General features: G+C 35.5%; 2 protein-coding genes across 2 annotated transcripts; both read right to left on the bottom strand.

The window, feature by feature from the left end:
* Nucleotides 1–18,494: 18,494 nt before the first annotated feature.
* On the bottom strand, nt 18,495–20,693 carry LOC131635358 (protein FAR1-RELATED SEQUENCE 5-like). The gene has a single exon (XM_058905974.1). The coding sequence runs from the start codon at nt 20,691–20,693 to the stop codon at nt 18,495–18,497; it is 2,199 nt and encodes a 732-aa protein (XP_058761957.1).
* A 24,398-nt stretch (nt 20,694–45,091) lies between these two features.
* Nucleotides 45,092–46,572, bottom strand: LOC131635353 (transcription termination factor MTERF15, mitochondrial-like). The gene has a single exon (XM_058905970.1). The coding sequence runs from the start codon at nt 46,500–46,502 to the stop codon at nt 45,183–45,185; it is 1,320 nt and encodes a 439-aa protein (XP_058761953.1). The 5' UTR covers nt 46,503–46,572; the 3' UTR covers nt 45,092–45,182.
* Between the last annotated feature and the right edge of the window lie 25,517 nt (nt 46,573–72,089).

Raw genomic sequence — 72,089 nt, 5'->3', positions numbered from 1 at the left:
TTTGTTAGGAGTGAATTAATGGTAAATTCATGTGTTAATATAAGTAATTTCTTTTCTAAATTAATGCAAATTGTGATAGATCCATAGGTTTTTAGTAAGAATTGAACCGAAAAGGTTTAGTTCATGTGTAAAGCAAATCGAATCACTTGTGGGTATTATTGATGCAGGTTTAGAGCTGAAATGGAACTTTAGGAAAACATGAAGAGGAAAGAAAGCTGGAACTCTCAAAGGCAAAACAAAAAGATGAAGTTTGACAAGGGCGCGCCGCGGGAGCTCTAGCCGGCGCCGCGCCAAAGTCTCTATTTTTGATCGCGCTGGGCACATCCGTTGCCGCGCCGCGGACGCGGCGTTAAAAGCCCAAAACTTATAAATAAAAGCCCTAGCTTCCAAGTAAAGGACAGATCTTTTGTGAGCGAAATTAGGAGAGCAGTCTGAGTTTGCAGCCGAGAACAACAATCGAAGGCCAAATCTTTACCAATTGAAGACATTCCGTTGATGAAGATGAATCCCTCTATTAATTCTTGTGTGTTCTTCATGTCTATGGAGAGCTAAATTCCTCTTGTTGAGTTTAAGGTAGTAATTATCCTATGAATATACAATATCATTGATTCTTTCCTATGAACAATTGTTTGAATTTATTATCAATAAGAAACCTTGTTTTTATATTAAATTATCGTGGAGTCTTTGATCGAAAGAAAAGATTCTAACTTTTGCCCTAGGTTACTATATTGATTCAATCTCAATTTGCAGAGATGGAATTGTGATTGAGTTTTCATAATTATCGTTCCTTATTACTCTTATCGATATTGATACTTGGAGAGATCGAATCTCATACCGGTAGAAGTTTATCTAATTTGATTTGCAGACATGGAATCATATTTGAGGATAAGTGAAGATAGTAATTCAAATGATTGTTCAATTGTGAATTAATTGATAAATTGTATAGGAATAGGTTGATGAACCCTAAAGCTCAACATACTTCCTTAATCGTTAACAAACGTTCATTATTTGCATTTAAATTATTGTCTAAATTTGATAGTATTATAATCATAAAACAAATCCAATTACTTTTTCTCACTCAAAATAACTAACTATAGAACGGCAGTGATATTAACCAATCCCTGTGGATACGATATATAACCAAAAATATTTACCCACAAATACTTTCAACACTGACTATGTTACAAGTGAAGGTGACATGGAATATTTTAGCGAGGGAGAGTATGAGTGTAGTGAGATTCAGTTGAGTTGGATTGACCATAGTCCTACCACGTAGTGAAAAGGAGAGTCATTTGATAAAAAAAGAAAGTGGTAAAAATGAATTTGGTGATGGTGTCTATGACTCTGATCAACTAAATACTCCTCTTGAAAGTGGTTATGATGAAGAGCACGAGAAGTTTCCAACTTATAAAAGTGATGAAGGCATAAGTTTCAATTAGTTATGGTGTTTTAAAAAAAAAGGAGCTAGTGAGGGAGGCTTTAAAGGACTATGCAATAGAGATGAAGAAAAATGTCTATATTAAAAAAATGATGAAAATACGATGGTAATTAATTGTATGGAAGGTTACAAATTTTACACGAGGATTAGTAAGAGGGTTGGTAATATGTTTTAGAAAGTTTCTAGTCTATTTGATGAACGTACATGGTATAAAACCCCACATAATAGGCAAGCAAAGACAAAGTGGCTAGCATAGAAATTTTCCCATATTTTAAGACATATCCCTGACATGAAACCCGTGAAACTGACTGTTGATTCTATTGAGAGTTAAGGATGAAGTTGTCATATGATCAGGCCTATAGAGTCAAAATAGTGGCAATTGATTTGATCCAAGGTATTTTTATATGGACCAATTTTACCATTTAAGGATATATGTAGAGGAGTTACTCAAGTTAAACCCTAATAGTACAGTTTTGGTGCAATGTGATGACTCTAATAAATGCCATGAGTTAAAAAGGATTTATATATGTTCAGAGGCCTGCAAATATAGTTTTGAAAAATATTGTAGGCCTTAAAGGAGAAATTGGTGGGAAATTGATGGCAATTGTAGAAAGGGATGGAAATAATAAGATATTTCTTGTTGCATATGCTATTGTAAAGGCTGAGACAAGAAACTCTTGAGAGTGGTTCATATATATTATCTTAGAAGACTTACATGAAATAAATCATAGGGCTTATGCTTTCATTTCAGACCAGCAAAAGGTATCTCTTTAATCTATAATGTTTTGTTATTTGCTAAATTGTAATGTTATACTAAATTGTAATGTTGTATTTTTTTATTGTTATTTTTTAGGGTCTAGTGCTAGAAGTTTAGAGAATCCATGCACATGTGGAACAACACCTTTATGTGAAGCATCTCCATGGCAATTGGAAAAAGAAATATCCTTGGCTGGAATTGAAAGAGGTTATGTGGAGTGCAGCAAGAGCTACAACTATTCCATCATGAGAGAGAGCAATACATAGAATGGAAACCTTGAATAAAGTTGCTTGGAAGGAAATGTTGGATATCCTTGTTCAATTTTGGACTAGGTCACATTTCAAAACATATTATAAGTGTGATCTACATGTAAATAATATTTGTGAGGATTTTAATAGGGCAATTTTAGAATGTAAGGATAAACCCATAATCACCATGTTAGAAGGGATTAGACATTACTTGACTAAGAGGATTACTAGTCAAAAGGAGCTCATGAATAATTACACTTGTGATATTTGCCCTAGAATACACTTGGTCCTTGAGAAGAACAGAAACATGCAGAAAATTGGACTCCCACATAGAATGATGATGATGATTTAGCCATCTTTGGTGTGACCAATGGCATAGAAACATATTATGTAAATCTAAAGCGAGAGACATGTACATGTAGAAAATGGGATTTAATTAGAATCCCCTGTAGTTATGCCATAACATGTTTATGGAAAAACAATAAAATACTAGAAGATTATATCTCTGAATATTACATGTGTGTGCCTTCACTATAGGAAACACTTATCTTTACTAATTAGGTTGATTAATGGTTTTGCGATTTTTGAGAAATTATTAATAAATCTTTTATAAAATCTAGCGTGTTCGAGAAAAATTCTAATTCCTTTAACATTTGTTGGAGGTGATAGTTTCACGACTACTTTAATTTTTCTTTATCCACTTTGATTCCTCTGGCGGATAATTTGTGTCCAAGTTCAATCCCTTATGTTATCATAAATTAGCATTTTACTATTTCAAAATTGTAAGACCCGTAATTTTATAAATAAATAATTTAAAATTATAGTATATTCGCACCTCTATAATATATATTTGATAAAATATATAATTAAATAGTATTTATACTAATAAAATCTTAGAATTTTTATTTCATTAGTAGTTCAAGATATAAGATTCCTAAAAATCTTGATATCAGTCTCTTTAGTGTACCGTAAAATTAGCCGCCTTAATTTAAAAAAAAAAACCTGTTTGATAAGAAAATTTTAGTGATAGAATAGCAAAATTATTTATGAAAGAATTAAAATTAAAAATAGTTTCTCATTTGAAATTAATTTCCAGTCTCTCAAATAAACGATAGTTTTACCCGCTTAAAATTTGGAAATACTCTCTGTTTGATGATATAAATTATTTTTATTAGATTAATAAAAAGTTAATAATAAAATTTTATTTTCTCGACCTTTTTTTTCTTTAAGCAGTATAGAATAACCGGAAGAAGGGTTTTATTATCGGTAAAAATTATTTCGGTCATTTTTATCAGTGTCACATAACACCAAAAATTACACAGATAAAACAATATATATATATATATATATATATATATATATATATATATATATATATATATATATATATATATATATATATATAAAAGAGATAACGATAGATATGTTATAGATATGTGGGAATATTCATCATAACATATATTAATGAGAAGTGATTGGACATGATGATTAGCTGGCAAGTAGAAATACTCGGATAGAAATATCTCATGGAAAACAACATAACACCATGTACCTCTTACAATAAAAAGAGTAGTGGTATGTGTAGTATTGCATACTAAAAAAAAAGTTATCATTATAGCTTATTCACTCTCCACTTCCTCTCAATATTTGCCTACTCAGTAAAAGCATTTCTATTTCATCTCCAACCTTAGGTAAGACATCCTTACTCTCTCTTAAGAGTATGCCTATTATATATTACATAAGTGTTGTTATAGTGACTAAAACTTTGAGTCTTCCTTGTTAAATTTTTGGAAAAAAAACTCTTTTACAATTTAATTAATTAATTAAAATTAATTACTTATATATATATATATATATATATATATATATATATATATATATATATATATATATATATATATATATATATATATATATATATATATATATATATATATATAAAGAAGGACTCATGCTTTAGGTTCTTTACAACCTTGTTGTTTAAGTAATTCTGATTAAAATTAAATTGTAGTTAAGTGAGTTATTTTATAAATAAAATAGAAATAAATACACTTGGGTAAATTTTTCTTAAAAAAATAAATAAATAAATTTGATAAAGATATTTATAAAGATTTATTGGCTATCGAAGTAAAATTGATAAAAATATTTTTTTTTAGAAAAGTTATAAATAATTAAAAAGCTTTTAAATTTAAAGTTATATTAAATTATTGATTTGTTTTAGTATGCAATACTACACATACCACTACTCTTTTTATAGTAAGAGGTACATGGTGTTATGTTGTTTTCCATGAGATATTTCTATCCGAGTATTTCTACTTGCCAGCTAATCATCATGACCAATCACTTCTCATTAATACATGTTATGATGAATATTCCCACATATCTATAACATATCTATCGTTATCTCTTTTATATATATATATATATTGAAGGATAGAAAAACACTTAGAAAGGGGGGGTTTGAATAAGTGTGGCTTTAAAAACTTGACAGATAAAAATAAATTGCACAGTTATTTTTATCCTGGTTCGTTGTTAACTAAATTACTCCAGTCCACCCCCGCAGAGATGATTTACCTCAACTGAGGATTTAATCCACTAATCGCACGGATTACAATGGTTCTCCACTTAGTCAGCAACTAAGTCTTCCAGAGTCTTCTGATCACACACTGATCACTCCAGGAACAACTGCTTAGATACCCTCTAAGACTTTTCTAGAGTATACTGATCCACACGATCACTCTAGTTACAACCTGCTTAGATAACCTCTAAGACTTCCTAGAGTATTCTGATCCACACGATCACTCTAGTTCCTTACAACTTAATGTAATCAATTCTAAGAGTATTACAATTGCTTCTTAAAAGCTATAATCACAAACTGTGATATTTCTCTTAACGTTTAAGCTTAATCTCACTAAAATATTACAACAGCAATGTAGTGAGCTTTGATGAAGATGAAGATTCTGAGTTTTGAGTAGAACAGAGTTTCAGCAAGTTAATATGAGTTGTTTTGGTGCAGAATCGTTAACCTTGCTTCTCATCAGAACTTCATATTTATAGGCGTTGGAGAAGATGACCGTTGAGTGCATTTAATGCTTTGCGTGTTCCGTACAGCATCGCATTTAATGTTATACGCTTTTGTCAACTACCTCGAGCCTTGTTCACGCTGTGTCTACTGACGTAGCCTTTAGTAGCTTTTAACGTTCCTTTTGTCAGTCAGCGTATCTTGCCACTTGTACTTCCTTCTGATCTGATGTTTGTGAATACAACGTTTGAATATCATCAGAGTCAAACAGCTTGGTGCAAAGCATCTTCTGATCTTCTGACCTTGAAGTGCTTCTGAGCGTGATACCATCAGAACTTCAGTGCTTCTGTTCTCTTGTTCTTCTGATGCTTCCATAGACCCATGTTCTGATTCTGCTTCGACCATCTTCTGATGTCTTGCCAGACCATGTTCTGATGTTGCATGCTGAACCCTTTGAGACAAAGCTTCTGAGCGCTGAATTATGCGTACTCTTTATATATATTTCCTGAAAAGGAAATTGCATTGGATTAGAGTACCATATTATCTTAAGCAAAATTCATATTATTGTTATCATCAAAACTAAGATAATTGATCAGAACAAATCTTGTTCTAACAATCTCCCCCTTTTTGATGATGACAAAAACATATATAAATGATATGAATTTGCGATCAGAAAGAGCGGATGGCAAAAGACAAATTACACAGCTATAGCATAAGCATATGAATATGTCTCCCCCTGAGATTAACAATCTCCCCCTGAGATAAATAATCTCCCCCTGAAATAAATACTCGAAGAACTTTAATAAAAGACTTCCCTGATTATTTCGGTAGAGACGATCACATAAGCTTTTGTCTTCAGAGAATTCATAGCTTCTGACTTCTGCTTCCATTGGACAGCTTCAGAACTAGAATTTCTTTAGATCCCTAGAACACTCACAGCTTCTGATTCCTGCTTCCATCTAGGACGGCTTCAGAACTTGAATTTCTTTGATCTTTTGAACATTCACAGCTTCTGACTTCTGCTTCCATCTAGGACAGCTTCAGAACTTGAATTTCTTTGATCTTCTGAACATTCACAGCTTCTAATTTCTGCTTCCATTTAGGACAGCTTCAGAACTTGAGTTTTCTGGATCTTTGGAACATTCACAGCTTCTGATTTCTGCTTCCCTCGGATAGCTTCAGAGCTTTGAATTTCTACCAACATCACTTCATGCTAGATTTGTATCAGAACATTGTTGAATGTACCAGAGCATCATCAGAGCATCTCTACATCCTGAAATGTTACAGAACAAAAACTAAACGACAAAAGTCAGCATGAACGAGTCAGAACATAAAATGTATATTAGAACACATGATATGTATCAGAGCCATATAGGCTAGAATAATGTATCAGAGCAAATAGAATTTTGTCAGATCAAATAAACAAATATGGATCAAATTCTAATATCGGTGCTTCTGATTTCTGAAGCTTGATAGCACTCAGCTTGCTTCAGTTTCCATGAGTTTATTCTTTTTACAGAATAACACTTCTTATGGTTTTGCTTCTTGTGTTTGCTTTGAAGATTCTCTTCACTTCATTATACCTGCAAAACACTTAAACCATATAGAACTTGCAGTTCTTGTTAGTAAAAGCAACTGATTAAATCAAATCATTTATCACATATTTCTCCCCCTTTTTGTCATATCATCAAAAAGCAAAAAAGATTCAGAGACAAACAAAACGAAACACACGAAGGAAGAAGATGATTTCATTGAAGTTCAAACAGCAGGTACAGAAGTACATGAAGAGAAGTAAGATCAGATGCACAAAGACAGATGCAACGAAAAGAAAGAAACAACACAGACTCAATCTAAGATGGCCCTAGCCTTGACAAGATCTTGGCCAGCATCTCTTTAACCTCATTGTTGTGTCCTTCTTGCCTCACCATGAAAGCATTATACTTATCATTGATGAGCTTTGCTCATCCTGTCTCTTCTGAATTTCTTCCAGAGTCCTTGCAAGACGAGAAGATTCATCAGAAGAAGCTTCACCACTTTCAACCACAGGAATCACAACTTGATCTGTAGCTTCCATGGATAGATCATTTGCAGGGATTTCCTCAACAGGATCTGATTCAGCAACATGATCTTCAGCATCTGCTTCTTGCATAGAAGCATCTCCAAATTCTGCAGCAGGAATTTCAGAATCTCCATTCTCAAGAGCTTGAAGAATGGCAGCTAGATTCCTGGGAGCAGAAGGACCTTCAACTTCCGGTGGGTCAACAACTTCTGGAATGACCAAGCTTGGATCTTTCTCAGAAGGGTTTTCCCTCAGATAGTCAAAGAGAGTCTTGAAGTCTCCGAGCAGAACAGGATAATCAGGAATAAAGATAATGATATCCCTGCATGGATTTGCTTCCATTTCAGCAGCCAGCCTTAATTGTTCCATTTCATCCACAAAGGGCTTCTCCTCAGCAGCAACACAATTTCTGAGAGGATGGTAGTATATACCATTATCATCCTCCAGAAGGTAACCAGGGTAACCAGGGGCAGCAGCCACTTGTCTTTTCTGTACTCCCATTGCTTCTGTTTGAAAATCCTTGCGAAATCTTCTCCAGAGATTTCTTGTAGAAACATCATCCAGACCATTTAGAAATGCATCCTTCAAAAGGTCTAGACTGCTAATCACCTTATGTCTGAAAAGTTCCAGGTAGGTATAGGGTTCAGGTTCAGGCGGATTGAAGGTGAATTTGTAGTCAGGGTAGAGAAGACAGTAAGGTTTGGATTTTCTGGTAGGTAAGGGATGGGATATAGAAAGTGGAGGTGCGGTGGATGAGGAAGAAGGGATATCTGAGAGAATGATTGATGAGGATGGAATATCAGAAATGATAGATTGAGACGAGGATGGAGTGTTTGTAAAGGGAATTGGTGAGAAAGATTTATCAGAAGGAGTTGGGGGAAGAATACTTAAAGGTGTGGGGTTTAGAATGGGAGAGGAGAAGGATGATGGAGAAGGATTTGGTAAGGTGAAGTTTACTTTTGGTTCAGAAGGAGGTGATTGGAAAGATGGTTTAGGGACAGAAGGAGGTGGAGTAAAAACCTGCCTGGAGGAGTGTTCAGAAGAAGCATGTGAAGATCTGGTTTTGTGAAAGGAGTCTCTGATCCTTTTATTCCTTCGTTCAGAAGAGCCTACCTTGTCAGGATCATAGGTGACCCTCAACTTCTTGGCTCTCTCAGCCTCATCTTCTTGTGCCTTTCTTTTTAGCCTTGCCTGTCGTTCCTTCTTATCCCTCTTCAGAATATCATCTTTGGACGGGAGTACTCTGCCACGGATCCAAGCAGGATCAACGTCTGATTGCTTCCTAACACAATCTTCCAAGTAAAGCTTGACAACATGATCAAGTTCTTTATGAAACAAGGAGATGAATCCTTCAACAACAATTCTTCTTGACAGAATGTCAGGAAAGCTTGTGCACACAAAAGGTACATTCTTAATGAGTTCCAGTCTGAACAAATCAACACCATTGAAGATGGGACCTTGAATTACTCCAAGAAAATGCGATGCATTGAGATTTCTGATGGAGTCCACCACTTTGCTTTCAATCAGAATGTCAGAAATCATTCTTCTGAATGGAATGGTTGTTCTTGGAATATGAGGGTACTTCGCCCTTTCATCTTCTCTTGACTCAAAGATAGAAGTTTTCAGATTCTCAAACAGAATATGAGAGATGTTGATCTTTATCTTTTTGCCAATGCAGAAAAGAGTGTACTTGTGAGTCGGACTGATGTAGGAGGAGGAGAGCATCCTTTTTCTATGGTGAAGAGAACCCAGAATAATCTCAGCCCATACTTTATAAAAAGGCCTTAAGGTGCCCGTGTTATGAGAATTAATTCCAAAAACCGTAGAGATTTGTTTTTCAACTGGAGTCCAGTCAACTGTATTGGGTTGAAGACCAGACCAACCTTCTTTATCATCAAGATTGTACAGCTTCCTGATGAGCTTCTCAGTGATAACCACTTCATGCCCTAACACGAATGAAATGATGGCAGTTGGAGTAACCGTTGCATGCACCCAAAAATCCTTCACAAGTTCAGGATAAATTGGACCAACCAATCTATCAAGATATTTAGACCATCCTTGCTCAAAGATTCTTGCATCACACTGAAAGCCATTAGCTTTAAGGTTGTTGATGTCCACAGCAGATTCACATAGAACTTCCAGTTCTTTCGTGGGTATTAAGCATGTTTTCAATGGAGCATGCTCATATTTGCTTAAAAGGATCTGTGAAGGAATGAGTCTTTCTTTTGAGGAAGAAGAACAAGAGGAAGAGTTCATGATGATTATGTCGTAAGATTAGATCAAGGACTAGGGTTTGAAAAAGAAAGAAACAGATGCAGCGAAAAGAAAAAAAAATGTACGACAAAATAGAGAAACGGAGAAAAGAATGAAGTTGAAGCGGGCTATTTAAAAGATTTGAAAATAATTTAAATCATTTTGCATTAAATGAGAAATGACATTAGGAGAGATAGCATGGTAAATGAAATGATTAAATACAGTTACCTAGGTAGGCGTCTTTTCAACTGCATGCTTCGTACTAACCGCACAGACACGTGTTCACCATCAGATAATGGATGACAACTGTAAAATATGAATAGGCTTTACGCCTTTTGATTCTGATCACTGCTTCTGATAGTCATTCTTAAGAAATGATCTGGTTCTGATAGGATCATCTTTCTTCCCAAGAATCACATCTTCTGGATAAGCTGATGCAAGTCTAAGTGATCTTCTGTTAGTTGGTTCTTCAGAAATTCTCAGATTCTCTAAAGATGCAGCAACTTGATCTTCTGATCTATTGTTTCTGAGACTGCCAACTTCTGGAGATTCACTTCTATGTTCTGCAGCTTCTGATACGACAAAATTGTATCTGCAGAAATTCTTAAGCTGCTTTGTTTTATCAGAAACAAGTTTATCAACAAACCAGATATTTATTGATTAGTCCATAATCAATGTTTCAATATTGTATATTCTGTAGCATTTAGAGCATTCAGAATAATCAAGAACGAAACATTATTGCTTTAGAACAAACAAAACAGATGGTTCCAAGACTAATAAACTTTCTTTTCTGATCTCCTACGAACATAGTTTCTTCAACAGATTTAAGTACCAGAACTTGGAAGACTGTCCTTCTTCCCTTCAAGTGATGAGACCAACTTGAGTCCAGATGACATGTCATGTTGACTTTTATCTTCTTTGTCGCCAAGAGAATCTGCAAACGAAATAGTCTTTTTCTTTGGTACCCACATCTTCTTGGGTCCTTTCTTGTTAGTTCTCCTCAAGTTCTGATTGAACTTGGGTTTAACATTGTAAGCAATATGAGGAACAACATGATAATTCTTAATGTGAGTTTCATGATATTTCCTAGGTTGTGTCACATGCTTTTTGGTGTGTGTAATGTGAAAACTTTGAGCATGTGAAGTGTGCCTAATATCATGGGAGTGGCCATACTTGAACTGATCATACAATGGCTTGTATGTGAATTTCATTTCATCAACAGGTTCAAGTTTGTATGGGGTTTCACCCTCAAAACCAATGCCAACTCTTTTGTTTCCAGACACGGCATATATCATAGAAGCTAGCTGACTTCTGCCAATACTTCTAGATAAGAACTTTCTGAAACTTAAATCATATTCTTTCAGAATATGGTTTAGACTTGGAGTGGATTTTTCTGAATCAGAAGGAGATCCAACATCATTGGATAATTTTAAAAGTTTTTCTTTTAATTCAGAATTTTCCAACTCAAGCTTCTTTGTTTCAAATTCAAATAGCTTTTTCAGCTTTTTGTATTTGAGACTAATCTGAGACTTGAATTCCAGAAGTTCAGTTAGACCGGAAACTAACTCATCTCTCGTAAGTTCAGAAAATACCTCTTCAGAATCTGATTCTGATGTAGATTCTGATCCGTTATCTTCTGTCGCCATCAGCGCGCAGTTAGCCTGCTCATCTTCAGAGTCTGAATCATCTTCTGACTCATCCCAGGTTGCCATAAGACCTTTCTTCTTATGAAACTTCTTCTTGGGATTTTCCTTCTGAAGATTTGGACATTCATTCTTGAAGTGTCCAGGCTCATTGCATTCATAGCACATGACCTTCTTCTTGTCAAATCTCCTGTCATCAGAAGATTCTCCACGTTCAAATTTCTTTGAACTTCTGAAGCCTCTGAACTTCCTTTGCTTGGTCTTCCAGAGTTGATTTAGCCTTCTGGAGATCAAGGACAGTTCATCATCTTCTTCAGATTCTGATTCTTCAGGATCTTCTTCTCTAGCCTGAAAAGCGTTAGTGCATTTCTTGATATTGGATTTTAATGCAATAGACTTACCTTTCTTTTGAGGCTCATTTGCGTCCAGCTCTATTTCATGACTCCTCAAGGCACTGATAAGCTCTTCCAGAGAAACTTCATTCAGATTCTTTGCAATCTTGAATGCAGTCACCATAGGACCCCATCTTCTGGGTAAGCTTCTGATGATCTTCTTTACGTGATCAGCCTTGGTGTATCCCTTGTCAAGAACTCTCAATCCAGCAGTAAGAGTTTGAAATCTTGAAAACATCTTTTCAATGTCTTCATCATCCTCCATCTTGAAGGCTTCATACTTCTGGATTAAAGCTAGAGCTTTAGTCTCTTTGACTTGAGCATTTCCTTCATGAGTCATTTTCAAGGACTCATATATGTCATAGGCCGTTTCCCTGTTAGATATCTTCTCATACTCAGCATGAGAGATAGCATTCAGCAACACAGTTCTGCATTTATGATGATTCCTGAAAAGCTTTTTCTGATCATCATTCATTTCTTGCCTTGTAAGCTTTACGCCACTGGCATTTACTGGATGTTTGTAACCATCCATCAGAAGATCCCATAGATCACCGTCTAGACCAAGAAAGTAACTTTCCAGTTTATCTTTCCAGTATTCAAAGTTTTCACCATCAAATACCGGCGGTCTAGTGTAACCATTGTTACCGTTGTATTGCTCAGCAGAGCCAGATGTAGATGCAGGTGTAGACTTTTCACTTTCATCAACCATCTTTTACTGAAGCGTTTTTCTCTTCCTGAATCTTTTCTAAACACGGTTAAGTGCTTGCACCTTAGAACCGGCGCTCTGATGCCAATTGAAGGATAGAAAAACACTTAGAAAGGGGGGGTTTGAATAAGTGTGGCTTTAAAAACTTGACAGATAAAAATAAATTGCACAGTTATTTTTATCCTGGTTCGTTGTTAACTAAACTACTCCAGTCCACCCCCGCAGAGATGATTTACCTCAACTGAGGATTTAATCCACTAATCGCACGGATTACAATGGTTCTCCACTTAGTCAGCAACTAAGTCTTCCAGAGTCTTCTGATCACACACTGATCACTCCAGGAACAACTGCTTAGATACCCTCTAAGACTTTTCTAGAGTATACTGATCCACACGATCACTCTAGTTACAACCTGCTTAGATAACCTCTAAGACTTCCTAGAGTATTCTGATCCACACGATCACTCTAGTTCCTTACAACTTAATGTAATCAATTCTAAGAGTATTACAATTGCTTCTTAAAAGCTATAATCACAAACTGTGATATTTCTCTTAACGTTTAAGCTTAATCTCACTAAAATATTACAACAGCAATGTAGTGAGCTTTGATGAAGATGAAGATTCTGAGTTTTGAGTAGAACAGAGTTTCAGCAAGTTAATATGAGTTGTTTTGGTGCAGAATCGTTAACCTTGCTTCTCATCAGAACTTCATATTTATAGGCGTTGGAGAAGATGACCGTTGAGTGCATTTAATGCTTTGCGTGTTCCGTACAGCATCGCATTTAATGTTATACGCTTTTGTCAACTACCTCGAGCCTTGTTCACGCTGTGTCTACTGACGTAGCCTTTAGTAGCTTTTAACGTTCCTTTTGTCAGTCAGCGTATCTTGCCACTTGTACTTCCTTCTGATCTGATGTTTGTGAATACAACGTTTGAATATCATCAGAGTCAAACAGCTTGGTGCAAAGCATCTTCTGATCTTCTGACCTTGAAGTGCTTCTGAGCGTGATACCATCAGAACTTCAGTGCTTCTGTTCTCTTGTTCTTCTGATGCTTCCATAGACCCATGTTCTGATTCTGCTTCGACCATCTTCTGATGTCTTGCCAGACCATGTTCTGATGTTGCATGCTGAACCCTTTGAGACAAAGCTTCTGAGCGCTGAATTATGCGTACTCTTTATATATATTTCCTGAAAAGGAAATTGCATTGGATTAGAGTACCATATTATCTTAAGCAAAATTCATATTATTGTTATCATCAAAACTAAGATAATTGATCAGAACAAATCTTGTTCTAACATATATATATATATATATATATATATATATATATATATATATATATACATATATATATATAGTGTTACGTTACTACGGTTAAACTTGTATGAACCAACCATGACGTGTGAGTTTCATTGCAAATTGAAATAAAAAATTGTAGAACTTCTAGTTTCTAGTATTTTTTTTTAATAAGTAGTTACACTTTTAAATTAAGGTATTTAAAGTATGAAGCCTAATGGGTGAATACTACATGCTGTAAATTAAACGATAGTTATAATACTACTTAAGTAAATAATGGAATAATATATTAAACCGAATGATCACGAAGTTTATTACGTACGAGTTCATTCTATATTAATCGTTCTAATTTAGTTCGTTTTGGATAAAGGTGCACGACCCGCTAACCAATTCCAAACAAAACATCAATTCTACGACTCTAGTAACTGTAAGGCCATCTCTCTATTTTTATATACTTCTCTCAAATAAAACTATATATGTATATACATATATCTGCTTTGTATCTTCTTACGTGTTTATTTTGAAGGTGACTAATTGTGAAGGTGAGTAAATGTAATATAAATATATTTGTGCAAAATTTTGATGCATGAGATAAGTGCTTATATATGGTAATGTTACCCATATGATTGAAAAGCATATATTAGGAATTGTATGCTCATACATTTCATAGTTACGTGGCTACCGGAGAGGAGTCACGAGGTGCACACCGGAGAGGTGACACGGGGTTGTGTGTCCAAGAGGAAACCACCTTATCCCGTAGTGGATCATTGAGTCTGATTGATGGGTAAATACCTATCACCTTAGTGGTGCTGAATCCTGAAGCGATACCACGACCCTTTGCGGAGGGATTGATATTTCGAAATCGTGTGCATCAACATATAGACATTGCATTAGGAATGAGTCTTAATTTTTCCATATGTATTATTATCTGTAATGTTTATATACATGTGTTAGAATGAGATCTCTAGCCATGTATAATGTATTCTCTGTTTCTGCTTGTTGCTCCGCTTTTGTATATTTGTTATTTTTGGATTGATGACCCTTTCAGTGGATTTTGTGGGCTATAAGCCAATAGATTATGACGCACCCAGGACACGAGGAGACACCGCCGTCGAGGGTGAATTACTTCACCTTCCCTGATGCATGGACTGACACGTCTTGGGGATTCGACCTGGCCCTAGGACGACTCATATTTACCAGGAACGTGTTGGAGACCACTACTATCATAGGACAGGATTCGAAGACCACTTACTCCCATAGGACTTTGAGCTTCCAGATTCCAGCTTCCTTGATCATATCTAGTTTTCTCTCAGGTGTGATTGATCGTTTCGGATTATTGACTCGTCCTTCAGCCCCACCTGGACCCTCATATGCCTCAATCGTGGGAGGGGAGCCATTCTTTCATGACACCTCTATGCCTCCCTTAGAATTACAGATGTCACTAGGGTTACCCTCGATGCACACACGTGACATTTTTCAAATAGGAGAGCTCCCTCATATCGACCTGACACGTGTGTCATCATTGGAGTCGGACGTAGGTGGAGTAGGGAATGACGTAGGTGGAGCAGGGGATGACGTAGGTGGAGCAGATGATGATCATGATTATGATCCCTCAGAGCACGATTATGATAGCGCATATGATGGCTCTGATCATACCCTGTTGAGCACTTTTAGGGGTTTGTGCGGAGCTGGAGAGTATTGCGGTTGTCATTAGATTTCATTCATGGTAGTTAGGGAGTAGATGATAGTAGTGTTTTCAGCATTAGATAACGGTTACTGTATACGTAATTCCACGTAGGAGAGCTGCCCCAGGGAAATTCCGAACCACGCATACAGTAACCATCATGTAATGCTGAAAATATTACTATCATCTACTCCCTAACTACCGTGATCAAAATCTAATGACAAACACGATACTCTCCAGCTCCGCACAAACCCCTACAAGCGCTCAACAGGGTATGATCAGAGCCATCATGTCTGCTATCATAATCGTGCTCTGAGGGATCGTTATCATCATCATCCTCTGCTCTAACAACGTCATCCCCTGATCCATCTACGTCATCCCCTACTCCACCTACGTCCGACTAAAATGATGGTACACGTGTCGGGTCGACATGAGGGAGCTCGCCTATTGGAAAAATGTCACGTGTGTACGTCGAGGGTAACCCTAGCGACATCTGTAAGTATAAGGGAGTCATAGAGGTGTCATGAAAGAATGGCCCCCTCCCATGACTGAGGTATAGGAGGGTCCAGGTGGGACTGAAGGAGGAGTAAATAATCTGAAACGGTCAATCAAACATGAGAGAAAACTAGATATGATCAAGGAAGTTGGAATCTGGAAGCTCAAAGTCCTACGAGAGTAGGTGGTCTTCGGATCCTGTCCTAGGACAGTAGTGGTCTCCAACATGTTCCCGGTAAATGTGAGTCGTCCTAGGGTCGGGTCGAACCCCCAGGACATGTCACTCCATGCATTAGGGAAGGTGAAGTCTGTCACCCTCGACGGCGGTGTCTCCTCGTGTCCTGGATGCGTCATAATCTATTGGCATATGGCCCACACAATCCACTGAAAGGGTCATCAATCCTAAAATAACAAATATACAAAAGCGGAGCAACAAGCATAAACAGAGAATACATTATACATGGCTAGATATCTTATTTTAACACATGTATATAAACATTTACAGATGATAATACATATAGCAAAATTAAGACTCATTCCTAATGCAATGTCTATATGTTGATGCATATGAATCAAGAATATCAATCCCTCCGCAAAGGGTCATGGTATCGCTTCAGGATTCAGCACCACTAAGATGATAGGTATCTATCCATCAATCAGACTCAATGATCCACTACGGGATAATGTTGTTCCCCCTTGGACACACACCCTGTGCCACCTCTCTGGTGTGCACCTCGTGACTCCTCTCCGGTAACCATGTAACCATGAAATGTATGAGCATACAATTCCCCATATATGCTTTTCAATCACTGCATCAAAATTTTGCACACATATATTTATATTACATTTACTCACCTTCACGATTAGTCACCTTCAAAATAAACACGTAAGAAGATACAGAGAAGATATATGTATATACATAAATATATTTTAATTTTTGAGAGAAGTATATAAAAATAGAGAGATGCCCTTAAAGTTACGAGAGTCGTAGAATTGATGTTTTGTTTGGAATTGGTTGGCGGGTCGTGCACCTTTAACCAAAACGAACTAAATTTGAACGACTAATATAGAATGAACTCGTATGTGGTAAACTTCTTGATCATTCGGTTTAATATTTTATTCCATTATTTACTTAAGTAGTATTATAACTATGGTTTAATTTACAGCATGTAGTATTCACCTATTAGGCTTCATACTTTAAATACCTTAATTTAAAAGTGTAACTGCTTATTAAAAAAACATACTAGAAACTAGAAGTTCTACAATTTTTTATTTCAATTTGCAATGAAACTCACACGTCATGGTTGGTTCATACATGTTTAACAGTAGTAATGTAACACTATATATATATATATATATATATATATATATATATATATATATATATATATATATATATATATATATATATATATATATATATGAGGAGGGATCAAATTACACCAATTAATTACACCAACTATTACACTCATTTACAACCTTTGATTTATTTAAAATAACACCTTAATATAATATTTCCTTTTCTTATAAGACCAATTATTCCATATATATATCTTCCCAATCAATACCATATATATTACCAAGATATTATTTTCTCTCACATCAATAATCAATGTCAAATATATTTACATGTAATATACTACCTAAGATTCTCATTAAAATTGGCAACACACTCACACACGTGAGTTTTTTCTTTTAATTTTTTTTTTAAAAATTCTCATTATTTTAAAAAAGATTTTCATCAAGATATTATTTCTTTTAAATTAAGAGATTCATATATATACATATCTATTTATATGTATTGTACATAATATTTTTTTTTATATATGAAATTATTTATCTAATCAATTATATATATTAACAAAATGTGGTACACACTCACACACGTGAGATTTCTCTTTTAATTTTTAAAAAAAGATTTTCATTAAGATATTAATTTTTTTAAATTAAAAGATTCATATATATACATATATTTTCATTTACATGTATTGTACAAAATATTTTCATCAAGATATTCTTTTAGATTTTTAAAAAATATCTCATTGTTTTTTTTTCTTCAATTTTATTTTAATTAAATTACATTCTATTAATTAAAATTAAAGAATAAAATTTACATAAAATTTTAATATATATATATATATAAATAATAAATACAAAATAATTTAATTGAAAATAAAGTATATATTTAAGAAATCATTCTAAAATTTTAAAACAAATAAAATGTCATAGTACTGATGAGATATCATTTTAAAATTCCTTGAAACTAGAAAATAAAATAATGTCTATAATAATAACTATAAATATCTTCGATCTCCATGTGCTAGCTTCCTTTTCTCCATCTTTCATGATAAGTATACACGAGTTATGTGATTTAGTCCTTGCATGAAGACCTGTAAAATAAGATGAAGCATTATAACTATAATATCATGTTTGTAGTATTATAATTCTATAATATTTTATCAAACAAAATTATATACAAATACTTACAAAATGAACATGTCAAGTTGTTTTATTTTTGCAAGTTGATTGATAGTGACCATATTCTCCACAGTATTTGCATGCCCTTCTTTTAACCAGTGTCTTATCCATCGACAATTCTACACCACTTTTATATCTTTCTTGTACACGGGCACTGTCAGAATCTTTTCTCTTTCTACCTTTTGTTTGTGACACATTGGGGTCTTGGATAATAAAATTCGAAACATTATCATGTGTATCATCATCTTGTTGTTGCAAATCTATAGGAGCATCATTTACATTGGAGAATTTTAATCCCATTGTTTCCAAAGTATTACAAATACGCTCAAACTCTACCATAATAAACTCATACGCTTCTTTTGATTGTTTAGAAAATTTTGAAAATTTGCTAAATTGTTGATGCAAGTGTATGCTTCTCAAAGTATCCACCCCATCATCATGAGAATCCATAACACTAACCTCCATGTATCTATTAGCTTCTTTTGTCCAGCGATGCAATATATATTGATTGGGAATTTGAAGTATATTTTTAGTTTGAAAAATTGTCAAAATGTGTCTGCATAATATTCCCATAAATTCAAAAAGCTGACAAGTACAAGTAGCATCCTTTGATTCTAAATTTATATCAACGATGAATTTGTCTCGATCTTTAAAACAATTGGATATTTGATACCTATATTGTGAGCCATTTTTCTCAATCTTGTGCTTTGTAAATTGGCTAACAAGTGCAAGCTCATGTTGAAATTTTCCAAACATATTTCTTGTATAAATCGATGCCGCATGCTCCTCTATTTTCGATTTGATACTCAAAATGCGTGATTTATGTTTAGACTCAAAGTCCTCTCTCTTTTCAGCTTCATAACGATTATTAACTGCCTTTTCAAATTTTACCACAAATTCTTGTAGTGTTGTGGTTGAATTAACAAAAGAGTCAAAAAAAGAATTGATGCTCTCACTTCTTTGTGTAGTATTCATACCGGCAAAAAAAGTTTTTCTGTTATAAACGGGTATCCATGACTCTCGAATTTCAAACAACCGCTGAAGCCATTCATTTTCTTGTAAATTGTAGGTATCCATTATTTGCTGCCAATCAACTTCAAAATCATTTACAGTTGGTGATTCTCGAATGCATCTCTTTAGCTCATGCTTAAACTTTGATTTTTTGTGATATATATGTGCAAGCTTTTCTGGAAAATTCTTTCTTATGTGCCACAAACATAAACGATGACGGGTTTGTGGAAATACCTTAGTCACTGCAGCTCCAATAGCTAAGTCTTGATCAGTTATTATTGATATAGGTTTTTTTCCATTCATTGCTTCAAGCCAAGTTTCAAATAACCATGTAAAAGATATTTCTGATTCATCTTGTAATAATGCACAGCCAAATAAAATTGATTGGAGATGGTGGTTTACCCCAGTAAATGGGGCAAATGGCATACTATATTTGTTGGTTTTATAAGTAGTGTCAAAGGTAACAACGTCTCCAAAATGTTGATAAGCTAACCTTGATCTGGCATCAATCCAAATTTTTTTTACCATTCTAGCTTCATCGTCACACTGTATTGCATAGAAAAAATTAGAATTTTGAGCTTGCTTGTGCTTGCAATAATTAAAAACTGCTTGTGCATCTCCGATATCCAAATTATTCGTTCGAACATTTCTCATGTGATTCCAACAGTCTCTATTAGAAAAAGCTAAATCACTTTCCTTAAACATTGAAGCAACCTTTCCAGTAGGCAAACCTTCTTCACTAAACTTCTCAATAAGATTTTTTGCAGCACTATTCATATTTTTATGACACCTCAAATAAGATACACTTTTGGGACTAGCCATGGCATGATTGTGATTATTGTCGTATGATTTTACAGTCCACATGTGGCTATTATTTTCTTTTGATATAGTAAGTGATGCTTGACATCCCATGCGCATGGTTGAACATTTTTTCTTCACTTCCACGTTATTATCATTCGTACTTTTCACCGGTAGTTTACCCTCCCTAACACATACTAAAATGCAATAATTTGGCTTACTTGATCGAGTACGAATTCCAAATCCTTTTGCTTTAGAAAATAATCTGTAAAAGTCTGTAGCTTTTTCCAATGAATCAAATTCCATTCCTACATAAGGCTCAATATTCTCTTCTGCAACAATATTAATTTGTGGCTCTTCAGAAAGGTTAATATTTGATTCAAGTTCATCATCCAAAATAGTCTCTTCCATCCTGTAAAATATTCGAATAAAGTTTAAATATACATTTGATCTCTGAAAATATACAATTATTTTCATCTTAAATAAAAAAATACATATATTTGCAAAATAAAAACTGTACTACAACTATTTTCAATGTTCTAATAAGAACATAACCAAAAACAAAAACCAAAAAAGAATATAATAATATAAACAAACTATATATTTAAATGATCTAATAAGAACATAAAACTTATAACTAAAAGTAGTCAAAGACAATTAAAATAATAGAAAAAGAAAACTTACTTGATGAACTTGATGAATAGACTTGTGAAAAAGAAACAATAACAAGATATTTTGATAACAATTTTTTCTCGCGCGTCAAAATTGTATTAAGCAAGACTACGAAGTATCAGAATATTTTATTTCAGATACATACATATATATTATTTGGCGATACATTTATGGATATAAATATATATATGAAATTGATGACTCATGTGAGAAAAAAATATTTTGTTAATATATATAATTGATTAGATAAATTATTTCATATATAAAAAAAAATATTATGTACAATACATATAAATAGATATGTATATATATGAATCTCTTAATTTAAAAGAAATAATATCTTGATGAAAATCTTTTTAAAAATAATAAGAATTTTAAAAAAAAAATTAAAAGAAAAAACTCACGTGTGTGAGTGTGTTGCCAATTTTAATGAGAATCTTAGGTAGTATATTACATGTAAATATATTTGACATTGATTATTGATGTGAGAGAAAATAATATCTTGGTAATATATATGGTATTGATTGGGAAGATATATATATGGAATAATTGGTCTTATAAGAAAAGGAAATATTATATTAAGGTGTTATTTTAATAGCCATTGGATTTTAAATAAATCAAAGGTTGTAAATGAGTGTAATAGTTGGTGTAATTAATTGGTGTAATTTGATCCCTCCTCTATATATATATATATATATATATATATATATATATATATATATATATATATATATATATATATATATATATATATATATATATATATATATATATATATATATATATATATATATATATATATATATATATATATATATATATATATATATATATATATATATATATATATATATATATATATATATATATATATATATATATATAACCAACCTTAATAAACTTTTGCTAGAGATTAAATAAAACAAATCAATAATTTAATATAACTTTAAATTTAAAAGCTTTTTAATTATTTATAACTTTTCTAAAAAAATATTTTTATCAATTTTACTTCAGCCACTAAATCTTTATAAATATTTTTATCAAATTTATTTATTTATTAATTTAAGAAAAACTTACCCAAATGTATTTATTTCTATTTTATTTATAAAGTAACTCATTTAACTACAATTTAAATTTAATCACATCTACTTAAACAACAATGTTTTAAAGAACCTAAAGCATGAGTCATATATATATATATATATATATATATATATATATATATATATATATATATATATATATATATATATATATATATATATATATATATATATATATATATATATATATATATATATATATATATATATATATAAAAGTAATTAATTAAATTTTAGAAGAGTTTTTTTTCTAGAAATTTAACAAGGAAGACTCAAAGTTTTAGTCAGTATAACAACACTTATGTATTATATAATAGGCATTCTCTTAAGAGAGAGTAAGGATGTCTTACCTAAGGTTGAAGATGAAATAGAAATGCTTTTAATGAGTAGGCAAATATTGAGAGGAAGTGGAGAGTGAATGAGCTATAATGATAACTATTTTTTTTATTGTATGCAATACTATACATACCACTACTCTATTTATAGTAAGAGGTACATGTTGTTATGTTGTTTTCCTTGAGATATTTATATCCGAGCATTTCTACTTGCCAGCTAATCATCATGACAAATCACTTCTCATTAATACATGTTTTTTTTGTGTGGAAGAATTAGACTTTATTATTCCAAAATTGAAAGAGAGTACATACCGATCAAAGATCCAGCTAGCCCAGGAAACTGTTGTGAAAAACGATACCAATAACAAAGTATAATAGGAATTATGGAAGATGAGAAGAACACAAGAATTGGTTATAACTGCTATTCTTTTACTTTCTCTTAAAACAAGATTACAAGTTTACAAGAATAACAAATAACCTCTCTCACCCTAAATTAGGATTTGCAGCTTAGCAATGATGAGAGACTAGTATGCTATTTATAATAAAACCTAACATACTAACTAATGGGCTTTTTCCACAAGGCCCATTACACAAGCCAACTTAATAAACAAGCTAACTTAACAAATTAGGGTTTAAACACTAAAACCTAATTTAACATGCTAACAACCCTAGCATCTTCGACATCTTCATGTTTGACCCATCTTCGACTACAACATACACTCTTCGACACCAGCATGTGAGCAACCTTTGACTTCATGCTTAACCTTGTCGAACTGTTGAATCAAGAAGCTACCCTTCGACCATACTAAAGTTTGATCCAATATCTCACAAATCCCCACCTTGGACCTAACTCTACAACGTCAAGGAACAAACTAGCTTTCTTCATGCAGCTTTATCAACTGCATACAGTGGAAAAACTTGCAACTCGGCAATGTCTTGGTGATCATATCAACAGCATTGTCTTCAGTCGAAACCTTCAGCACTTGGACTTCTCCACGCTCGATTACTCCTCTGACGAAATGCAGCCTCACATCAATGTGCTTAGTTCGCTCATGATAGGCTGAATTCTTCGACAGGTGTATTGCACTTTGACTATCACATTTAACAGTGATACCTCGACCTTGAAGTTTCAGCTCCTTTGAAAAACCTTCTAGCCACAATGCTTCTTTCACAGCTTCTGTTAAGGCAATATACTCTGCTTCAGTGGTTGATAGAGTAACAACCTTCTAAAGTGTTGCTTTCCAACTAATTGTTGTGCCAAACATAGTGAAAACATATCCAGAAATAGATTTTCTGGAATCCATACAACCTGCATAATCAGCGTCGACATATCCTTCGATTACTGCTTTACTATCTTCACCTAAGGCTCCACCATAAATTAGGACTCTATTCAGAGACCCATTTATGTACCTTAAAATCCACTTCAATGCTTGCCAGTGAGCCTTTCCAGGATTTGCCATGTACCTGCTTACAAGACTTACTGCATATGTTATATCGGGTCTAGCACAGACCATATCATATAGCATATGGAATGCTATTCATATAGGCTCTTTCGACATTACTACTGGGACACTGATCAATACTCAGCTTGAATTGAGGGTTTGTTGGAGTCACAACTGGCTTCAAATTTGACATACCAAACTTTTCGAGAATCTTCCGTAGATATGCCTCTTGAGATAAGCATAACTTCGACTTCTTTCTATCTCTTCGAATGTCAATTCCAAGAATCCTGGAAGCAGCTCCCAGATCCTTCATATCGAACTCCTTATTGAGTTCAGCCTTCACCCTCGTCACATCTTTAACATTGTTGCTTGCTATGAGAATATCATCCACACAAAGCAACAAAATAACAAATGAATTACCAGGTCGAAATCTGAAGTAAACGCAGCGGTCGAACTAACTTCTAATGAAACTTATGCGTGCCATGAACTTGTCGAATCTCCTATTCCACTGTTAAGGAGATTGATTCAGCCCATACAAAGATCTCTTTAACTTGCACACACAATCTTCCTTCCCCTTTTCGACATACCCTTCAGGTTGCCTCATCAGGATCGTTTTATCTAGATCACCATACAAGAATGCAGTCTTCACATCCATCTGTTCCAGTTTAAGATCGAACTGTGCCACCATGGCAAGCAACATTCGAATGGACCTATGCTTCACAACAGGAGAAAACACACCATTGAAGTCGACACCTTCTTTCTGAGTGAAACCCCTTTTAACTAACCTTGCCTTGTATCTTTTCGACGTCACTCTTTCAATTCCTTCCTTAACTTTGAAAATCCATTTACAGCTGACTAACCTTGCCCCAGCAGGTTTCTTGATCAGTTCCCAAGTATGATTATCATGAAGAGATTTCATCTCATCATCCATGGCCTTCAGCCATTCAGTCTTATTTCAACTCCTCATAACTTCCTTGAAGTCTCTAGGTTCTTCGTCTAGAACCTCACTTGCAGAGATTAAGGCATAAGCTATAAAATCTGCATACCCAAGTCTCTGAGGTGCCTTGATGACTCTTCCCGAACTATCTCTCGACAATAGGTAGTCATCGTCAGTTTCCTCAACTTCCTCAGCATCTTCTGCTTCTTCTTCGACTTCATCAAGGATATGCAATTCAGCATCAACATGCTCCACCTCAACAGGAATCTCTACCTGTTCCAGCTCTTCGTCAGATGTTTCTGTACTTCGACCAACATCATCAGTTTTCTTAAAAGCCATTTCAGCTTCATTGAAAACTACATCTCGACTAGTGATACACCTCCTGTGACCTGGCTCTAGGCACCATAGCCTATAAGCTTTGGCTCCTTCAGGGTATCCCATGAACATGCATTTCAGAGCTCTAGGTTCGACCTTGTCTTGCCTAATGTGAGCATAGGCTACGCAGCCAAATACTCTAAGTTTGTCGAGATCTGGTGGATGTCCCGACCAAACTTCTTCAGGTGTCTTCATATCTAATGCTGTCGAAGGACATCTGTTTATCAGATATGTTGTTGTCGAAACAGCCTCAGCCTAGAACACCTTTTTTAACCCCGCACTAGTCAATATGCATCTGAATCTCTCCAAAATAGTTCAATTAAACCTTTCAGCCAAACCATTTTGCTGTGGAGTACCTGCAGTAGTTCTGTGCCTTGCAATACCAGAGGCAGCACAAAAACTGTCGAATGCCTCATTGCAAAATTCAAGGCCATTGTCGGTTCTCAACCTCTTGACCTTCCTGCCAGTCTGATTTTCAACCAGAGTCCTCCAACTTTTGAAATTCTCAAAAGTTTCATCCTTAGTCTTCTGGATGAATACCCATAATTTTCTGGAATAATCATCTACTATGGATAGAAAATACCTTGCTCTTGAATGTGACGGACACCTTGCAGGCCCCTAAAGATCAGCATGGATGTAATCAAGAGATCCATGTGTTCTTTGTTTTCCTTTATTGAACTTCACTCTGCAAGATTTTCCAAATACATAGGGTTCACAAAACTCCAACTTTTCGACTTTGTCTCCACCAAGCAAATTTTGTTTCCCTAATTCGACCAGACCCCTTTCACTGACATGGCCCAATCTCATGTGCCAGATTTTTGTCTTCGACAAAGGTTTCGTGGATACAACATTTGTCGAACCACTTACAACTTCAGCCTCAAGGGTATACAAGCCTTGTTTCTTCACGCCTCTCAAGACTTCATTCGACCCCTTCATGACTCTTAGGATACTTTTCTCTCCTTTGAAAACATATCCTTTCTTATCGAATTCACCAAGAGAAAGCAGATTTCTCTTCAAGTCAGGAACATACCTGACTTCAGTCATCAATCTTATTGACTCATCATGGAGCTTGAATCTCACAGATCCAACACTTGCAATCTTGCAAGCCTTGTTGTTTCCCAGCAATACTGGTCCACCATCTTGATCACATAATTCCTCAAACAAGTCTTTGTTTGGAGTCATGTGCTAAGTGCAACCTGAATCCATAATCCACTCCTTCTTAGAGTCACTGCTTGAAACCACAAGAACATCAGATGATTCGAAATCATCTTGAACAATGGCAGCGTTGCCATTATCCTTACCTCCATGATATTTCAGGCGTTCAGGACACACTTTTCTTGTGTGACCCTCCTTCTTACAATGATAGCATCGAATGCCAGATGCTTTGCCACTGTAAGACTTTGACTGGATTTTGCCCTCCTTCTTGTCGAACTTACCATCCTTTCGTAAGAGTTTTCCTTTAACGGTCAAACCTTCGCCAACAGTCGAAGGTTTATGCTCCTTTCGTTCGTTCAAGTCCTTAGAATACAGGGCTGATTGAACTTCTTCAAAGGTCAGGGACTCCCTTCCATACAGGTGAGTTTCTTTGAAGTGAGCATGTGATCGAAGCAAAGCGCACAATAGTAACAGTGCTTGATCTTCATCATCAATCTTTACATCGATATTTTCAAGATCAAGAATCAGCTTGTTGAACATATCCAACTGCTCAGCCAACACTTTGTCTTCAATCATCTTGAATGAATACAAAGCTTGCTTCAGGTAGAGTCGATTTACCAGCGATTTGGTCATATACAAACTTTCAAGTTTCACCCATAACCCTGATATCTTCGTCTCCTTTGATACCTGCCGGAGAACCTTATCACCAAGGCTCAAAAAAATTGCGCTGTGTGCTTTCTTGATCATATTCATCTTCTCCGCCGCCGTCAATTCTGCATTCATGGCCGCGTCTCCCTTCAACGCTTCCAAACAACCCTGCTGAACCAGTAGGGCTTTCATCTTCAAGCGCCATAGACCGAAATCATTCACTCCGGTGAAATTTTCAATCTCGTACTTTGTTGAAGGCATCTTCTCCATGCTCACCGCACCAATTTGTTGTGAAAAACGATACCAATAACAAAGTATAATAGGAATTATGGAAGATGAGAAGAACACAAGAATTGGTTATAACTGCTATTCTTTTACTTTCTCTTAAAACAAGATTACAAGTTTACAAGAATAACAAATAACCTCTCTCACCCTAAATTAGGATTTGCAGCTTAGCAATGATGAGAGACTAGTATGCTATTTATAATAAAACCTAACATACTAACTAATGGGCTTTTTCCACAAGGCCCATTACACAAGCCAACTTAATAAACAAGCTAACTTAACAGATTAGGGTTTAAACACTAAAACCTAATTTAACATGCTAACAACCCTAGTATCTTCGACATCTGTATGTTCGACCCATCTTCGACTACAACATGCACTCTTCGACACCAGCATGTGAGCAACCTTCGACTTCATGCTTAACCCTGTCAAACTGTCGAACCAAGAAGCTACTCTTCGACCATACTAGAGTTCGATCCAATATCTCACAGAAACCAAATTTAACAAGAAGAACAAGAAACTACTTAACCATGAGAGCTCCTATATGCTTTTTCAAAGCTTTACAAAACAAGCCCCTATATGTAATTTTCTCAATAATCCCATCAATAACTTGTTGGAGGTCACTATCCCTCCCAAAAGCAATGTAGTTCCTGTGGTTCCAAGTACCATAAACTGTCTCCACAATGGCTAATTTAAACAGTTTAGCTCTCCAACCCTTGCCTCTTCCCATCTTGATGCAGCCAATCCAAAACCGCATGCCAGATCTTACGAGTATCAATACAGTAAAAAAACAGATGGTTATAGGTTTCTTCTTGGTCACAGAAATTAAATTTGCTATCATTGAGGAAGCCAAATCTGCTGAGTCTACTTTTTGTGGCCAATTTTTTATGACAAAGAAGCCAAAAGATAAAATTGGCACATGGCCTAGCTGGATTGAAATTACAGAGAGGGCTCCACTGACAATCTTGGAGAATTATGAGCTGTTGATAGAAGGTACCACATTTAAATCTCTGTTTGTTCTCCATTGCACACCAAAGATTGTGGTAAGTTTGAACATACTGCCTCATATCCAGAATATTCTCATTAATACATGTTATGATGAATATTCTCACATATCTATAACACATCTATAGTTATCTCTTATATATAGATGTTGTGTTATCTGTGTAATTTCCGATGTTATGTGACACTGATAAAAATGCCCAAAATAATTTTTACCGATAATAAAACCCTTTTTCCGGTTATTCTATACTGCGTAAAAAAAAAGGTCGAGAAAATAAAAAATTATTATTTTTATTGTTCTTTTTATTAATCTAATAAAAATAATTTATATAATCAAACAGAGATTATTTCTAAATTTTAAGCGGGTAAAACTATCGTTTATTTGAGAGATCGGAAATTAATTTCAAAGAGAAACTATTTTTATTTTTAATTCTTTCATAAATAATTTTGTTATTCTATCACTAAAATTTTCTAATCAAACAAGTTTTTTTTTTAATTAAGGCGGTTAATTTTACCGAACATTAAAAAGATTGAAATCAAAATTTTTAGAAAACTTATATCTTGAATTACTAATAAAATAAAAATTCTAAGATTTTATTTGTATAAATATTATTTAACTATATATTTGATCAAAATATATTATAGAGGTGCGAATATACTATAATTTTAATATATTATATGGTTTAATTATTTTAGTTTATAAAAAAAAACATTATTTTGTATAAGGAAAACCATTAATTAATTTATTTATAAAAATAACTCCTTTTAAAAATTCATTTTCGCTGTTAAAAATCGGGGTGTTAAAAAAACCAAATTAGTCTTACATGTTACCATAGAATGTCGTTGTAGGTACACCACCATGTTTGGAGAAAAATTATTCGAGAAATGACTTGAGATGGTTGTCCTCAAATGGATATTATCTTCTTCTCAATCCTTTGGTTTTTAGGACAAAGACATCTAATACTCTAAATACTATAATACTATAATAATATTGTGTATCTCCATCTTATTTAAGTGAATACTATAATAATAACATAATTAAAATAAAACTATATTTCTCAATAAAAATATTATATTGATCTTTTATTCATTTTTATTTATGTGAACAAATATAAGAAACTTGAATGCGTAGGGAACTGGATAATCGCAATTTTAGTGTGAAAATTTAAGAAAATTTCTTTAGCCACCTCCCTATGGGGTCACCCCCAGCGAAAATTCCAAAATACCTCTGCTTCGGAAATGAACTTCCGAAGCGCTTTTTTTTAAAAAAAATTTTAACAATTCGGAAGTTCATCTCCGAAAACACCTCATGGGGGGTGTCTTCGGAGATGAACTTCTGAAAACACCTCATGGGTGAATTCGGAAGTTCATTTCCGAATTATGCAGAAACTGTGTTTTTTTTTTATGTTTTTTCTTAAACAGTCTCGCATTTTAATTAAACGCAAACGCCAAATAAAATAAGCGACGTATAAACAGAAAATACTAATGCGATAAATAAAATCCAAATAATATATACAAGCCGAACCAAATAGTAATAGTGTGCGCAATATACAATCCGAAAAAAAAAAAAAATAAACCCGACCACTACTGGGTGTGCCTAACCCTCTCACCCTGAGCCCTCCTCTTCCGCCTGTACCCCGCCGCACGGCCCGCATCAGTGACGATCGCCTCCATCACGGCGACTGCATCTGGACCGCCCTGAAGAACGACACCCCGATCCAAGGCGTCCCGCCCAAGCATCTCTATCCGCTGGCAGATCGGCAGGAGATCAATGGCGTGTTCATCCTCGGCCTGCTGGTTCTCCAGGATCTCCTCATGTGCTAGCCTAGGAGCGCCGGGAACGTCGGGTCTCATCAGAGGATGGGACACCCGGTAGAACCATGTGACGTACCCCTCCTCACTGTGCCAGTCCTGTGTGACCCGAGTGAGACGGTACTCCTGCGGTACCACATGATGCTGCCAGTCCTCCCATATGGTAGTGAGCTGCACTCGGGTCACTGTGTCGGGAGCAGCCTCAAAGGGTGACCTGGGTATCCGCTGCACGAATCCGAACTGACGCATGCACCGCTCAGGGAGATACCGGACCATGATGTCGGTCCCGCATGCCAACCAGCCTGAATATAGAGCAATGCCGTCAAAGGGGACAACCTGAGCGTAGTCGACGAACGGCCTCCAGGTGACGTCGTCGTGCATCGTGCGGTACAGGTACAAACGGTATGGTCCCACCGCATCGTTCCCCCTCTGGAGAGCGTATCTGGCGGCCCTGGGCATGTCGTCAACGTACGCAGGATCGATGTGGAAGCCGTGGATGCGGGAGAAGTAGGAGATGATCCAGCTCTGAAACATAAATAAATACGAAACATAAGTAAATACGAAACACAAATACGAAACATAAATAAATACGAAACAATTAAAATAAAACGTACCGTGAGTAGTGTGCAGGATCCGGCCAACTGCCTGGTCCTCCAGTTGGAGGCCTCATTCAGCTTCTGGTAGAGGTATGCCAGAGTAGCTGCCCCCCAGTTCCACTGGTGAACGGTATCAAGGTCCATGAAGTAGCGGAGGTAGGTCACGTCGACGTACCTGGCACTCTTGTCCACAAAGCATGCAGCGCCTACCACATGCATGTACCAACACCAGAGAGCGCAGCCGCGGTGATAGTGTGTGAACAGCTCGTCACCCTCACCCTCAGCCCCGGCAGCCGCGTTCAGATGGTGCTCAAAATAAACGCTCAGTGTGGTGAACCGGATATGAGGCCCAGAAGTCGTGGCGCACTCAAAGTGAGCAACCTCGTGCTCCATCCCCAAGTAGAGCATCATCCACTCAATGGCCTCCACCCTCTGGATCTTGGAGTGGGTCAACAGCGGCCCCCTAATCGGCAGGTGGAGAAGACACTGCACGTCGTGCAAGGTGATCGTCATCTCCCCAACCGGCAAGTGGAAAGAGGACGTCTCCTTGTGCCAGCGCTCCACAAATGCCCCCTGCATGCCGGTGCTGATGGTGGTGTACCCCGTCATGCAGAGCCCGCTGAGCCCTGAACCTCGCACATGGTCGTTAAACCACTCAGCTGCTGGTTTAAACAGACTGAAAATCTTGCGGGCGTGGTTGACCATTTTCAGCGGCTCTCTCTCCTGTTACAAAAAAAACAAATAAGCGACATATATTAAATAAGCGACCATATATTAAATAAGCGACAAATAAACTGTTAGATTATAAAAAATGGTGACAAATAAACGATTAAATTAAAAAAAATACCTCTCCCTCCCAGATCCGCCGAGCGACGTGATCGTGGTAGTGAATCAGCACGGAAGTGTCAAAGGGCCCTCCCGGATAGCCGTCCTCCTCCCCGGCTGGAGGGTCAACATCCGGTACATCCTCCGCCTCGTGGTATGGCACGGCCACCTCCTCCTCCTCCTCCTCTCGCTGGCGGGAAGAAGATACCCGAGCCAGCCTACTCCTAGATTCTGATGTAGAGGTACCCTCGCCCATCTCCACGGGAACTCGCACACGGCGTCCCCGGCCCTGCGCCCGTCCCTGGGTCGACTCCAGCTGCGCCGCCGCCCGCTCGCGTCTAGCCGACGCAGTCTGAGACTCTCTCCCCTGTCTGATGCGTGCTGGTTGGTTGCCTGACATGTTCCTGTAAACAATTGAAATCGATTAATAAGCGAGACAAAAGAAGAAACAAACAAAATTGAACTTCTGATACAGTTCGGAAGTTCATTTCCGAAAACTGGGATGGAGGTGTTTTCGGAAATGAACTTCCGAAACACCCCTGCGCAGAACTTCTTTGCAACCTCCAATGGCAGACCCCTAAACCAAACATCAAACCTATGTCTACACATTCTAAACATCCTAAATATCAGTATAAACCTAACCTAATACATTTTTTGCTATTTGTAAACACCTTAATATACATTTTAATCATAGATCTTAAAATCAAAATGCTTACCGATTGAATGGATTGGAGGACTTTTGAATGTAATAGAGCAAGTAGATGGAGCCTTTGAGGTAGCTTGGAACTGGTTTGCACAAAAATCTCTTGGGGTGTGAGTTTGGAAGAAGTTTAGGGTAAATGATTTGGGGGAGGGGGCTGTTTTGCTTAATCTGAAAAACGCAGAATATTTCGGAAATGAACTTCCGAAATGGTGTTTTTGGAAGTGCATTTCCGAAATAAGTCAATTTTTTTAAAAAAAAGGCGCTTTCGGAGATGCATCTCCGAAAACACCTTTTCTTTGCATTTCGGAAGTTCATTTCCGAAGTCAGGGGTATTCTGGATTTTTCACCAGAGGTGAGCTAGAAGGTTGGGAGGTGGCCAAAGAAATTCTCAAATTTAATTCCTATTTTGATTGTATATCTTAATTTTGGGAATAGTCCTATGGTTAAGATTGATTATTGTATTAGTTCAACAATGAAGGTGCAAACTCAAAGACCATTGAAAGAAAATAATTCAAGTATGACATTGTATCTAATAAGATTCTTATGAACTATAATAACAAAAAATATTTGAGCCGGTTTATTTAGATAATTTAGTATATATAGTGCACGAAATAATGGATATTTTTATCCCTTTAAAAACTCTAGCTAGATAGAGGATTTTGAGGGCCGTGCACAAAAAAGTTTAAAAAAAAAAAAAACTTTTTGATTATCCTAATTTTTTTAATTAATTTTTTGAAAATTAATCAATAATAAAAAATTTTAAAATAGATATTGAAAAATAGAGAGAGTTTTTCATTCCTATAATACTTTATATTTGTCCAAATTGAAAAAGACAATAAACATGACATTGATCATTAGATAAACTTCAATGGAGAAAAGAAATACTTGTTTTCAAACAATTAAAATTAGTACTCTATTTTGTTTACAATAAGTAACACCTTAGAAAAATAAATAGTACAAAATTTATTTGATCATACAATGATTACTCTTAAACTAAATGAATATAAAAATAAATTTATCTTTGAAGGTAGTTCAGGAAGCAAAGCATGAAGGCTAGAGAACATGTTCCTCATTTTCTTTCTCCTTTCTTTTTCTGTCAAGATATACATTTCATGATCTAAATTACGATATATTTCATCTTTACCTTCACCATTTATATCATTCTCATTTCTAATTACAATCCCGCCTTCTTCATTAAGTTCTTCTTTATGGTTTAATAATTTCATATCGAACATTTATTTGCTACTCTCAGCTAGGTCTTCAGAATTTAAAAGATCGCTCCATGATAGATTTTCCCACATGAAACGAGCATGAAAACCATCGTCATAATCTACACTCATGACCATGTTTGTCTTTGCGAAAGAAATAGAGTATAAGAAAGACAAAGAAGATAAGAGACTTAATAATATTTATATAGAAGTATAGTAGAATTTAGTAGAAGCTACTAAGAAAAATTGTACTAAAATAAAAAGTAAAAATTAAGAACTTAATATAGAAGCATCCAAAATTTATTCAAAATGCAGTTGTTGTTATTAAAAATTCAAAATACATTAAAACTAATCACATTAATATTTGTCATAACAAATACAAATACAAATTTAAGTGTGTATTACAAACACAACTTTTATCTCAAATTAGAATCCCACCACATAAAACTTACACTACATGTATGAAATGTGTTAAAGTGGGTTTATTGAAATTATTGTGTGTGGCCGCTGTTTTGAAAAACCTTATATGCAATTTTGGGAAATCATGTTAAGATCACTTGAATTTGAACAAACCAACACAATAAATTGATTAATTTATGAATTTTAATTTTTTTTTATTATTTAAACAATAAATATAATTATAAATAATTATAGTGAAGAAAACTTAGATACATTTTTTAGGCTCATTTTTACTAATTTTTAATAAAAATATGACAAATATATTTAAATATAATTTAAAGAGTAAAAATTAAAAAAATTTACATGCGTAAGAAAAAATTATACATTTATATATTTTCTTTAAAAAATAGTAATAATCACCCACATTTATAAAATTGTACCTATGTTTTATCTTTATATAATTACATATTACAATCATATTCACTTAGATAGACGTTTTTTTTTTCCTATATCAGTTATGTGATTCTAGAGTTGTATTCTTTTAATACGTCACTAATGAAAAGATCTAGAAGATCAAGAAATAAGTATATTTTTTTCACGAAAAGTTATTATTAAGATATTCAATTTAATTTAATTATAGAGTGAGACCATTTTGATCCCTCACAAAAATTATAGAATTCAAATTAGTCCTCAAAAAAAAACACCCGATTTAATCCTTTACAAAATATAACCGGGTCATATTAGTCTTTCTGTAAATATTTTTTTCAAACCGATTTTTTCTTCTACTTTTAAACCGTGACTGGACCGTCAAGTCGTATTTTATTTTTCATTTTTCATTTTCTAAATACTAAATTGATTTTTTTTAATTTCGATTTTATTTTTAAACAATTCAGAAATATAACCGGGTCATATTAGTCTTTCTGTAAATATTTTTTTCAAACCGGTTTTTTCTTCTACTTTTAAACCGTGGCTGGACCGCCAAGTCGTATTTTATTTTTAATTTTTCATTTTCTAAATACTAAATTGATTTTTTTTTTAATTTCGGTTTTTTTTTTAAACAATTCAGATTTTAAAATATAAAAAAAGATAAGATTTGTTCTGAGAAGGAATCAAACTCAAGACATTTAAGTCACATCCTATGCCTTTACCACTATGCCATTGTACACTAGTTACAAATAATTCGCATGATTTATAGTAATATTAAACAATTCTAAATTTAAAATATAAAATATAAAATTTGTACCGATGAGGTCTCAAACTCAAGTCCCTTCAAATTTAATGATAGTCACTTCACTGTAAATATGAAAAGTTATCTAAGAGCGGGTGAATCAGTTAGATTAATCGGTAATAGTAATTTTTCTCGATTATGAATGTTAGCAATGTTGTTCTAATTTTTTCGAAATTGTTATAATAGTTTCAAAAAAAATCAGAACATTGTTAACATTCATTATCGAGAAAAATTCACTAATATCAATTAATCTAATTCATGCAACCCCTCTTAGATTACTTTTCATATTTACAATAAAGTGACTACTATTTAATTTGAAGAGACTTGGGTTTGAGACCCGTCGGTACCAAAATTTATGTTTTTTTTTAAATTTAGAATTATTTAATATTACTATAAATCATGCGAATTATTTGTCACCCGTGTACGTTGGCATAGTCCTAAAGACATAGGATATGACTTAATTGTCTTATGTTCGATTCCTTCCCAAAAAAAATCTTATTTTTTTTATATTTTAAAATATGAATTATTCAAAAATAAAATCGAAATTAAAAATAAAAATCAATTTTGTATTTAGAAAATGGAAAATTAAAAATAAAATACGACTTGGCGGTCCAATCACGGTTGAAAAGTATAAGAAAAAACCGGTTTAAAAAAAATATTTACAAAAAGACTAATATGACCCAGTTATATTTTCTAAGGGATTAAATCGGGTCCTTTTTTTTTGTGGAAGACTAATTTGAATTGTGTAGTTTTTGTGAAGAACCAAAATGGGTCTTCACTCTTAATTATAAATACTTTGAGTTTGTTTGGTAACGTTAAATTCATTTAAAAGTTTAATTAATTAATTAATTAATTAATTAATATAAATATATGACATGTCATAAAATAGCTGGATGATAGTTACATAATCAAATTCCAAAGTATCATTAATCACCTAATTTTAATTATTTTTAATCAATTTAAAAGACAAAATTTACATTATTTATATCAATTTTAGTTATTTCGTGTTTATGTTTTTCTTTCTAATTCACAGTAACTCTACCTTTAACCTCTTCTTCTAGAAAATTATTTCATCTTACCTAATATAAATAATAAATTAATAATCCTATCTAAATATATCATTGAAATATTAACTTAAAATATGAATTTTCAAATTAGTCTACAGAATGTTTTACCTTTTTTTAGGGATGGCAACGGGTGCCCGCGGGTGCGGGTTTTATACTAACCAAACCCGCATCCGAAATTACCACCCGAACTCGAACCCAAACCCAAAAGTTATTTGGGTGACAAAATAACACCCACGCCCACACCCGTTGGGTTCGGGTTTTTTCACCCAAACCCAAACCCGCAACAATACATAAAACATATTTTTCCTACAATTTTCTTACAAATTTCCATAAAAAAAATAAATATTATATATATATATATATATATATATATATATATATATATATATATATATATATATATAATATATTATATAATATATATATATATATATAATATTATATATATATATATATATATATATATATATATATATATATATATATATAAATATAATATATATATATATATTAAAAATATATTATATATAATATATAATATATAATATGTAATATATAATATATAATATATAATATATATTAATATATATATATATATATATATATATATATATTAATATATATAATATATAATATATTATATATTACATATTATATATTATATATAATATATTTTTTAATATATATATATATATATATATATATATATATATATATATATATATATATATATATATATTCGGGTGTGATTTCGGGTTTCGGACGCGGATTTCACACTACCCAAACCCGCACCCGAAATATCGGGTGGCATCCGAACCCAAACCCAAAACCAAACCCAGTCAATTCGGGTTTTTACCCGTTGACTCGGGTTCGGGTGCGGATGAACCCCGTGGGTTTGGGTCTGTTTGTCATCCCTACTTTTTATCGTGACTAAATATTCTACTTGCAAACCATATTACTTAGATAAGAAGTATGTCACACTAAAAGTGTATTTCATAATACTTTTTAGAATTGATTTTTTTCATAAATATGTAAAATTAGTATTAAAAAGATTAATGAATTAATATTGAACATGCTCATAAAAAATTAGAGTATGTGTCTTTTATTCAGAAAAGAAAGATATGTTTTCATATATGCCTTTCACCAAAATAAAGAAAATCAACTAAAAAATATAGAAAAAAATTATCAAATATGTTATTTAAAAATGATACTGAATATAGGGTTTTTATTATAATATTTTTTTTAAATTGCTGATATGCAAAATAAATCATTTTAAAAAATATAACAGTGATATAAAAATTTCTTCTTTGTTGTGTCATAGTTTAGGATTTATTTGAATTCTTTGTTGTGTCATAGTTTATGATTTATTTGAAGAACATATTTTATGGAATTTTGAGTTTGAAATTGAAATATCATATCTATAGAATTAGGAGGAATGCGGTTGTAGGTTTGAATGGGATTACGGGTTGGACGGAGGATGTGACGTTGGTCAAGGAAGAGATTCGTAGTCATTTTGAAAGAAGATTTTTCCAAACATTCTTTCTCAAGGCCGGTGTTAGAAGGGGTGGAACTAGCAAAGTTGTCTTTGGAGGATTCCATGGGTCTTGAGGTGCCGTTCTTGGAAGAGGAAGTGAGGGATGTTATTTGGAATTCTGAAGGGGACAAAAGTCCGGGTCCGGATGGATTTAACACGGGCTTTTATAAGAGTTGTTGGTCGTTTTTGAAGAAAGATGTGTTGAACTTTGTCAATGAGTTTTTCGAGTGTGTTATTCTTCCTAAAGCGGTCACAACTTCTTTTCTTGCTCTAATCCCGAAGGTAGAGAATCCTAGTAATTTGGATGATTTTAGACCAATTTGTCTTATTGGTAGTATGTATCGTATTTTGGAAAAGTTGTTAGCGCAAAGAATGAAGAAGGTGATTGGTAAGTTAGTCTCGAATTGTCAATCGGCCTTTGTTGTGGGAAGAAATTTGCTGGACGGTGTGTTGATTGTGAATGAGATATTGGATTTGGCTAAGAGACACAAAAAGAGTTGTATGATGGTGAAAGTTGATTTTGAGAAGACGTACGATTGCGTTGCTTGGGATTACTTGAGATTTTTATTGAGAAGGATGGGTTTTGGTAATAGGTGGATGAGATGGATGGAAGCGTTGGTTTTTAATAGCACTATGTCAGTTCTTGTCAATGGGAGTCCGACTAAAGACTTTGTTGTTTCTCGGGGTCTTCGTGAAGGGGATCCGCTTTCTCCGTTCCTTTTTCTTTTAGTGGCGGAAGGTTTGACGACGTTGATGAATAAAGCTTCGAGTTTGGGTGATTATGTTGGGTTTAAAGTTGGTAATGATGTGCATTTTAAGATCCTTCAATTCGCGGATGACACGCTCTTAATTGGTGATGGGTCATGGAATAATTTGTGGAACGTTAAGGCTATTCTTAGGGGCTTTGAGTTGGTTTCTGGTCTTCGTGTTAATTTGTCAAAAAGCTGGTTTGTGGGGCTTAATTTGGAGCCGAATTTTATTCAAGCAGCTTCAACCATCCTAAATTGTGTGATGGGGTCTTCTTCCTTCTATTTCCTGGGGATACCGGTTGGGTTTAATAATAGGAGAAGGGAAGTATGGAGGCCGATTTTGTCGAAGTTGCGGAAAAGGTTGGAATCGTGGCGTTTTAGACACTTATCGATTGGTGGGAGGGTGGTGCTCTTGAATTCGGTATTATCTAGTATTCCAATCTTTATGTTTCTTTCTTTAAGGCTACGAAGGTGATTATTAAAGAGATTATCAAGATCCAAAGGTGTTTTCTTTGGGGAGGTACGGAGGATAAGAAGAAGGTTAATTGGATTGGGTGGGATAAGGTTTTTCTTCCTAAGAAGGAGGGAGTTTAGGAGTCAAACATTGTGGGAAGTTTAATGTTGTGATGCTTAGTAAGCGGAGGTGGGGATCTTGAGTGAAAAAATTGTTTATGGACTAACTTTCTTTCTTGCAGGTATGCTGACATAAGAAGAGTTCTGCTTTCTAATTTGGTGAGTCATAAAAGAAACAAGGTGTCCCTTTGGTGGAAAGACTTATGCTTGATTGGTTCAGCGGGGAGTGGTCCGTTGGAAAATTGGTTCCCTTCTTCTATCATTTGCAAACTTGGGAATGGTGACCTTATTGATTTTTGGATAGACAGGTGGTTGGTGGGAGGGGCCCCACTTTGTGAGCGGTTTCCTTCTCTATTCCGTTTTGTTGAGCCCTCTGGTTCAAAGGTGAGTGACAATGGGTTTTGGATTTCCAATGCTTGGGAGTGGCGCATCAATTTTTGTGAGAAATTTATTGAAGAATTCGAAGGTGAACAAGTGGAGGATCTTATTCGGGAGTTAGGTGGGATTACGCCTATGGTTGGTTTGGATGATTTGTTCATTTGGTGGAAGAATCATTCAGGTTATTCGATGAAGGTTGCTTATGAGATGTTAGTGGAAGAGAGTGTTCAGGGTCCAAGGTTGGAAGACACTCTTGTGAAGGCGTTGGATCGCTTTTGGAAGGCAAAAATTCCTAGTAAGGTTTTAGTTTTTGGTTGGAGGCTTTTGTTAGATAAAATTCCTACGAAGGTTAATTTGATAAAGAGGAAAATTTTGTCAAGTCCGCTTGAAATAGTATGTCCGTTATGTGGGTTGGATGAGGAAGATTCGGATCACTTATTTGCTTCTTGCCGGTTACTCACCTTTGGTGGACTAAGTTTTATGATTGGCTTGGTATTGATACCGCATCCATATCGGGTAATATCTTTAATCGTCTTTTACTTTTGGAGTCGATTTGTAAGTCCAAGTTTATGGTTGATATTAATTGGCTTTTTGGGATGGCTTTTTGTTAGGGTGTTTGGAATTGTAGAAATGGTATTATTTTTAATGGTGTCATCTTGAGGGATTTTGATACCGTAGGGTGACTAAGTTTGTTGTTTGGGAATGGTTTCTCTCCTTTTATAAAGTGCGTAGGGATGTCTAAGTTTGTTGCTTGGGAATGATTTCTCTCCTTTTATAAAGTGCGGGACTCCATTCATTGAGTCGATTGGTGTGCTAGCCCGGATTCGTGTATTGGATTTTAGTTGTTGGGGTTTGTTGGTTGGGTGTTCTTGGGAGATGTCTTTGACTCTCTTTTTTGTATTTGTTGGTTAGCACCTCTTGTGCTTTTTTATTAATACCATCTTTGCTTATAAAAAAATATAAATTTTATATTATTTATAAAAAAATTAGTTGCTAGCAATATAAAAATATAAATTTTATATTATTTATACACAAATTATAATACTGACAATAAATAATAGTTGTGTAACTACATGGCAATAAAAAATATAATATTCATATAATTTTGTAGTATATAAAAGAGAAAGCAATCTCAAGAATTTTTTTATTATGCTAGTTGAAGAGAAAATTATTACTACTTTAAAGTAATGACTCGTTTAAAAAGTAAATCGAATAATCATATACATGTCGAATACAAATTTATGACGGTTTTAGAGTCTTTATTTACATGACATGCCCAAAATACAGTAAAATAATGTACACTTTTAAATAAATAAAAATTGTTTTGAAATTAGAATTAAGAGAAAAACTCTACATTTATAATACTAAAAAATAATAATTAAGTGTATCCAATTATTTTATTTCAAATAAAAAATGAAATATATTTACTACTCTATCCTTAATTAAAATATTTATCTCGTCACAGTATTAAGAATAAATGTTTGGACATTTTTTAAATAGTAAAATAAATGTGTATAGAATATGTTCTATTTTGGAATTAGAAACGAAAAGATGAACGGCGGTGATGGAGGATCATGACTTCTGATACGGTGGAGTGGGAGTGGGGGGTAAGGTTAACACATTTGAAATTGTTCCGTCAATTTTGGCGCCTACTCTATATATAGAGGGAAAAATAGCAAACTAATTATTTGCTTACCGTCATTTGCGGAGAGTCGTTGGATGTATTTGTAGTTGAGACTCTTGGGATCATAAGAAGGACGATCGTCAGATACTAGGAAGATTTTGGAAAAGTGGGACCCATTCCTTGTGGTTTGCGGGGGTAGGTTTGGTCAATCCAAAAATATAGGGTTAATACCACTTTACCCCCTGCCATATAGGCGTGTTTTGCTTTACCCCCTCTAAAAAAAAATTTATTGGACAGACCTTACCAAATAAAGATTCCAAAAACCATGACCCTGGATCAAAATTCCAAGAGAATCTGCATACGTGGCATGCGCATGTGGCATTTTTTATTTTTTATTTTTTATTTATTTTTAATTTCCACGTGGAATTTTGTTTTTTTTTTATCAATTTTTTTTTCCAAATTTTTTTTTATAATTTTTTCCAAAATTTTTTTATTGTTTTTTTTATTAGTTTTAAAATTTATTTTTATTATTGTCAAATTCGCAGGTATTTTCAAATCCATAGGTAAATCCGCAGGTATTTTTAAATCCATAGGTAAATCCGCAGGTATTGTCAAATCCGTAGGTAAATTCGCAGGTATTGTCAAATTCGCAGGTAAATCCGTAAGTAATTTTAAATCCATAGGTAAATCCGTAGGTAAATCCGCAGGTATTGTCAAATCCGTAGGTAAATCCGCAGGTATTTTTAAATTCGTAGGTAAATCCGCAGGTATTGTCAAATTCGCAGGTATTTTTAAAGGTAAATCCCCAGGTATTTTTAAATCCGTAGGTAAATCCGCAAGTAAATCCGTAGGTAAATCCGCAGGTATTTTTAAATCCGTAGGTAAATCCGCAGGTATTGTCAAATTCGTAGGTAAACCCGCAGGTATTGTCAAATACCTTTTAAAAACGTAAAAAAAAATTTAAAAAAAAATAAAAAAAAAATAAAAAAAATATTAAAAAAATAAAAAAAATAATTTCCACGTTGCAGTGCTGACTGTGCCACATCGCTTATGTGTTGTACAGTCAGCATTGCCAAAAATGCCACGTAGGCAAGATCCTAAGAATCTTGGCCAAAAAAATTGATCAGGGTCAAATTTTATGGAATCTTTATTTGGCAAGGTTTGTCCAATAAGTTTTTTTTTAGAGGGGGGTAAAGCAAAACAGGCCTATATGGTAGGGGGTAAAGTGGTATTAACCCAAAAATATTTGGTGTTGATCTTGTAAGCTTGAAACATTTTCCCCCAAGTACTTGACAATGTTTAAAGTAGGTGGATCTGTGAATATTACAGGGGTGTGCCTTCACTATAAGTCTCTGGTTTATGTTTAAAATTGTGACTAAATTTATGCTAACATATGTATTACATTTATGTACAGGAAGTCTACCTTCAACAACACTTACTCACATATCATCTTCCCTACAACTAGGCCATAATTGTGGCCTTTGGATGGCTAAATAGCGATCAATCCACCAGTGCTGAGAAGGGTCATTGGTCATCCTAAGAAGATGCAAAACAAGGTCAATGATGAGTCAAGAAATCCACATGTGTTTCCTAGTAAGCTTACAGATGTTACTTGCCATAAATGTGGAGCAATGGGAAACAACGAAAGGAGTTGCAAAGGCTAGAGGGCTACTGACAGAGCCATTCCAAAATATGGTAATAAGAATAAAGGAAACACATAAAAGGGTGGAAAGAAGCAGAAAGCAGACTCAAGAGCATCAAAGGATGGAAGAAGCAGAGGACAAAGGCATGTGTAACAGTTACTTAATTTATTCTCATTTTGTTGTTTAGAGGTTTGTAATGGAACAAGTACCTCGTTTTTGTAATGGTACTAGTTACTTAGTTTGTTGTCATTTTGTTGTTTGGAGGTCTGTAATGGAACAAGTACCTCATTGTTGTTTATGTCATTTTGTTATAATGAAGAAGTGCCTCATTTTGTTATAATGTGAGAGTACCTATTTTGTTGTCATTTTATTTACTGGCTTCTCTGTTAATTATGCAGTCCTCATAATTATGCAGTCCTCATAATTATGCAATACCTCTAGTGAATATGACCTGCTATTTTGTAGTCAAAACATGGCATATAAATATGGCATGTTATAATGTAGTCAAAATATGACCTATAAATATGTAAACATGGCATGTATACATAGCCTGTAAAAATGGCATGTAAACTCAACTTATACCAGATATGTAAACAAGGCACAATTTTAGAAATAGACACAATTGGAACAAATCATAACCAAAACATTACTTTTTATTCATAAATTTTGGATACATAAGTTACAGCATAAGAATGTCAGCTTCATAACCAAAACTAGTACTACTTCATTTCACTTGTTACAACTAGAGCTACTAACATCAAAAGCTCATATATGTAAACTTCAAATGCATATTAAGAAACTTGATCTTCATCTTTAACTCATCCTCTTTGAGCTTGCCATCCTTCACCTTATTCTTCTCTAAACTTAATCTCTGATGCAATAATGAAATTACACATGGTATATAGAAGAATAACATGTTAGTAGGTTTTCATAATCACACATGAAGAACGATCATTGAAGGGATGAGTTATAGAACATTGAATGTGACAAAATCATATTTTAACACACTCTTTGCTTTGATAATAAAGCTCAGGGTGGAGGAACATGTCGTAGAAAAAAAAGAGTAAATTGGCACAAGACAAATACTTTTGAGAAAGAAGACGTATGTAAAATTTATCACCATTTTGAAGTATGTCCTAAACTAGCTTACTGAAGAGAGTTGTGTTGGCATCTCTAGTTGATCGTCCAACTTCCTAAGGCAAGTAATTTTCTTCTAGCCAACTAGATGAACACCATGGGGTAGTTCCATTCCAAATAAAGTTACGAGTTATACGATCAATGGTGTCACAAATATTTGTAGGGAGCCAATTGGTTTGCATGTATTAAGAAGATATAGATGAAAAAACTATAGCAAGAGCTAATCTATTAGGCTTGTTGAGAAGCTTGTTTTTCTTGAAAGCCGTGCGAGTTTGCATTTTTTCCCTGATGAAATTAAAGTTCGATCTTTTGGCTCTGCCTTTGAAGATAAGAAAGCCAAGGTGGTACGTCGGGAATACTTGAGACTGAAGTAGTTGATTGGTTTTAGCATGAGAAATTTCAAAATAATAGAAAGCACGAGACGTGGAATGATTGTTCTTCACTTCTTATCAACGACTAAAGTTGTTCAAAAAGGTGGCAATAGCTCTAATTTGTGACTTCTTTACCTTTGCAAAAGGAAGAATGTCATCCGCGGACGAAAGATTAGACAATTGAGATGAAAATAGGAACTCCATGAACCACTACGAACAATATCATTGATGGCAATAGAAAATTTCTCCATCGTATGGAGATAAGGGTCTCCTTGCTGAAGACCGTGGAAAGACTTAAAAACTAACATTTTATTCTCATTCCATAAAATAGATAGACACTAAGAGGTGATGTAGTGCATAACATTTTATTCTCATTCCATTTGTTCCAATTACATCTCCAAACTAAAATTTTACAAAAAAAAGAGATTTAGTGCGTCCGAAGATGTATCTCCAAAAAAATCAAAAATATGGTGGGATTTTCAGAAGTGCAACCCAACTGAATCACCCAAAACCTCCCATGAAAACCCAATTGAAAGTGCAAATATAAAATATACATCCACAAACCCATTTCAAACCGTCCACTTTCCTATTATTATCATGGTTTTTTTCGGATTTTTCCGGTTTGCGATTTCATGCCCACCCTAATTACAATGTAGGATTTCAAAAATTTGACAAAGGTAAGTCTTGAATATGAGGTTAAAAAGTCAAGGGCGCTAGGTTTTTCTTAAAATCAAGACCCAGTTTGAAAATTAAAGACAAAAGACAAGATTAAATGTTAGTTGCTTATTGTTATATGTTTTGGACAAGTTTCAATTTCAAATACTTATTCCCACAACATAATCTTGCTCCCTTCTTATATCCTGTTTCAGCATTTGAAAGCTATAAAAGTAGCCACATATCACTAATTTTTATGAGTAACTAACTCTGTCAGCATGTGTTCCTTAAGCATTACAATATGATGATAAATATTTCCCATCACTTGGTTAATTTCATCAACAAATAAAAGAATCATTGTTAAATCACTTGGTATTAACACAAAACCTGTTATGGACCATTCATCCAAGTCCAACTAACAATATACATTGATCAAATCAAACCACTACACCGGTGAGGAGTCCATGAAAGCCTTCATGTTCTTCACATCTTTACTGGTTAGAGAGAACTTCTTCGGTTTGAACAGCTTCCAAAGTCCATCAGGATGCTTTCTTTTAACTTCAACCTTCGAAAATCTGCCATATATTTTTTCACATTCTGGATAAGGCTTCACATAAAGATTATAAAACCTAAGCCTAGTTGGTTTGATAATATCCTTCAATCCAACTTCAAACCCAATCGCGCCTTTTCCTTTCAAATACTCAATCACATTGTATCTAGGAACAATCTGTTTCTCAAAATTCACACCCAAATATTCAGGAACTTCATGCAAACATTCAACACCATACTTCATCCTTTGAACTAAAAACTCAATCTTCTTCTCAATTTCCTCCAACTCATAACTCATCAACCTCGGTTCCTTCCATAACACCTTCAAAGCATCCCTCCGAATCAACCCGTGACCGCACAAACAATCCACTCTTAATTTCACTCCAAAACAAGCTCTAACCAAACCATCCCCCAAAATACTCTCTTTAACTGCCTCCCTGCATTTCAAACTCTGCAACAGCTTCAAACACCGCGAAAACTCCCCGATCTCCATTCCTAGAATACCCGGATCCCTAACAACCTCCGCCTTAATCTCCCGTCGAGAAAATCCCAACCCCCTCATCTCATGAATCAGCGGCTTCAACCTATCTTCAACTCCAAATCCCAAAACCCTAGGATACAATCTAACAACCCTATCGATTTCATCTCTCTGAACACCGAATTCCACAAGAAAATCAATTACGCCAACAATTTTATCCTCAGTCATTACAACCGCGCTGGGAAACTCTTCCAAAACCCTAGCAGTAACATCTTCAGAAAACCCTAAACCCTTAAAAATCTCAACTTTTTGCGAGATTTGAAGTGGGTTTAAATGGAACTTTCTAGAACATCGCAACAAGTTCGCGATCATCAACGGGGAAGGGTTAAAATCCTTTGATTTGAATTTCGGAAAAGCTGATTCCCAATTGTGTAGAAATTGGGGTTCCAAGACAGAAGGGCAATCGTGAACGAGGGAAATTAGGGTTTTCTGTGGGATTCGGAAGGAAAAGAGAGTGGAGAGTGATTTGCGAAGGTGTGATGGATCGGAGTTGAAAAGGAATGGGTTATGAGAGAGGAAATGGTGAAGGTTGGAGGAGGGGAAACCGAAGGATTGGAAGAGATTAGCGAGGGAGATTTGTTTTCTGTAATGAGAAGTGTGATGATGATGAGAAATGGTGGAGAAATTGGTTGAAAAAGTGCTTATGAGAATAAGCGCGTTTCTTCTTCTAACTGCCATTGGAGGATCCTATTGCTATCACTTTTTAAGCTAATCGATTTAGAAATTCAAATCTGCTGTTTCATACCAAAGGTGCTTTGCAGATGAATAAAAGTTGCTAGTTTTTTAAAAATAAATTTTTTTAAAATAGGATCAATTATTGAAAAATTCAATGGACCAATTTGCAAAATTTAGAAATTACCAGAGACTAATTTACAATTTTTTTTTTATAAATTATGAGGGTTAATTTGAAATTTTTTTAAAAAAATTTGGAGATCAACTTATAAATTTTGAAAGATCAGTAATAATGATTTAATATTTATATGTGTAAGTTGATGGTTCAGGATTTATTATGGCGCCGTTTATTTATAATTATACATTGACGTGAATAAATTGATATAAATAAATTATTGAAATTTATAAATGAACAATTTTTATTAAAAAAAATGACATTCACATATTGTATAAAGGATGAGAGAAATTTCAAATTCTTTATTTTATATATGTCATTTGAAATTCTATAAATTTAACTTAGATAAAAATATTTTATAAAAATTTCTATCATGTTAATAATTTTGTATCTTTATTTAGATTAAATTATTTTAAATTTCTTAAAAACATAATTATCCTTGTTTTATTTAATTTTGTTTTAGATTAAAAGTCCATAAGGTCTAATAGGGTTTCTTTGTTTTATGTATTTAAAGATATTTGGCATGGCCATAAAAGATTATCTTTTTTATTATAATAGATGAAGGATAGAAAAACACTTAGAAATGGGGGGTTTGAATAAGTGTATCTTTAAAAACTCTTAAAATAAAAACAATGAACACAATATTTTTATCCTGGTTCGTTGTTAACGAAACTACTCCAGCCCACCCCCTTAGAGTGATTTACCTCAACTGAGGATTTAATCCACTAATCAATCTTGATTACAATGGTTTTCCACTTAGATACCCGCTAAGTCTTCTAGAGTATACTGATCACAACTTGATCACTCTAGAAAATCCCCACTTATAAACTTCTAAGTCTTCTAGAGTCTACTGATCTCACCGATCACTCTAGGAACCTTTTACAAATCAATGTAAAATAAATGTTTACAAGAGTATTCAAATGCTTCTTAGAAAGCTATAATCACAACTATGATATTTCTCTTAAGTTCTAAGCTTAACACTCACTAAATATTACAATAGTTGTGAGGTTGAAGATGAAGTTCGTGAGTAATGAATTCAGCAGCGTTTCAGTAAGTTTGCAAGAGTTGTTCATATTGCTTCAGATCAGAACTTCATATTTATAGGCGTTTTGAGAAGATGACTGTTGGGAGCATTTAATGCATTGTGTGTTCCGTACAGCTCTGCATTTAATGTTTCACACTTTTGTCAACTACCTCGAGCCTTGCTTTTGCTGCTTTTACTGACTTTGCCTTTAGTAGCTTCTAACGTTCCTTTTGTCAGTCAGCGTAGCCTGTCATCTTGTACTTGCTTCTAATCTGATGTTTGTAGATACAACGTTTGAATAATCAGAGTCAAACAGCTTGGTGCAGAGCATCTTCTTGTGTTCTGACTTTGAAGTGCTTGAGCGTGATACCATAAGAACTTCAGTGCTTCTGCTTCTGATCTCATGTTCTTCTGATGCTTCATAGACCATGTTCTGATTCTGCTTGACCATCTTCTGATGTCTTGCGAGAGCATGTTCTGATATTGCAATCTTGAACCTTCTGAGTCAGTGCTTCTTGCGCTGAATTGTGCATACTCTTTATATATTTCCTGAAATGGAAAATGTAAAGGATTAGAGTACCACATTGTCTTATACAAAATTCATATACATTGTTATCATCAAAACAAGAATATTGATCCGAACAAATCTTGTTCTAACAATCTCCCCCTTTTTGATGATGACAAAAACATATATAATTGATATGAATTTGCAATCAGAATATTAGATGACAAAAGACAATTACACAGATATAGCATAAGCATATAACCAGAGTGTGTGAATATGTCTCCCCCTGAGATTAACAATCTCCCCCTGAAATAAATACTAGAAGAATTTATAAATAGAAGACTTCCCTGAGTATTTTCCATTTCGGTAGAGACGTTCACTTTGCCTAGAACTTCAGAACATTCAGAGCTTCTTCTTCTTGCTTCCATAGGACAGCTTCAGAGCTTTGAATTTCTTCTTTGTTGTCATAGCATGCTTGATTGAATCAGAACATTCTTGAATGTATCAGAGCATCATCAGAGCATCTTTACATCCTGAAATGTTTCAGAACATACTAGACAAAAATATCAGAATCAAGAATGTATCACAACATTCTTAATGAATAGCATGTATCAGAGCATTCTTGATAGATTCTTAATAAGAAGCAAGTATCAGAGCATATGAGAGAAGAAAATGTATTAGAGCATATTCTGCCACGAGAATATCAGAACATTCTTCTTGCTTCTGATCTTGAAGCTTTACAGCACTAAGCTTGCTTCAATTTTCCAAGAAAATGCTTCTTTATAGAATTGCTTTTCCCATGTACTTGCTTCTCATGTTGAGCTTTTTCAGAATATCTTCAATCCTGCAAAAAAATCTCAAAGACATAGATCTTGCAAATAATGTTAGGAATGTTGAGACTTAATCCCAGCAACTGATATAATAAACCAAATCAATTATCATGTTTCTCCCCCTTTTGTCATAACATCAAAAAGCATTAAAAAGATTCAGATGATAAAACAACATAAAGTGAAGAAGATAATATTTCATTGATTAACAAAATATATCAGAAGTACAAGAGGGATAGAAGCAGATGCAAGAAACAGATGCAAGAAACAAGAAAACATCTAAGACTAAGACACTACGACTAGCCTAGCTTAGAAGCTATCTTGGCCAGAAGGTTTTGAATCTCAGCAGTGCTTTCTGACTGCGTCTTCATAAAAGATTTGAACTCCTTGTGAGTTTCCTCATGCTTGTCTAGACGAGAAGCAAGATCAGCTTGATTCTGGTGAAGAGCCTTCATGGTGTTCATCAGAATAGAAGGTCCAGTAGAAGAAGCATCAAAGCTATTGTCCAGAAGAGGAGTCTCAGCAGCAGCATCGACCATGAGAACATCAGCTTGATTTTCCTTAAGAGGAGGTTGCATAGCAGGATGATTCTCAGCATCTTGAGTTTCAGCATCATGGTTTCCAACATCAGCTTCTGATTCAGAAGCAGCTTCAACAAACACAGGAGAAGGTATTTCAGCTTCTGAATTTTCAAGGGCCAGAAGAATTTCAGCCAAATTCTTTGGAGGTGTAGGAGTAGCAGGTTTTGATGGGTATTCAACTTCTAGATATACCATATTTGGTGTCGTAGCAGAGGGATTCTCCCTTAACCAGTTGAATATGAACTGAAGGTGGCCAGTCAGAACATGATAGTGAGGCTTCCACACAACCATAGCAAGTGGATGTACTTCCTCAAGCTCATCAGAAAATTCCTTCTCTTCAAGAGGTTTTCAGCTCCTGATGAGAAAGAAATAGCTATCTTCAAAGTCCCTTAAGAAACCAAAAGGACCAGGAGCTTCAGCTTCACAAGCTTTCTGAAGCTTCAGAAAGTCAGAATGTATCTCCCTTCTGAAGGCTCTCCAAAGACTCCTGGTAGCAACATAATCCGTCCTATCATTATGTGCAGCCTTCAGGGCTTCTAGTCCTGTCTGTACCTTCAGCTTAAGAAATTCAAAACTTACACCAACAGAAAGTTCAGGTTTGGGGGTTTTGAATTGGGTAGAAGAAGAATCTGGATTCAGAATGAAGTAGGGTTCAGGTTCTCTATCAAGAGAGAGCAATTATTCTGCTTCATCCTCAGATTCTAGGTTGACAAAGGCAGGGTCAGGACGAGGTTTGGGAGTAAAGTTACAGGCACGGAATAATTCTTTTAACGAATCAGAATTTGGAGATTCTGATGCAGTGGGTTTGATGGGAACAGGAGAGGCAACGGGTGAATAATTTGCATGAGGAGGAGGTTGAGAATTGGAGATATTTGTGTGAGGGGGAAAGAGTCTTTGAAGGGGTAGAACATCAAGAATAGGTTCAGCAATGGGATGTTCAGAAGCAGGATTAGTTTTGGGTGAAGAAGGAGGGGTGAGAACTTTGGTGGTTGAAGGTGGTTTGGTGGAGGCTTTTTCTGGTTGTATTTCTGGTTGAGAGGGCTTTGGAACTTCTGTTGGTACAAATTTTGAACTAACAAAAGGAACAGAACCAGGTTCAGAAATAAACACACCTTTAGATTTCTTGGTAGGCCTTTCAGAATCAGCTTCAACTTCTTTCCTCTTCTTCTGAATCTCAACCTTCTTTCCTGCAAAAATTTCTTTCTTCCTTGCTTCTTCTTTATTTTCCTCTTCATTCTTCTTCTGTTCTCCTTCAACATCCTTCTTTTCTACTTTATTTTTCTTCTTATTCTTATCTTTCTTACTTTTCTTCTTCTCTTCAACCTTCTCATCTTCCTTCTCATCATCCGTCTTATCAGTCTTTTTCCTCTTCTTCTTCTTTTCAAATTCCTTCTCATCATTTTTTGTATCATCCTCTTTCTCACTCTTCTTCTGTTTCGTCTGGATGACTACATCTTCTTTTTCTGTATTTTCCTTTTCAACAGCAACTTCTTTATTTTCTTCAGCACCTTTTTCTTCAGTTCTCTTCTCCTTACTGATAGAAGAAACATCTTGCTTACACTTTGTCCTTCTTTCTTTTTGAGAGGAAGCTTCTGGTAAAACTTTTACTATACCATCCTTGGTAGTCGGAAGCTTCTGCTTGCACACCCCAAGAGGAACATCAATAGAACCATCTTGTTTGAGAAGATTAAGGTAACGAACCTTAATATCTGGTTGTTCATTCAGAAAGAACATCTCAAATTCAGAAAGAATTGGACCTCTTCTGTTTCTAACACCTGGAATAGCCTGAGGAGCATTTTCAATAGCTTGAATTAGACCCATTTTCCTCAAAGAAGTAGCATTCAAGGTACTTCCAATGATTGTGTAAGGATCCTTGATAACTCCAGCAGTTTCCAGTTCTTCAACCATCTTGGTTTGAACCAAAAGATTGGTAATAATCCTCCCAAAAGGAATAACAATTCCTTTCTTCTTTGTTCTGCTCTCATCTCTAGAGTCCCTTACAACATTCCACAAGTTATTGAAAATGATGTAGGTAACATCAACCTTCTTCTGAGTACCAACGCAATACATGATGTACTGTGGACCTCCGATTTTTTTAATCCCGGGCCATACCTCTGTTCTGTAGAGATACGTGAACTGACTCTTTTTTATCGCTTAATGCTTTCGCATTTTTGAAAATTCACAGAGTCGCCACCGACCTTTTATTTTATCCAATTAAGGAAAGGTTTATAAAAGAAACAGAAAAAAGACCTTTGAGAAATTCTGGGTAAGGGGGTAGGTTATACAAAGGGAAGGTGTTAGCACCCTTTGTATCCATGGTTATCCATGGGCTCTTAAGTTTGCTTAGCTCACTTGTTTTTCGATCACTTTTCAATTGCTCTGAAATTGCTCGTATGTGGTTTCAAATACCTTTGTAATTTGAATTCTGTAATGATCCGTGTGTGGATGTATACAAAATGCTTGTTTATCTTTCGAAAGATGTTTTGAAAAGAACGTTAACTTTGTAATAACCCGTGTTTGGATGTATACAAAGTATTGTCTTTTGGAAAGTTTTGAAAAAACAACAGTGTATGAGAATTTTGTTTGTTTTGATTTGAGCAAGCAAACTAGGAGATCTACCCTGAGTTGTAAGGTCTTTATCCTATTTCCTTTAAAAATCTATCCTTTCACCGGATATAAACGCAAGGTTCGATTTTGTACTCAAAATAGTAGAATTTTGACTTTGATTTTGAAAAGAATGAGAAGGGATTTACCTTAAGAGGTGCAAGTGTGATTGTGATTGGATTCAGATATTTTATCTTTGAAGTTAGTGATCTAACGGTTCAATTTTATCTTTGACATACACGCAGTTTATATTTGCTGGAAAGTAAAATGCGAAAATGTAAAGTGCGGGAAGTAAATCTACGCTATTACATCGATTGTGCAGGAAACGTAAACTAGCCTATTTACATGAATTTGACATCCTATACATTTATCTAGGAATTTAAATTGCAAGGAAAATAAAAAGCCTGTTTTTGGATTTTTTATGATTGATTTTAATTATAATTAATGCATGATTAATTAAATTAAAATGAAGAAAAAAGATGAAAATAGATTTAAACCTAAAGATTAAGTTTAAAATATGTACAAAATATTTGTCAATTAATTTTAAAACAAAACTAATTTTTTTGGAATTTTTGGAATTGATTTAAGTTAATTAAAACATAATTATGTAAATAATTATACAAATAATTAAAACTTAAAAAGAAAATTATTCAAAATATGTACAAAATTAGTTTATAATATATAAACAATATTTTATATAAAGAACAAATTTTTTTATGATTTTTTGATTGGTTAGAATAATTAAAAAGCAAATATATAAATATATACTAATTAATTATGCAAAATATTAAAATTTTGAAGAAAAATAAAATATTTTTATTTCAGAAAATAATATATTATTTTAGAAGTCTAAAAATATTTTTTGTGTATTTTTTGGATTTTTAAAACTATTTTTAATTAATTTAACAAAGAAATTAAAATAAAATAGAAAATAAAATAGAAAATAAAAGGATACTGATCCTGTGTGGTTTGATTGAGGGAGTATGATGTGCACGCGTGATCTGGAGCGTTGGATGACTCATTAAATGAAATCAAGTGGTCCAGAAATTGAGGCTCATGGGACACGTTGCACCTGCAAAGCACAGAATTAGAGGAAAATTTAAAAAAGGTACGCGCGCTGCTGAACCAATGAGGGGGAGACACCTCATCATCTTCAACCTTCAGCCAGGGGTTTTTACAGCGCTTTTATGAAACATGCGCTGTAATTGATGAACCTCAAACCTGCAAAATAGCGAATAGGGGTAAACGTGCAGAGAAATTTGGCGCGATGGTACCATTCAATTCGTCTGATCCATACGAACCTAATGGTGCTATTTAGAACTTGTAATTTGGCCTAATTTTGAAAGCCCTAATTTTGAAGCTATGAACCCTAAAATGGTAGTTTCGTTTATACGTGTCCAAACTTCAATTAAGTTTCCAGAAATGATCTACACTTCAAACCAAACTTAATAGTATGTCTACATCTTGTTAAACATATGTGAATAACCAGATACGAATTGATTTTAGTTTGAACAAATTTGGACCTGTATAGCTCGATTCAGTGAGCTTCAAGGCTTGTAACTGATTGGGATAGTTTCAGTGATGTTCAAGGAAGGTGTATGAATGCTTAGTTTGTATTGAAATGGACTGAAATTACAAATTCGAATTTGAGTTTTCTTTGAATTTTTTTCAAGTGATTACAAGTGTTATGAGCTTATGTATGCTTCTGAACTCGCCTCTTTTTTGTTAGTGAACTATGATAGCTTATTTATAAGCATTGAGTGCTTACAATTGAAGCTAAGAAGTGTCTTTAGTTGCCTTTGTTGAAACTTTGGTTTTTTAATATTAAAAACCTTGAATTCTTGACCAAGTCATCTTGCCTTCAATGCACCTGCCTTGCTCTTCAATTCTCTGCAGAAAGGTAGAGATTCCTTGGGTGAGTCATGCTTGATTTGTAAGCTAACCATTATCCATGCATTTTCCTTTTAATTTTAATCTTAAAGTAAGATAAAATCATGCCAAAAATGGATAAAAAAAGGTGTGGGTTTAGTCTTGGTCGTGGGAGGCCCATAACATCATGGAAATGATGTTTGAATGCTGAAAACTTGGCCCCATTTGGAAAAAATACATTTTTGAGCAATGTTGATTTCATGTATTTTCCCAAAATTTATCCAACTTCAACAAGGTGTAAATCCTTCAATTTTTGTCATATGAAGGAGATCTTGCACTTTTTGGAAACCTCAAAGAGTCCTCTAACCAATGCCTTTGGTCTCATGTCAAAATGATTTTTGATGCTCCTTGTGTGTCCTTTTGAAAAAAGTGTCTTTTTGTTGACTTTGAAAATGACCTGTAATGTCTTTGGTCATATTTTTCAAATGGTGAATCCAATGACCATGGGATCAATGGCATTTGAAAGATAATTGAATTTCCTTCAAGATGAGATTTGGTTTGAATTTTTTGGATGAAGGATGAGAGAGTTATGATCAGTCAAAGTTGAGTTGACTTTTCAGGCAAAAACCCTAATTTTGAATCTTAGAGTTTTGTTGATTTTTGATCTTTCCTTGATGAATTATGATCATCCAATGATCAAATGATGAATCCTTTGACAAAATATGGACTTTGACAAAAAATTTCATTTTTGACTGTCTGTTGACTTTTTTGGTCAAACGGGTCGTCTGTTGACTGTTTGAGCTGCTGACGGTGCGTCTGAGTGAATTGAAGTTTGAAAATTTGTATGATGGTACTTTGAGATATATGGATGTGCATGGAATCCATTTGAGGTCTCAAAAACTTGTTGCTCCTGTAAAAACAAGAAAAACCCTGATTAGGGACTGTTTGTGTAGGAGACAGTTAAACGTACCTGATTTTTTTGTGCAGTGTTGAGTTTCTGCTAATCGCGTGATATTCAGAAGACTTCTAGCACAAAAGATCTTGGAATTTTGAATTGTGAAAGATTGATTTGATTGATGGTACATGTTATACCCCAAAATTTGCCCGCATCTTTTTTCAAGAAAACTCCAATCTGAAAATTAAGAGTCTCATATGATCATGGATTTTTATTTCAACAAATATCCTGACATATGAAATACTTAGTTTTTAGAATTTTTCTTATACAGTAATTTGGCCTGCAGTTGAATTTATTCTTACGCAAACGCCAAATACTGTTTATTACTTCACACATGCTATTTATTTATTTACAGATAAATAGTACTGACACAATTGGTACAGAGTTAAATCTTTTTGCAGGCGCAGAATCAGGAAACTCAGACTGTACTGGTAACAAGTAGATTATTATTATTTGTTTCCCACTAATTTTGGTACTATATTCCATTATTTTCAAAAATCTTTTCAAATCTCTTTTTCAAAAATCAAATCTTAACTTTATTCTCTACATCTCTCTTTTTCCCAACACTATCATACACTTTCTTTCAAATCTTACTTCCACTCAAATTTTCCTTTTGTACGGAATCACATCATTCCCCAACGTCTCTATCCTTCTTTCCATTCTATAAATACCTCCCATTTTCTTCCATAAAATCTCACATCAAATTCTAACTCATCTTTCAAATTCCTACCTCATATCTATTTTCTCTTCTTCCCTGACAAGAATGGCAAAGTGGATAGAGACACTGTCTCTTACAGTCATCACCATTGCTACGGTGATCATGACTTTCTTCTGCCTGCATAGTCCTGAAGAGTGTGGACCTGCAATGGTTGCACTCCCAATCATCTACATGTTATTGTTCATAGCATGGGTCATTAACCGTCATTCCTGAAGTCTGCCGTGATTCTTATTTCTTAAATGTACCGTTTATTCGTCGTACTGTTCAATATAGTATGTAATATTTGTACTGTCAGTATTAAATGTTGTACTATTTGTCATAATATTGCTTAATTACTCAGATAATATTTTATGTGTTTTCTTCCAGTCAAATATTCATTTTTCTGTGCATTAAATGATTTTCAGGGTTATTATCGGTAATTTTGCCCGCATACCGTAAATATTAGTTATTTATTATGTCTATGTTTTTTTAACAAGTCATGTAAATAAACTTTCATTTTTCACATAAAACAAAAAGCAAAAACAACAAAAAAGGAAATTAACTTTGACTGTTGATTTTTCACTCTAACTGCTACGTCAATACCTGAACAGTCAGTCGACAACCAAACTGCTGGCAGTACAATTCTCAGTGTTTTGTACCATCAATCAAATCAATCTTTCACAATTCAAAATTCCAAGATTTTTGTTCTAGAATTCTTCTGAATATCACGCGATTAGCAGAGACTCAACACTGCACAAAAATCAGGTAAGCTTAACTGTCTCCTACATAAACAGTCCCTGACTAAGGTTTTCTTGTTTTTACAGGAGAAACAAGTTTTTGAGAGCTCAAATGGATTTCATACACATCCATATATCTCAAAGTACCATCATACAAATTTTCAAACTTCAATTCACTCAGACGCACCGTCAGCAGCTCAAACAGTCAACAGACGACCCGTTTGACCAAAAAAGTCAACAGACAGTCAAAAATGAAATTTTTTGTCAAAGTCCATATTTTGTCAAAGGATTCATCATTTGATCATTGGATGATCATAATTCATCAAGGAAAGATCAAAAATCAACAAAACCCTAAGATTCAAAATTAGGGTTTTTGCCTGAAAAGTCAACTCAACTTTGACTGATCATAACTCTCTCATCCTTCATCCAAAAAATTCAAACCAAAGCTTGTTTTGAAGGAAATTCAATTATCTTTCAAATGCCATTGATCCCATGGTCATTGGATTCACCATTTGAAAAATATGACCAAAGACATTACAGGTCATTTTCAAAGTCAACAAAAAGACACTTTTTTCAAAAGGACACACAAGGAGCTTCAAAAATCATTTTGACATGAGACCAAAGACATTGGTTAGAGGACTCTTTGAGGTTTCCAAAAAGTGCAAGATCTCCTTCATATGACAAAAATTGAGGGATTTACACCTTGTTGAAGTTGGCTAAATTTTGGGAAAATGCATGAAACCAACATTGCTCAAAAATGTATTTTTTCCAAATGGGGCCAAGTTTTCAGCATTCAAACATCATTTCCATGATGTTATGGGCCTCCCACGACCAAGACAAAGCCCACACCATTTTTATTCATTTTTGGTTTAATTTTATCACATATAAGATTAAATTAAAAAGGAAAAATGGAAGAATAATACATAGCTTTAATCTTAAGCTAAAGCCTCCACAATTGACTTAATTATGCAGCAAGGAAGGTGCAAGGAAAGTCTATGGCAAGAGGTGTGGAAGAATTAAGCAAAGGTTGCTTAAATTTTAAGCTTGAAAGACAAAAATTCAACAAAGACAATTAAGGCTTCTTAGCTTAGTTTTTAAGCACTCCATGGCTTATAAATAGCTTATCATACTTCACAAACAAGGGGGGAACGAAATAGAAAAGGAAGCATAGCATAGAAACCTCAAAATTCTCACAAAAATCTCCAAACTATGTAATTTTCATTTTCATATTTCCAATCAATATCAATACAAAACAATCACTTCCAATCATCTTTTTATTTTAATTTCTTTACAAAATTAATTAAAAATAGTTTTAAAAATCCAAAAAATACACAAAAAATATTTTTAGACTTCTAAAATAATATATTATTTTCTGAAATAAAAATATTTTATTTTTCTTCAAAATTTCAATATTTTGCATAATTAATTAGTATATATTTATATATTTGCTTTTTAATTATTCTAACCAATCAAAAAATCATAAAAAAAATTGTTCTTTATATTAAATATTGTTTATATATTATAAACTAATTTTGTACATATTTTGAATAATTTTCTCTTTAAGTTTTAATTATTTGTATAATTATTTGCATAATTATGTTTTAATTAACTTAAATCAATTTCAAATCAATTTCCAAAAATTCCAAAAAAATTAGTTTTGTTTTAAAATTAATTAACAAATATTTTGTACATATTTTAAACTTAATTTCTAGGTTTAAATCTATTTTCATCTTTTTTCTTCATTTTAATTTAATTAATCATGCATTAATTATAATTAAAACCAATCATAAAAAATCCAAAAACATGCCTTTTATTTTTCTTGCAATTTAAAATTCCTAGATAAATGTATAGGATGTCAAATTCATGTAAATAGGCTAGTTTACATTTCCTGCACAATCGATGTAATAGCGTAGATTTACTTTCCGCACTTTACATTTCCGCATTTTAATTTCCAGCAAATATAAACTGCGTGTATGTCAAAGATAAAATTGAACCGTTAGATCACTAACTTCAAAGATAAATATCTGAATCCAATCACAATCACACTTGCACCTCTTAAGGTAATCCCTTCTCATTCTTTTCAAAATCAAAGTCAAAATTCCACTGTTTTGAGTACAAAATCGAACCTTGCTTTTATATCCGGTGAAAGGATAGATTTTTAAAGGAAATAGGATAAAGACCTTACAACTCAGGGTAGACCTCCTAGTTTGCTTGCTCAAATCAAAACAAACAAAATTCTCATACACTGTTGATTTTTCAAAACTTTCAAAAAAGACAATACTTTGTATACATCCAAACACGGGTTATTACAAAGTTAACGTTCTTTTCAAAACATCTTTCGAAAGATAAACAAGCATTTTGTATACATCCACACACGGATCATTACAAAATTCAATTTACAAAGGTATTTGAAACCACATATGAGCAATTTCAGAGCAATTGAAAAGTGATCGAAAAACAAGTGAGCTAAGCAAACTTAAGAGCCCATGGATAACCATGGATACAAAGGGTGCTAACACCTTCCCTTTGTATAACCTACCCCCTTACCCAGAATTTCTTAAAGGTCTTTTTTCTGTTTCTTTTATAAACCTTTCCTTAATTGGATAAAATAAAAGGTCGGTGGCGACTCTGTGATTTTCAAAAAAATGCGAAAGCATTAAGCGACAAAAAAGAGTCAGTTCACGTATCTCTACAGATCAGAGGTATGGCCCGGTATTAAAAAAAATCGGAGGTCCACAGAACTGGCGACTCTGCTGGGGAGATACTTTCAAAAACAAAATGTTTTCAAAAGGGGTTACCTTAAGAGAATAGATCACTTCGATGTTTTCAATTGATTGACTTGATTGCTCTATTTTTCAAAGGCTTGCTTGGGTATTTTGCTTGTGTGAAAGATTCTAACCCGAATCTCGAGATACCTTAAGTATATGACAATAGACCAAGGAAACTGTACGGCATGTACCGATACGGTTGATCTGGTAGTCATCGTTAGTGCGATACTTTGGTTTATACTGATGTCCCTTGAAAACGATCAAGGAGTATATTAGGCTTCCGAAATGTCATTAAACACTAATTTGTCTTAGAACCTTTTTAGTTGAACTTGACTTGTGGCCTATTAAGTGGCTAGCTTTGAAATTGATCGAAGTTAGTTATCCTCGAGGAATATTTTGATCGGCCGCTCGAGCGCCGTATTGAGATGTTACTTCCAAGGATCATAGAACCCGAATCCAATTCTAGGACAGGTTTTAACCAACTCAACTTCAGTGGGGAGGGTATCACCTATCAGCTCCATGCAAGCCTTTAAACCTAAGGCTATTGTTTGATTTGTTTTTGTGTGCCACATGTTTGCATCATAAGCATATCATTTTTGCACCAAACACTTCAAGGATCAAAGAGTTTACCTTTGTTTTTGCAGGTAATGGCTCCCGCCACCAAAGATTACATCCGAATCAACATCTCAACGGTACCATCTGAACTAAAAGACTTAGTGTCAGAATTCCCCAGGAATGTTCAATTCACTGAAAGGCATGGTCACCTACTCCATTTGGTTACCTCAAAATTTGAAGAAGACATGATACGGGTCCTGTTCCAGTTCTTTGACCCTGAACATCATTGCTTTACCTTTCCTGATTACCAGTTGGTACCCACTTTGGAAGAATTCTCTGAACTAATTGGATTGCCTGTTCGAAATCAATTACCTTTCACTGGTTTAGAAAGGATTCCAAAACCTGAAGTCATTGCTGCTGCTTTACATCTGCGGAAATCAGAAATCGAGTCCAATTGGGAAACAAAGAGTGGAGTTAAGGGTTTACTTGCCAAATTCTTATTGGAAAAGGCTCGACTACTGCTAGAAAACAAAAGTTATCCAGCTTTTGAGGAAGTTATGGCACTTTTGATCTATGGGTTGGTTTTATTCCCAAATCCCGACCAGTTCATAAGTGTACACATCATCAACCTTTTCCTAATCCGTAACCCGGTACCAACATTGCTGGGAGACATTCTACATTCTCTACACACTCGTACCATGAAGAAACGAGGAACTCTCATGTGCTGTATACCACTACTGGCTAGGTGGTTTACATTTCATCTTCCCCGATCAGTGTTGAGAAATGAACAAAGAATGCATTGGTCTCGCAGGATTATGTCTTTGTCTCATTCAGATATCCGGTGGAACAACTTCTTTCAAAGAGACATTACTATCATTGATCATTGTGGAGAATACCCTAATGTGCCACTCCTTGGCATCAAAGGAGGCATCACTTACAATCCCTCTTTAGCTCTACGCCAATTCGGATATGCAAGGAGCAACGGTCCTCATGACATGATTATCCATGGCATTGTGTTTGATTACGAGAATGATTCTCATAGACACCGACGAAGGTTCATACATGCATGGGGCAGTGTCTATAGAATAGAAAGCAAAACTCTGGGGCAATGGAATTCTATTCCTATGGAACCCTACCTCAGATGGGTCCGCACTCATGCTCAGAAACTCCTTATGCCATATCCCGCTGTTCTACCTGTGACTATTGAACCAGAGGTCGAAGGATATGAACCTCAAGTTATTCTACACCCGGACATGCCAACTGACCTAGAAGAGTTGCAAAAATCTTGGGTTCAACTCAAAGAGGAAAGAGACACCTTCAAATCATACTGTCAGGACTATGAGAGAAGGATATTGGAGCTCACCGGACAGCTTCAAGAAGAACAGCAGATCAACACATTCCTGGGGGCAAAGAGAAAGCGTCCACGGGAGACCTGAAGGATCATTTATTTTATTTCTGTCTTGTAAGCCCAAATGAGGCAAAGAAAAAAGAAAAAAAAAAAAAAAAAAAAAAAGAAATAAATTGATTAACTAACGTTTGTTTCTTCTTTAACAAATCTAAACTCTAAGATCCTTGAAACATTGCACACACATTTCACTTCATGCATTGCATATACATTTCATACATTGCATTCATATACATTGCATATACATTTCATACATTGCATACACATGGCATCCAGTCATACACATTGCATAACAGGTTCACATGACGGATTTCTCATCTTCTCGCTGTTTATTTCAGTCAGAAGAGATGGAATCTGAAATGAGCATCAAGAATCTCGAAGCACAGAATGCCCAAGTTCAAGTGGCAATTCTGGAACTGGCAAAGGGGCAGCAAGAACTGAAAGCCCTGATAATCAAGAAGAAAAAGAAGCCCAAAGGATCTGTAGGTGTGAGTCACCTGAGAAGAAAGATCAAAATTCCAGTCAAAAAGTTCACAAAGCCACCGATCCCTGAAACAGTCGGTGATGATGAACAAGAAGACAATCAAAGCAACCAGGGTTCTGCTAAACCCTCTCTCTCTTCAAATGAAGAAAATGATCATTCTGGGGACGAACCGGATAATGAAAAATACCAACAGCTGGAAGACCGTATGAAAGCTATGGAGATACAAAAAATACCTGGCTTAGATTTCAATGATCTGGGGCTCATCTCGGATGTTGTTATCCCTCCAAAATTCAAAGTTCCTGTCTTTGCAAAATATGATGGAGTTTCTTGCCCGAAACTACATCTGAGATCCTATGTGAGGAAGATACAACCTCATACAACGGATAACAAATTGTGGATTCACTTCTTCCAAGAAAGTCTGTCGGGTACACAACTCGAGTGGTACTACCAGCTGGAAAATACCAAGGTTCATACTTGGGAAGAATTAGCTGCTGCTTTTTACAAACAGTACCAATACAATGCTGATCTTGCGCCAACCCGTACTCAACTAAGGGGCATGTCTATGGGACCAAAAGAAAGTTTCAAAGGATATGCACAAAAGTGGAGAGATATGGCTGGAAGGGTTCAACCACCCTTATCTGATCGCGAACTAGTTGACATGTTCATGGGCACTTTAACTGGCCCTTTCTATAGCCATTTGCTGGGAAGTTCATCATCAGGTTTCACTGACCTGATACTGACCGGAGAACGTGTCGAAAGTGGCATTCAAAATGGAAAAATTCAAATAGGTTCCACCTCTGGTACTACAAAAAGGCCCATCAGTGGGAGAAATGAGGTCAATGCAACTCAAATTCAAAAAAGTCGCAAAAGTGAGCAGCATCAATCTGTAGGGGCAGTTCTGATCTCCGCATCTGCACCTCAAAAAGATCAACAGCCAAAATATACGCATCGACCAGATGCACCAAGAAGAAATTTCACCAAAATCAACATGCCAATTTCTCAGGCATTGCAGCACTTGCTAAAAGCAGATCTGATCACCTTAAGAGGTCCTCCAAGGAATGTCAACACTTCCTCTCTGAATTATCGCCCTGATGCGACATGTGCCTATCACTCAAACTGTCCAGGACATGACGCAGATCACTGCTGGGCCCTGAAAAATAAAATACAAGATATGATAGATGCTGGTGAAATTGAGTTCGATCCTCCAGAAACTCCAAATGTCATCACAGCACCTATGCCAAAGCATGACAAAACTGTCAACGCTATCCTGGACACTGTTTACATCTATGATGTGAACGAATTATCAACTCCACTCTGCGAAGTCAAAGGAAAGCTAATCCGAGCTGGTTACTTCCCAGGGTGTGACCCCGACTGCTTTTACTGCTCATGCCTGCCCAATGGTTGTGAAAATCTGAGGATGGGAATTCAAAAATGGATGGATCGCCGTATCATTATGTTTGAGAGGCTCCCTTCTATGGACGTGCTGTGCGAAGTCTTTGCAAACGGGATAAGAATAGAGGATGCCTCAGTGATCTCCAGCTTACCATTCAAAATCTCTGCCAAGGCTCCATTCAAAATTTCTGCTACACTCAAAGTGGCATCAGTAGTCATTGCTAGTCCAACTCCATTTCCATACTCCTCAGACAAAGCTGTCCCATGGGGATATGACACTAATGTTTACATTCATGGAGTTAAGCAGAGTACCTCGACTGAAGAGACCGCAAAGTTAACTACTCCAACTGTGGGTAATATTGTGGGTACCAGCAAGATCACGAGAAGTGGAAGAATCTTTTCACCAGAAATTTCTCCAAATGTTGCTGCTGGTCCAGTCCGAGTCCCAGTTCCTAATCAAAATGTCAACGCTCGAGGCAAAGAGCCACAAGTTGAACAAATTCAAACCCCGGTGGAGATCACTGCTGAGGATCCATCAAAGCAAGAAATGGAGGAAATATTGAAAATCATCTGCAAGAGTGATTACAATATTGTTGAGCAACTGGGGCACACTGCTTCAAAAATCTCAATGCTATCTCTGCTAAAATATTCAGAAGCTCATGCCAAAGCTCTGATGAAGTTCCTAAAAGCTGCGCATGTGCCTCAAGAGATCTCAGTCGACCAATTTGAGAATTGTGTTGCCAATCTAACCGTGAGCAATGGTCTCGGTTTCTCTGATGTGGATCTAACCCCTGCTGGAAAAAATCACAACAAAGCCTTACATATCTCCATTGAATGTAATGGCACCACTCTATCTCATGTGCTAGTAGATAACGGTTCTTCTCTGAACGTGTTACCGAAAACAGTACTAGAAAAGCTTGACTTCGAAGGAATTGTGTTACAACCAAGCGATGTTGTGGTAAGAGCCTTTGACGGGTCAACCAGAACGGTATACGGAAAAGTGAATCTCCCAATCAGAGTGGGTTCTCAAATCTTTGATTCTATCTTTTACGTAATGGAAATTCACCCAGCCTACTCCTGTTTACTTGGACGCCCTTGGATACATGGGGCAAACGCTGTAACTTCTACCCTGCATCAGAAGTTAAAATATCCAGTAAAAGGAAAGATTGTCACAGTCTATGGCGAAGAGGAATATGTGGTTAGTCACCTAAGCAATTCCAAATATGTCGAGTTGGAGGACGAATTCATCGAAACTCCATGCCAATCATTTGAGGTGGTCTCTCCAGATGTCTCTACCACCAAGCATATTCCTGCTACTCCAACTACAACTATGGCTTCTCTCAAAGATGCCAAAGCCATGATTGAACAGGGTGATTGCACAGTATGGGGACAGCTTCCCGATATACCCTACAAGTCTGACAAGCTAGGTCTGGGCTATGATAGTGAAAATCAAAAGAATGATCAAAGTCCTCGTTCTGGAGGATTAATGTCACACTTCGTCAGCCAAGAAGTAAACGCTATTGAAGATGAAGGAGTGTTCTTGAACCATATCATTCAGCCATATCCAGATGAAATTCCACCCATTTCCATGGGAATGTGGGATGCTGTGGGAGAACCAAACGGCGGGTATAATTATCAGTATGCCGAACCTCAGAATTCTTATATTGCTATGGAGGACCTTACCCCGACTGGATGGGGTGATGAAGTTGGAAATGATCAAATTTTCACAAATCCCGTCACTGAGCAATATCAAAATCCACCCAAAGAAGTATGGGACACGCTAGGAGAACCCAGCGGCAAATATGACTATATGGTGAAATATTCCGCTCCTCCGAGCTCACAAATTGCCATGGAGGACATTGTCCCAACTGGATGGGATGAACATTACGATGACAATTTCGCTCTTGAAAAAGCCAGGGAAATACCAAATAACGAGGGTTGCTTTCTGTCAGCATACACTCCTCACCAAGATGCACAAGTCTCTATTCAAGACATCATCCCGACTTCATGGGACGGCCTTATCGAGCATCTCGCTCAGCCAACAGAGATATCTCAGCCTGGGCTCTCGTATCCAGCAGAGTATATCCCTTATCCCGAAGGATCACCGGCTCATTTTCCCACTAATGAAATCAATGCTGTGGAAGATGAAAAAGACAACTGCAACTGGAACAGCTGGGTACCCCCTGCTCACAACAGTGGATTGAACAACTGGAAAGCTGAGGATGTGATCTCCTTTGACCAGGAGTAAATGCCATTTCCTGTTTTCTTTGTGTATAATGTGCAAAGATAAAAGTGGTTCCTGAACAATCGAACCATGAGCTTGAAAGCCGTGTGCCTTAGCACACTGGTCCTTCTATAAGGGCTTATCATATCATGATCATGTGCATTCAATAAAATCATGGGACGCTTGCATATTTAAATTTTGTGATCCTTTTTCCTTCTTTCTTCGCCTTCTAATAGCTATGTTTTTTCTTCACACACACTCACATAATTAACTTGCAGATTCACATACACTCTGGATCCAGTCAACAACGATTCTGCTATTGCCCGTCATGACTTTGAAAATCCGATCTACCAAACTGAGGACGAAAGTGAGGAAGATTGTGAAGTGCCAAGAGAACTTGCAAGGCTGCTAGAACAAGAAGACAAGGCCATACAGCCTCACGAGGAGCCAATTGAGGTCATCAACTTGGGCAGCAACGAAGAAAAGAAAGAAGTCAAAATAGGGGCTGATTTAGAACACAGCGTCAAGCAAAGACTGATTCAAATGCTGCGAGACTACGTCGAGATATTCGCCTGGTCCTATGAGGATATGCCAGGCCTTGACACGGACATTGTAGTTCATCGCCTACCAATCAAAGAAGGTAGCATTCCAGTCAAACAAAAACTACGAAGAAGTAGGCCTGATATGTCAAAAAAGATCAAAGACGAGGTTGAAAAACAGTTCAATGCCGGATTCCTAAAAGTTGTAAGTTATCCTCCTTGGATAGCTAACATCGTCCCTGTACCTAAAAAAGACGGGAAAGTCAGAATGTGCGTGGACTACAGAGATCTGAACCGGGCAAGTCCCAAAGATGATTTCCCTTTACCACACATCGATGTACTGGTTGACAATACCGCACAATGCAAGGTATTCTCCTTTATGGACGGATTCTCAGGGTACAATCAAATCAAGATGGCACCCGAAGACATGGAAAAAACAACCTTCACAACACCCTGGGGAACCTTTTGTTACAAAGTAATGCCCTTTGGTCTGAAAAACGCAGGAGCAACCTATCAACGTGCAATGGTAGCGCTATTTCATGATATGATTCATCAAGAAATAGAGGTGTATGTCGATGACATGATTGCAAAATCCAACACCGAGGAAGAACATTTGGGTCATTTACACAAGTTGTTTGACAGACTCAAGAAATACAAGTTGCGACTGAACCCAAATAAGTGTACCTTTGGAGTAAGATCCGGCAAACTCTTAGGTTTCATCGTCAGCAGCAAAGGTATTGAGGTTGATCCCGCCAAGGTTAAAGCCATTCAAGAAATGCCTATACCTCGTACCGAGAAACAAGTCAGAGGATTCTTGGGACGTCTGAATTACATCGCCCGATTTATTGCCCACATGACTACTACTTGTGTGCCGATCTTCAAACTGTTGAAGAAAGATCAAGTGGAAAGGTGGAATGACAAATGCCAGTTAGCCTTTGACAAAATCAAAGAATATCTCCAAAAACCTCCAATCTTGTTGCCACCTGTGGAAGGCAGACCTCTGATAATGTACCTAACTGTGTTAGAAGACTCAATGGGGTGTGTACTAGGACAACATGACGAATCCGGCCGAAAGGAGCACGCAATCTACTATCTTAGCAAAAAGTTTACCGATTGTGAAACAAGATACTCACTACTCGAAAAAACTTGTTGTGCCTTAGCTTGGGCAGCTCGCCGACTAAGACAGTACATGCTAAATCACACCACTTTCCTAATCTCCAAGATGGATCCCATCAAATACGTGTTCGAAAAACCTGCTCTCTCTGGAAGAATAGCGAGATGGCAAATGATCTTAACAGAATATGACATTCAATACACTTCACAAAAAGCAATCAAAGGAAGTGTGGTAGCTGATCATCTGGCTCATCAAGCAGTGGATGATTATCAAGCATTGAACTTTGACTTCCCAGACGAAGACATTATGCTAGTCAATGACTACAAACAACCAGGACCAGAAGAAGGACCCGGGCCAGGATCCCGGTGGACTATGGTTTTTGACGGAGCTTCTAATGCACTTGGCAATGGCATCGGAGCTGTGATCATTTCCCCCGCAGGAGGTCACACACCATTCACTGCCAGGTTATGCTTCAATTGCACTAACAATATAGCCGAATACGAAGCATGTATTCTGGGTCTCAAAGCTGCAATCGATCTAAGAATCAAATTCCTGGAAGTCTACGGAGACTCGGCCTTGGTAATCTACCAAGTCAAAGGGGAATGGGACACGAAGCACCCAAATCTAATTCCTTACAAAGAATATGTGCTGAGTTTGATTCTTTACTTCGAAGAAATCACTTTCGAACACATCCCACGCGAGGAAAATCAACTAGCTGATGCTTTAGCTACCATGTCATCCATGTTCAAAGTCAGGTGGGACAACGAGGCGCCTATGATCACCATCTACAGGCAAGATGAACCATCCTATTGCAATGAGATCAATACCGAAGGAACCGAGGAAAAACCATGGTTCCATGAGGTAAAAAGATATCTCGAAGCTCAGGAGTACCCTGAAGGGGCATCCATTAACGACAGAAAGTTTCTAAGGAGATTTGCTGCCAAATTCTTTCTAAGCAATGGAACCCTATACAAACGCAACCATGACTCGACTTTACTTCGCTGTGTAAACAAGAAGGAAGCAGAACAGATCATGGAAGAAATACACAATGGTGCCTTCGGTACTCATTCCAGTGGACATACAATGGCTAAAAAGATCCTGAGAGCAGGTTATTACTGGTCTACCCAAATGCCAGATATACGCTGACAAAGTACATGTACCTCCAGTTCCATTAAGCGTCCTGACGGCTCCTTGGCCTTTTGCAATGTGGGGTATTGATATGATTGGAGAAATCAAACCTACTGCACCGTGTGGATGTGTTTGTTTGACTGGATGTGAGTGGAAGAGATTTAATCGGGAATTTCATCAATAGTCGGAAAAATCAAGACAGTTGACTTTTGGGTCGAAATCGGAAGAATTAGTCGAATTTTGACTTTAGGTGGAGAATCGGTCAAGAAAAGTCAAAGAATGGATAAAATCAGGGGTCTGACAAAAAGTTGCCAAAAATAGAAAAATGACAAAAATGGAAAGTTTCAACACTTAGAAAATACTTTGACATCTTAAAACTTGATGAACAGCCCACTTCAGGTCCAGACTTTGCATGGTTCGAGGCATCATTTCAAGTCGAGTTCAAAAGCAAAAATACTCAGATCACGGCATACTACAATTCTCTAGTTGAAGGCTTTCTCATTCAAGGCTTGGTTGAGGAGATAAAAGGATGGAAAGTTGGAAGAAACATATTGAACTTATGTTCAATACTTAGAAAATTTTTGAAGTTTTAAGATTGATTGATCAGCTGACTTTAGGACAAATTTACACGTGGCAAAAGTCTTTGTTTCAAGACAAGGTCAACATCAATTTTGTTCATCTCATGGCCCTTTACAATTTTGAAGTTGGGAAGTTTTTCATTTGAATCATGGTTTGAAAGTTATGGGAGGTCAAAGATGGAAAATTCTCACTTACTCAAGTCAGATTGCTGGGCATAAGTTTCTTGGCACACGCAAGCATTTTTACAAACATGTGGCGCGTCACTTTTGGAACTAATTCCAGAGCGATACGAGGGTCTATCTAATACAAGCTCGGTATGCCCCCACTCTACTCTATGTGTTCTACACAACAAGCCAAGAACCAAATCATTTGGATGTGTATTGAATCAATTACGAGGCTTTAAAGTCGTGTCCCCGTCAAGTTGGTCTTGCGTGGCAAACCGGGCCTTAGTCTTAAGGCACACGCGCGCATTACGACAAACACATGGCGTGCCATATTGAGACCCCTTTCTTGAACTCCACAAGTATCCCATAAACTCAACCTTGGTATTATTCTACTCTCCTCCATGCCCTTTACAGCATGAGACGAGGATGGAGTCTATTGGGTGTATAACGAAACCGTCACGAGTCGTCAAAGTCATGCCTTCGCAAAACGTATGCCGCACATCCAGTCGAGCCAAGATTCCAGGCCCACGCAGCGTACATACGCCATCACATTAATGCATGCCCATGCAAAATACTACAATACAACACCCACACCATAACACTCCATGCAACCTCACCTTACTATATAAGCAACTCCCTTCACAACTCACACAAACACACTTTCATTTTCTCCATTTTCAGTTTTCACATCACAACATCACTCTCTCCTCTCCCATTTTTCTCTCTCTTTTCACTCTTCTTTTCCCTCTTTTTCGCTCATCTCTCTCCCTTCGTAAAGTTTGTTACAAAAGTGTAACAAACTCTAACAAACTTCTTCATCTCAAAACCACCACCTCCATCTTCTTCTTCCACCTTCAACCATTACGGATCAGCATCATCACAAACCAACCTCCTAACCACCTTCATCACCTTTCAACCTCCATCATTGATCATCTTGATATCACTGCCTCTGCATCCACGTTTTCCTCATCGCCGCACTACAAGTCTTACGAATAACGATGAACTGAGTTCACTTCGCGTTGGAAGATACATCCTGAAGCATCATCACCATCTTCATTGAGAAAGATCCTCGGTTTTCAGGCATCAGAAAGAAGATCTCAGGGAATCAGGTCCACTCCATAATAGTTCATCACTGGCGACGAGGAGCTTGAAGAGTGTGAAATACTTCCTCGGCGATTAATCAAAGATCTTCCTCAGGTAAGATCTGAAACTCGTTATATCTCATGTAGCTTACCGTAGATGCATACACATTTGAGATTCAGTTTTTGTTTAACTTCGGTTTGCATAAAATCGTTGGTGTTTTGACTGTTTGAATGAGGTATGTGAATTCTAAACATTGTGAGAATCGTTTCTGTACCACTAGCTTGCGTTTTCACTACGCTCATAGAGGTTAGGTTTTTGTTTCGGCTTCTGATATGGTGCTAGAGAAAGAATTAGAGGTTTGTAATGAAAGATTTGGAATCAGCAGCAGATTCCGAGTGGATTGACGTTGAGTTCGTGTATTTCTGGGCACGATGAGTTTGCGCCACCATGGGACTCGCCGGAGAAGACGACCGGAGTTTGTCTCCGGCGTCTGTGCACAGGTCAAGGGTTTATCCCGTTTTGGCTGACGTGGCAGTAACTCAGTGGTTTAGGCCTCATTATTTTGTTCCGTTTTTGTCTTTTATGCAATGATTGGAAGCGTGTGGTGTACGCCTGTGATTGGCCAGGGTGCGTTTTTGTCTTATTTGACTTAAATAAAAGCTGACCTATTGATAAAGTGCATGGCATGTCACGTTGGGCTTAATCATAGCATATGAATCATGTAGTAAATGCTGATACCAATTAATAACACATGCTGAAATAAATAATGAAAATAATGAGTGTGGATTAGTGTAAGGTAGACGTTGGGCCACGCGCGAATGGGCTTTGTTACTATTCAGGAATCATACCCCTTCATTTCTAACACACCATACGTATCTGGACTGGGCCTGGGCGCCTCTGTTATCCCCACCCCCCTGATTGCAGGCCCAGTCTCGCTTGTGCATAATATTAGTTCATTAAAAAAATGCTTTTGCACCTCCTGCAGTTTAGATTTTAGATTCCATTTTAATTTTTGTTGTTTCTCTTGCTTTTATTTTTATAATTCCAATTTTAACTCACATAAAAATACATAAAAAAGTTGCTCTTAGATTTTCAGGATGAGTAAATAATTGTCATGAATTTTGTCGATTTTCCTTAATTGTTTTAGTCCTTTTAATAAATATTTTTCTTCACAATATGTTTGAAATTTCTTTGTTTTGGCACTTCTTTGTATATAACTCTCTAATAGACTTAGGAATTAATTTTTAGTCTCAATTTTTGTATATAATTAATGGATGTATGTGCGCTTGTGAGTATCATTTGTTTGCTATGGTTCTCAATTTTATTTGTTGCGTATTGATTTTTCTTTACACATTCCATGTATAGTTTCTTTTAAGTATAGTTTTTCATTTTGTATCCCTTGTATAGACAACTTAGACTAGATTTAGAAATAGTTCCCTTCTTTCATTCTCTTCCCTTTCGACTTTTAAAATACTTAATAAATACCGATGAAGATCATACCGTTACTATATTTCGTGGTAGGAAAGAAATGATTGAGGCGTAGGCCTCGATGTACGTTCTTTCCCACTTAGCGGAGAAGAAATGATTGAGGTGTGAAGCCTCAGTGTATTTCTTAACCGTTATTTAGAGAAACGATTGCGGCGTAGGCCTCGATGTGCATTCTCTAAATATTCATAAAAAACTCTTTTTGTATCTCTTTTACTTAGCGGAGAAGAAATGATTGAGGTGTGAAGCCTCGATGTATTTCTTAACCGCTATTTAGAGAAACGATTGTGGCGTAGGCCTCGATGTGCGTTCTCTAAATATGCAAAACAAAACTCTTTTGGTATGATCTAAGTCACAAATTAAAACCCCCATAAAAAACACCAACCAAAAACACTTCAAAAAATCTAATAAATGTCAGACTTAAAACAAAAGTAAGGAAGTGATGCGAGACCTTGTAGTGGGTTCTCGTCATCATGGAATTACCCTAAAAGACACAAACCAATCATTTCTTTTTCTTTTGCCTAAGGGCACCGTTATCTCCGCTCCAGTGCATCCTAGGCTGTCCCCTTGTGCAAGAGCGTGAGCGTTAACGCCGCCCAACTAAAAAACACAAAAACAAACAGAAAATCGTGAGCCGAGCTACGGTAACTCTGATTCCTGAAAAGGATACGTAGGCAGCGGGGTAGGGCCCGTGCGAGT

This window comes from Vicia villosa, unplaced genomic scaffold (genome assembly GCF_029867415.1).
Source record: "Vicia villosa cultivar HV-30 ecotype Madison, WI unplaced genomic scaffold, Vvil1.0 ctg.001470F_1_1_1, whole genome shotgun sequence".
NCBI lineage: Eukaryota > Viridiplantae > Streptophyta > Magnoliopsida > Fabales > Fabaceae > Vicia > Vicia villosa.
Note: the sequence above shows the minus strand (reverse complement) of the source record. Positions and strands in the feature narration are given on the sequence as shown.

Excerpts from the sequence above, each read along its gene's own strand:
- LOC131635358 (XM_058905974.1), bottom strand. The coding sequence starts at position 20,693 with ATGGAAGAGACTATTTTGGATGATGAACTTGAATCAAATATTAACCTT.
- LOC131635353 (XM_058905970.1), bottom strand. The coding sequence starts at position 46,502 with ATGGCAGTTAGAAGAAGAAACGCGCTTATTCTCATAAGCACTTTTTCA.